We start from the raw sequence: 70,261 nt of genomic DNA on the forward strand, positions 1-70,261 counted from the left end.
ATCAGCCAACTCAAAAAAAGTATAGCATACAATATACCTTCAAAGCCTTGCCATTCAGGTGAATTGAAACTAAAGATAAGTCCTGTCCATCTAAAACTAGTGGGGGAGTAGAACCTGTTACACAAAATAGACCAATTAGAAGTAAAAGGAAAATAAATATTCAAAGTGGTAAATTATTTGGATATTGATGCTGCATATATTTCAGACTTTAAGTAGATTTTCCAAGATCAAATAAGGAACCATACCTTCAATGCGAGGATACACAGCAATTTTAGAACTAACTATGGTCTTCTCCTCTCCCAAGGTAAATTTCAGATCTACCTGTAATAGTTCCATGCAACACATGAACAGAAAAACAATAAATTTTTAAAAGTAGCAACAACCTGAATGAAACATAATTTAAAAATCACTGTAAACTTACAGTGTCAAAGTAGTAATCAGGCATCTTGTAATCCTTTAAGAATATTTCCCTTGGTGTCTCCATTTTGGATTCTTCAACTTGCTTTGGTGAATCCTCTGTGGCAACTGAACAAAGTAGTCTCCTACTTACTTGCTTGACCCTCTGGAACAGAATACAGGAACATACAAGATCAGATAATTAAACAAGCAACTGTACATAATTGGCCTGAAAGAGTCCAAGAACATACAGAAAACAAGAACATCTTTAAACATGCGACTAGATAAACAACAAAGAATGAAACTCAAACACAAATTAAACTTACTGATAGTGAAGAATATAATGGGCAATACTTCTTTCGGAAATTGACCTGTAAAAGCCACGTCAACAGTTTATTACATTCACAAGACAACATTTAATGATAAAATTATATTTTTTCAAAGATCCTATTCGTAGTATACAGAAGTGCAAAAAAAGGAAAGAAACCTCTGAAGCAAGGAAATGCTTGAATCTGATGCTCCTTCTTGCTGTATTCTGAAAATAACAAACACTGCAATTAACCTGAAGTTGCAAAGAAAAAGGTATTAATCATCACAGTCCACAATGAGCAAGCAATTTGAAAAGACTAAGTGATATGGCAACATTCAACATGTTAGTCCCAATACAAAATTTTAAACAAAATAAATAAAACAAAGGATTCTATATATCCGCGGTGTATCTAGTAAGAAAGCCATTTTATAAGAGTGAGAAGAGCAAAATTGGGTCATACATCCATACATGGATAGTCAAAATTAAAAGTTTTTTTAAAGTAACAAGATCATTTAAAAAACTCCCCAACTTTCTAAAAAACTTACATGCCTTGTATGTTTTAATCTTGATCACTTATAGTAAAATATAATGATCGGTATTTGTTTCTCTCACTCTCATTTGATATGTGCATGCGTATGCCTATACACCATTTCTCATTCACAAATAGTATAATGCAAAAGTGTAGGAAATAACAAAGCGCGCACACACACACACTCACAAAAGTTAGTAAGAAAGACAGTCCCAGTAGAACAATGTCAAAAGCAGGAACAGAACATGAGTTTCTATGGCAAAAAATCCATTTCTCTCAAGATTTTGTGTTAAATCCAGAAACATGCAACGCACATGGAGGCATGGTGGTGGTGGAGACACAAAATTTAAAAAAAAAAAGGTGAAAATGTGTATGTATGGATAATCACAGGAGCAGGGGAGATCAAACCCAGAAGAGTGTTCCTCGAAAAGGTCAGTGTCTTCGATGGAAGAACGAACCGAGCCATTTATCGCGAACCCCTAATTGAGAGAGCTATCGATTTCCACAAAAACAAAAACACAACGCAGAAACAAAGAAACCTTTAAACCCTAGACCAGCGTCGGTTCTCGTTCTTATAAGCGAATGGGGATAAGAAGGGGTAATTTCGAATTATGTTATGGACATGAAAATTCACTAATAAAATAAAATAAAAAATGGAAAGGGATTGGATAAATTAGATGCAAAAAAATCATGTACAAATAAAAATAAATAAATAAATGGATAAAAAAATGTTGATCCATAGAAGAATTGATGTTTGAGCTTCACCTCACCTGGTTTGGCGACGAAGTGCAGTGAACGGCGAGAGAGACAAAGACGGAACGAGAATAAATAGAGACTGGAGTGGAAGATATTTAATTATTTTTTTTTATTTGAATTTATTTACTAATTAATCAAAAATTTATTCGTGAAACGAAAACGGAAAACGTAATAAAAATAGAATTAAGGAGAAGCAAAGTATTGATTTTTTTATTTTTTTTGCTATAGTGGGGCCCCAAGGGCAATATATACTGATGCGATAAGGAATAAGGATTAAGGAGAAGCAAAGTATTGATTTGATTTCCTTTATCATGTTAGTTAACTAATGTTGCTCCTATAGTTTAGATAAAGATGTGTTTTGATATAGTTAATTTTTCAGTCACGATAAACAGGAATTTTATAGGCTAAATTGTAGAAAGAAAAAGAATTTAGGCTGACTCAGTGTTACCTTAATTTTTTATTGTGGCATACTGAGGGTCTATTTTTTCTTCTTAAAAAAATTAAGAGTATGAGAGTTATATGATTTAAAGGTATACTGAGGGGTTCTGGTTCTGATACACTTTCTGCTTACTAATGATTGTTTTATATTTTGGAAGGTAGATGAAAAAAGTATATTGTTCTTAAATTCATCCTGAATGTATATGGCCAAGCTTCCGAACAAAATATCAATTAGCAAATATGGAAGATTTTTTTTAGCTCTAACATTCCCTCAAATGTCAGAAATCTCAGCACTTCAAAACGGGGGGTTTGGCAATGGAAAGTATTTAGGTCTTTCATTTATGGTGGGAATAAACAAAAAAGTAGTCTTCAATTTCATTAAAGATAGACTTTGGAAAAGGATTAAGCATCTTTCAAAGGTCAGTAAGGAAGTACCCATAAAATTTTGTGCACAGGATATCCCAACCTATTGTATGAGTGTCTACTTCCTCCCAACTTTTTTGGAGGATGAACTTCAAAACATGATGAAGTTCTTCTGATGGAAAAAAGGAACTTTTTACATGATATAAATTGGATGAGTTGGAAGCAACTACGGAATTTGCATGTTCAACCCAAATTCAAACATCTACCTGATTCGAAAATGAGTTATTTGTCAATGTACTTGTTCCATCTGTGAAAACGAATTGGAGAATTACTGGTCTTATTCAGGAGTTTGGAATGTGATCCAGCAGCTTTGAAATATGCAGCAAGTTCACCTTTATCCTTTGGAGAATCTGGCGGCGCCCTAACAAGAAAATATGGGAGAATGAGGAAATACCAGTTCCGGTTGCAGTCTCCTTCGCTAACCAGCAACATTTCGATTGCAACTCTTTGGGATGGGCTTCATGCATTTTCGTGGCTCAAGGAACAAAATTTTCACAATATAGATTTTGAATTAGATTGCAAACTTTAATATGATAATAAGGATTAAGGAGAAACATAATATAAATGATGTGTTAATTATTCATAAAAGAAAAAATTAAAAATATTTTTTTTATAAAATTTAAAAATAGAATATATATGGAGGAGAAACATAATATAAATGATGTGTTATGTTATTGTTCGTTTGCTTCCAAATTTACTTTTTTATTTTATTTTATGAACTTATGCCCTTAACATATAAGTGCGTTGAGCAGAAATGCTCCATCTTTGACCACAAAGTGGTTGGTCAACATCCAAAGCAAATTAAACTTCAAAACCTAATAGCACCTTAAAGAAAAAAATTTAGAAATTCAAACTATTTGAAGCTGTTGGGCCCATTAATGATGAATTGGTGCCCTTCTAGTCTGGCCTAAAAGATTGTGGGGACATAGGTTTTTGATCGTTACCAATTTGGAGTGCTCTAAAATTCAAACTAATTTTGTCTCTTTACCCTCTATCTTAGCAGAATGTGTCTTAATGGGGGCCGTAAATCCGTATCTGGTCTCACATGGGGCATATGTTCCCCCTCCATTAAAAGACCCTTTTGGACTTACGCTCAAATGCCCCCAATGTAATTTTTCCTGTAAGTCAATCCCACTGTCCTTTTATGCTCTGCCTGTGGATGCCCACATTTTTAAGTGTGTGTTTAAATTTTCGTTTAAATTTTTTAAAAACATGTCTAAGAGTGAAATGGTCTTTGATTACTCTTCAAATATATGTTTAAGAGAACATTTTTGCTTAAAAATTCAATTTAGTAGAAATAAGACTTATGATATTTTTGCAACCTTGATATGTTAACTCAAACTTAAATTTATAAATTTTAATCCAAACATATACTAAATAAATAATTTTAATTTATAACTCAATATTTTTTTACTTTTAAAAACATCTTCTCATTTAAGACTAACGAAGACTCAATCCCTCCGCTTACTTAACCATGCAAAAGTTAATTTGGATGGATTTGAGTTTTAGAAATAGTTATAATGCATTTTTTTATGATGGATTTGAGGTATGTTTTGGGTCGTCGTAACCCAATTTAATATTCTACATTTTTTTTACAACAGTTATGTATTGATAATAAACTATTATTTAATAATTAATATTTTATATAATATGATATTATATTAAAATATATAAATATAAAATATACCTTAATTAAAATTTCATACTTATTTTACTTTATAATTTAACTATACATAATACATGTATGTATAGACAAATTATGTTAAAATGTTGAGTTGATTCGATCTCATCTCATATATTTTTAGTCTTGATTGGGATTAGCCTCCAATAATCCAATCAAATTTTTGAATAAGATAAAAAAAATGAAAAGCTCATTTCTTGCTAACCTCTAATCTTATGTCTATTTTTCTCTTAGAAGTTTTTTTCTTTTACTGGAATTCTCTTAGAAGTTAAATAGGCAGCATCATGTTAAAATTTGTATTTTGCACATAATTATGTGGAAATTTAGCATGTACTATTATTAAATGTATTTATATTTTAAGAAACTAAATATATATATATATATATATATATATATATATATATTTATTTATTTATTATAAAGTACTACCCAAGAGAACAATGGAATGTGATGGTTCAAATTAATATTTTCTTTTAAGGTGTACTATTTAAATTGAAAGTGAAATAGAGAAGAAACATAAAAAGGATAAAAGTAAAAGACAGACAAAACAGAAAGGGAAGAAATATGAGGAGAAAATATAAAAATAAAATAGAGAGGACAAATACGAGGAAAACAAATAAAAAATAGAAATTAAAAAAATAATAAAAAGGTATGCTATTTGGATGAATAGAAATAAGAAAGAAAGAAGTAGAAAAAAATTCTCTGCTTATTTAAGATGAGTGAAAGAGTAAGTAAAAAAAAATCATATAAATATTTCTATATTAATTGAAAATAAAATTTAACTAAAATATTATACTTTTTAGTATATTTTTTCCTTAACATTAAATTATTTATTACTTTTATGTTATAACATTGTTATTTTTTTATAACTTAAACCGAACTTTCAAAATTCAAGTTTTGTAAATTTTATGGCCGTTGTAGGAGATGAATTTGATAAGCAATATCCTTAAAAAGATGAAGTTGATGTATAACATTATGGAAAAAATTTATCATTTTCGAGAGAATTATGTAACCATGGTGTTAGGTTACAAATTTCATAACGCACATCTAACTAATGAGTAACTCGTGATATTTCTCATCTTCTACTGCTCCAACAAGCAATTTAACGATTCAAAAGAGAGGGAAAAATAAACCATAAGTTAGAATCTCAAGTCTCAACGCGTTAGTCCCTATGCCATGTCACACACACCCCCGCAAAGTACAAAACACCACGTCTCGCTCTGGAGTCTGGACTATCTTAATCGAAGCCAACTTTAAAAAAAAGAAATGAAAAAAGGAAGAACTTAAAATATGCAAATCCAAATGCCGAAATCATAGAGACCATCTGCAAGATTTAACAGTTGTATAAATGGGTGTGGAGCCTACTGCGATTCCACCATACCCAAGTCAGATTCATGGCATTCTTCTTCACCCCATTTCTGAACTCTTTGCAGGCACAATAAAAACGCTACCGTAGCCAAACATTCACAAGTCAAAACCTCTTAGCTATAGTTTCTGCACCCACCAACACTTGTTGATAAAGCTTGCCGCTTTTCCCTTCACTTTCTTCTCTTTCTCAAATGGGTGTCTAAGTCTGACACCATACTTTGTTTCTCACTTCATTTCACTCATTGCCAAGGACTCAGCTACCTGTTTTATTTTATTTTTTTGGCATCTGTAGTAATGATGCGTTTCTTAATTTTTGTAAGTGGTTTGCTTGAGTTCCTTCTTCTTGTCACTGTTACAGTGCTTGGAAATTTAAATGCTTGGATCGTTTTTTGACCTTTGCAGAGAAAAGAGATTGGTTGGTTGGAAGCAAAACAGTGAATGCACATGTACGGCATGGTGTTTCAGTTTCTCAGCCCAGTAGTAAGTATTCAGATCTGAACCACATAACTGTAGTTTTGTTTTGTCAACTAATTATTTTGGTAGTTGTGGATAGTGTTTTGTTATGTTTTATTTGTTTTTTTCCTAATTCCCTTGCTTTTAAATTTGGTTGGTGAATTACTTAACCACGGATTATGAGTTTTCAAGTGAGTGGAGCTTGTCCATTTCCGATTATGGAGGCTATTGTATTGTATATGTAACAACAGTAATGAATGTCCCAAATTGATGCTACGTTTTCTCCGTGTCTGTTCGGTGTCAAAATCTTTTTTTGTAAAGTAAATATTCTTTTTAGGTTGACCATCTTGCTTCCTACCACTGGTAATTACTTTTTATGATTTGACGAATTTATCTTTTTGTTTTATTTTTTGGAAAATTTGAGATCTATAGAAGTGTGACTTAGATGATGGTGGCACCGTTAACTTTTTTTCTTAAAAGACTCAGACTTTGTCTGGCTTTTCCCACCTTCTTTTACTTTGTTCTTTCTTTTATATTTGTATTAGTACTAATTTGTAGTACCTTAAACATACAGTTTAGAACATTCTGTTTTGCTTATTTCTGCATTATTGGAACATCGAATGATTGTAAATTTGGAATGTACATCTTCTGACTGATGAACTAATTGCCTCAACTTCACAGTACATCTTCCAATAAATTGTGTGTGCATGGGACATGGTATCTTCCATAATTGGGTAACATTCACATACCATCTGCAACTGCAATGATGGATATTCAAGAAGAGAGCTCCACCACACTTGGACCCTTGACAGCAAAGAGTTCAAGGAACATGTCATCCTCGTCTTCAGCCTTTTTTTCAGCCAATCAGTCACCCTTCTTCTCTCCAAGATCATCATCATGTCAGTTATCAGAGTCTTTGCGACCCGATGCTCCCAGTGACAGAATTCATTCAGATGCTGCTGCCCCCAGCACCATTTCAGGGATTCCAGAACCAAAGTCTATTGTGAATGTTGGATGCTCCTTCTCTGAGGTGGCTGCATCTCCAGCTGGCTGTAATGCAGGTGATTTGCAGAACCTTGATCGCATATCTTCCTCAGTCGGCATCTCTAGTAGCACTGTGTCTGGTTATTGCCATCCTTATGATGATGGTTATTCTGGGCTGAAAGAGAAGAGAAGCAAGAGAGGCAGAAACAAAAGAACATCATCAACACCAGGTTCTAGATCACTTTCTTCTTATAGACTAAAGAGTTGTGATGTCTTTATAGGACTACATGGTCGTAAACCTCCTCTAATAAGATTTGCCAATTGGTTGCGTGTCGAGTTAGAAATTCAAGGCATAAGTTGTTTTATATCAGATAGGGCTGGATGTAGAAACTCTTGCAAGCTTGGCATTGCAGAGAAAGCTATGGATGTTGCTTCTTTTGGGATAGTAATTATAACAAGGAAGTCTTTCAAGAACCCATACACAATTGAGGAGCTGCAGTTTTTCTCTGGCAAGAAGAACTTGGTCCCTATATACTTTGATTTGAGTCCAGCCGATTGTCTTGTGAGGGATATATTTGAGAAGAGGGGTGAGCTGTGGGAAAAACATGGAGGGGAGCTTTGGCTTTTGTATGGAGGGTTGGAGCAGGAGTGGAAAGATGCTGTTCATGGCCTCTCACGTGTTGAAGAATGGAAGTTGGAAGCTCATGATGGAAACTGGAGAGATTGCATACTGAGGGCTGTAACATTATTAGCAATGAAGTTAGGCAGAAGAGGTGCGGCTGAGCATTTGACAAAATGGAGGGAGAAAGTGAAAGAAGAAGAGCTGCCTTTCACTCGTAATGAGAACTTCATTGGTAGGAAGAAAGAGCTTTCTCAACTGGAGTTTATGCTTTTTGGTGATGTTACTGGAGATTCAAGGCAAGACTATATCGATCTTAAGGCCAGACCGAAACGAAGGCATTTGACTATTGGTCGGGGAAAGAGTAGTGTGCTAGATGAGAGACATATGGGAAATGGAACTAGGGAGGAAAAAACATCAGTTCTATGGAAGGAGTCAGAAAAAGAAATTGAAATGCAAAGTATTGAGTTTTCTCACGGGCACCACCGATCAAGGATCAAGTGTGGTGGAAAGTATACTAGGAGGAAAAGAGGAATGAAGATTGTGTATGGGAAAGGGATTGCCTGCATATCAGGAGATTCAGGAATTGGTAAAACAGAACTTATTCTTGAGTTTGCTTACAGATTTCACCAGAGATACAAGATGGTTTTATGGATAGGAGGGGAGAGTAGGCATATAAGGCAAAACTATCTAAAACTCAGGTCCATTTTAGAAGTTGATTTGAGTGTTGAGAATAGTTTGGAAAAAACTAGGATAAAAGGGTTTGAAGAACAAGAAGAAGCAGCCGTTTCTGGAATTCGCAACGAGCTAATGAGAAACATTCCGTATCTTGTGATCATTGATAACTTGGAAAGCGAAAAGGATTGGTGGGATCACAAACTTGTGATGGATCTCCTCCCTCGTTTTGGTGGAGAGACCCATATAATTATATCAACATGCCTTCCTCGTGTCATGAACTTGGAACCTCTAAAAGTTTCATACTTATCTGGAGTTGAAGCAATGTCTCTAATGCTAGGAAGTGGCAAGGACTATCCAGTTGCAGAGGTTGATGCTCTGAGAACTATTGAGGAGAAGCTTGGGAGGTTAACTTTGGGCCTTGCCATTGTTAGTGGAATTTTGTCTGAGATACCTATAACCCCAAGCAGGCTCTTAGATACCATAAACAGAATACCCTTGAAGGACATGTCATGGAGTGGTAAAGAAGCTCACTCATTCAGGCAGAACACTTTCCTGCTGCAACTCTTTGATGTTTGTTTCTCAATATTTGATCATTCAGACAGCCCGAGGAGCTTGGCAACCAGAATGGTACTGGTAAGTGGATGGTTTGCACCTTGTGCAATTCCAGTTTCCTTATTGGCACTTGCTGCTCAGAAGATACCAGAAAAGCAAAAGGGGACTTGTTTCTGGAGAAAATTACTGCAATCCTTAACATGTGGGTTCACATCCTCACACACCAAAAAATCAGAATTAGAAGCATCTTCCCTACTGCTAAGATTCAACATTGCAAGGAGTAGTACTAAGCAAGGACATATCTATTTCAATGACATCATCAAACAATATGCTCGGAAAAGAGAAGTTACCGGATCTGCACAAGCAATGGTTCAAGCTGTTATCAGTCAAGGGTCAATATCTGAAAACATAGAGCATTTATGGGCTGCATGTTTTCTGCTATTTGCATTTGGTCATAATCCTCCGGCTGTTGAACTCGAGGTTTCTGAGTTCTTATATCTTGTTAAAAAAGTGGTTCTGCCTCTTGCAATTCACACTTTCATCACGTACTCTAGATGCACTGCTGCTATAGAGCTTCTGCACCTTTGCACCAATGCCTTGGAAGCTGCAGACCAAGCATTTGTTACCCCAGTTGACAAGTGGTTTGACAAATCCCTTTGCTGGAGGTCCATCCAGACTAATGCTCAGTTGAATCCTTGCCTTTGGCAAGAGTTGGCTTTGTGTAGAGCTACTGTGCTCGAGACTAGGGGCAAACTAATGCTAAGAGGTGCACAATTTGACATAGGGGATGATCTAATCAGGAAGGCCGTTTATATCAGGACTTCAATTTGTGGTGAAGATCATCCCGATACCATATCTGCTCGTGAAACATTAAGCAAACTCACCAGACTAATTGCAAATGTCCAAATTCGTGCTTCTACATAGATTTTATTTTGCATCTTGTAAGGAAACTCTAGAATCATACAGGAAAATTTTAGAATAAAACTAGTTCTGTATACTGTTTCATGGAACTTTCAACAGCATATTTTAAAAGTCTAATACGAGATACCATTTGATTTAGAAAGTACTCCTTCACTTGGTTATCTTCACATGTTTATTTAGTGTGCCTCTTCATATATAAATATTGTCAATTGGTTAATTACCCTTTTGTAGATACTTTTTGACAACTACTTTGTATTTCCCTCTGTTGCACTAATGGCACACCAAAGTAGTCGTGGAGGTCTGAGCCTTTGAGGAGTTATCAATACGAACTATCTGGTAGTTCAAGGAGTTATCAATAGGACGCCACCATTTCCTGTATGTAGTTTTGTTAAATTTCTCTCAATACTTTTTCTTCTCTTATACCCTTTAACTAATTGTTTTATTTCTATGAAAAATATTACCCTGACAATTCATATACATTATACTGAAACACGTTCTGTTACTCAAGGAACACATCATATACAAGACTTTATTTACATGAGGTGTTGCTGTAAACCTAATAAAAAGAAGGGTATCATATACAATCTCAAGGATGTTAGTATGATTTTTAAGATAATTTTATAAAAGTTAATAAACTTATCAGTGATTTGTGATTAAATGATAATATAAAATTATTTTACACTATTAATACATCATCAATAAACTCAAACAAAAAAGACAAAAACAGGAGCTGAGTGTAGTTTGCCCCCACGCAGGATCGAACTACGGACCTTCAGTTTACAAGACTGACGCTCTACCACTGAGCTATAGGGGCTACATGTTATAGTTCATTTGTATTTAATATTTTACTTCTTATAGAGATTCATGCATTTGGAACTTTCCAAATACGAAAAATCACTAATTTACTTTTTTCTATTTTAATACGGATTATTTTTAATTATATATTTCATGAAAGTGATATCACCACAGGACCAAACATGCACCCGAAGAAATAATTAAAATTTTTAAGCAGACTCTGACGTCTCCCTTCTATATATAGATAGATACATATTTCAAATCAAATGAAAATTTCTCCATTTTAAAAATTCACCTCAATTTTTTAAAAAATTCATAAACAAACCTTCTTTAAAATTTTCTATTTCAAAAATATTTCTCATTAGGAAGCTTTTTGTAAGTTTCTTAAAATAAGAAAAAAAGTTCTGAAGTATTAAAGGTGAAAGTAACCGACTAGTGGCCATTAACTTCTAAATGCAGGTTTTCTATTTGCTTTATATCTAGCGTATGTGATTCCCCCCCAATACAATGTTCCGATAATTTCATTGTCCATATTTCATTAACATCATAGAGTTTCTGCCATGCTAGACATAGATTAGAAAAGGAAAACAAAAAAAGACAGAGATCAGAAAGAAAGAAAAAAAAATGGATCGGACCATCGGATTTAACTAGAAAAATCAATGAATTGGCCGGGTATTTAATTCATTTCACCTAAATAATAATCTGATCTTACAAGTGGCGAGAACTTGAAAAAATAGTAAAATTATGTCAAAACTAATGGAAAATCGGTGAAAATTTGATAATACAAAATCAAATTGAACTGATTTTTTTAACCAAATAAAGATCAAATGTCAAATTATAAAGGTTTGTATGTGATTTTTATCTATGATTTATTATTATTAAGCCTTTAATTGATGAATATTTATCTTAGAGTTGACCATTTTGTGTTAATTTAAATCTATACGTTAAATTATAGATTTCGTCATGGGTTTAATGCCCATAATAAAGACGCTTGAAGAACCTGTAAATCCCATACCGGCAAGAGGTGGGAGTTTGGAAGATTTGATTGATTAAAGATTTATTCTCAGAACACATCGCTGATTCGATTCTGAGTATTCCCTGATCTGGAAGCACACCACAAATGGCAACTACTCTGTAAAATCTGGTTATATTTGACGAAGTGGTTTAGCTTTTCTTTTTCATGAAACCTACTGGTTCGACGGAGTCCCTCTCAACAAGTGGGCATTCATATTTCAAATGATGTAATAGGATTCCAATGTCATTGAATAAAACCAGTTTTTTCCACTGTCACAAAAACCCATACCGTGCACAATATGGTAGATATTTTGTTAAGACCCCTACCATGTATAATAGGGTGTAAAGAACAAATTTGTTTGTTTATTCTTAACAAGTAAAAATATTTTATTGTGATTTTGAAATAAAAAATGAGATAAAAAATAACACCCAATTTAAACAAATCCGACGGGAATAAACACATCTGGTCAAATTTTTCACTCACTAATTATAACTTGGATTTGATTTTTAAATTCTTCTTCAATTAGTAGATAATGCGTAAATTTTACCATAAATACTCGTTAAGATTGATGATGTTTCCTAACTTTTATTTTTATCAATAAATGTTAATTATTATTGAAAGAATTCAAATCCACCACCTTTCCTCCCATTTCTTCTTCCTTTACCATTGGATTAACCTTCTATGTCCTGATCTTTCCTAACCTTATGCCTTCTCCTGGTCTAAACTTTTGTTATCAAGAAAAATATATTCTAAATTTTAATCTCCTCTATTGTTCAAAAATTTCAAATAAACTCCCTTTTTTTGAATTTTTGGTCCAGCAAACCTATTAGTATTTTTTAAGACACGTAAATGATAAACCCCTTAAAATTTATATCCAATCTGTCTACGAAGGAATGTTTTCCTTCCCCTCTATTTTCCAATCTTAGCACACCCTAAAAATTAAGAAACAAAGATTGAGTTCTCATAGAAACAAGAAAGGGGAAAAGGGTCAATTTCATCCTGGTGAGAGGGCACGCACAAGTTTACTAGAAGCAATAAATGCATTCATATGCCAAACCAGCTTGAACCTTCAGAAATTGAATTTTCTAGTCACATAAGCATCTAAATCATAAACCAATTTACACAACCACCATGTAATAGATAGAAAGGTGTGAATTTTTCCTTCAACCTTAAGAACTTGTCTCACTTCAAATTCCTGGACTCAATATCAAATTAAATGATATCATGTACAAGCAAGACTGCAAATAAGGCAGGCATTGTATGTAAAAATCTAAGGATCAGGTTGGCCAACAATGGCATCATCACTAGAGGCATAATCATCTTCACTCGGCTCATCATCACTGGAACTTTCCTCCTGTACAGCTCCAACATCTTCAGGCTTGGCATATTTTTCACAATATTCTGTTCATTGGCCAAAAATATTTAATATACACAAAAGCAGGTGCATAAAATATAACAACAGATTGAGATATGGTAGACATTGTTTCTCCTGTCAGTCTTTAAACTAATGACTCGATGCTGGGTCCTAGAATTAAATATACTGTAACATGTAGGTTTCTGTGACCAAGATTTACAATCAAGAAATATTCATCTATATGTGTAAGCACTAATTTTCTTCAATGATCAAACCATGCAAAGGAGAATGATATTAGAAGTGGCATACCAATGGCACGTACCAAATTAGAAGCTACAAATTTGAATGGAAGACAGAATAAAAGCATGGCCAATGAAATTGAGTTGTTGGTATCTTTTATTTATTTTTTAGATACTTGATGATGTTGGTTGTCGATATCTTGCAAGCATGGTTTCTGAAGCTCAAGATATCTTCCAATTAGTTAATTGTAAATCTCCTAGATTGTTGTCGGATAATTTGGTTCAACTTATTTTAAACTAGGTGCAAGTTTGGTTCAACATTTTTTTAAAAGAAATAATCACTTATTTTTGTTAGCTTTCTAAGATTTTTTTTTTTTAAAAGCAATTATTTTCTGCTATACCAAACATGGGCTGGAACTCTTTCTGATGAGGATCTAAGATTCAACTGAAGTACAAGCAACAAGGAAGTTGTATGACAGTAAATTGGAAATTACTTGCTTTGATCATAAACTCAACCTGGAAATTGTTGAGTTAACATGTTAAATACTTTATATTATCCCAGTTACCAACAAAATATTCAACATAAACACAAGGTACATGTTACCATTTGAGTATTGAAAGTCAGAAACCCAGAGTACACTGATTATTATTAGAGTGGGATTGATTGATGCCTAAGGGAATAGGATGCAAACATGTCATACAATTTATTATTTATCAAAAACAAAAAATGAAGCAAGAAAAATACACCGCATCTTTGGTAAAATAGTTTAATTAAGCATTTATTCAATAAATTCTTATTAAATGAGAGCTTATTCATAACTGTAACGTTTATTGGAATAAGGTAAAATAAACTTATAAGAAGGTAACTTCAGTCTAGATAACCTCTTCCAAATGCCCAGCATATTACATGTAAAAATGCTACGGCTTCTACATTATCAGTTAATTGCAAACTGAAAAATGAATTTGTGATGGTAGCTATAATTTATATGCCTTTACAGAAGTCATGAAATTGAGAAGTCCAACTTCCCTAGATGCAAAGCCAAAAAGAAACAATAATGCCAAAGCTCCCAACCTGAAAGCTTCAACTAGCAGATTAAACTTGGATAAGTGTGTGGCTGCGGGAATGCTCATTGGCAAGTGAGGACATAAATCATTCTAAATCTATTGGGAAGCATTGGCATTTGGCAAATGGAAATTGTTGTGCAAAAGGATTTGTGTTTGATATCAAGTTTGTGCAAAATGATATAGAACACAAATCCTTTTGCATAAACTTGAACGATTGAACCTTCAAAGCTTTTTATTAACCATTTAATGATATCTCACTCCAATTGAAATTCGATGAAAAATGACTGTAGTTATAGTCAAGTAGTCAACAATAATGAAGAAAGCTTCTTACTATTAGCATGGATTGCCAGAGCATGTAAGAAGCATTCTAGTTTTATACTGAAGAAACTTAACAAGGATTACTACCTTTGACTCTTTGTTCATATGTAGCATGATCTCGAATCATCAAGGCAGCAGCATCACCATTTAATGGATCTGATGCATTGGGGTACAGAAGAAGTTGAGGAAGAAACACCTCAAACACATTAACAAGGTCTGAAAGGAAATCAGAAAACTGAATTAACAAATTTTAAGTAGTGGCAGTAACAAAGCAAGGTTGAATCAAATGGATATGGCAAGTATGCATGTAATAAAATTCTTTAAATATTGCTGCTTACCAAACATTGGACTCCAAGTCTGGCTAATAACATCTAAGCAAACAGAACCAGACCTAAACATAAGAGAAAACCATATTTATGAGCTAGTGAGTTTTGCTATGTGTGTGTGCAACAGCCAATAGACTTCCCATGGAGCATATTTGTGCTGCTTAAATATGATATAAACAATTATTCAATGAAGCTATGGCTGCATTGAAACAACTTACATCTCATCCACATTAGGATGGAAAATTTTGTTGACAAAGCCAATAGATGGAGACTTATAAGGATAGGCATCAGGTAGATCCACCCTTACTTTCCACACACCACCTTGATAAGGACCTGCACACGATTAACATACAAGTGAAAAAAATAAAACATGAGACAAAGGAAACAACACCTTTGAAGTTAAGCAGAGAGACATAGATCCTAAATGCAATTCATCCGCATTGAAGAAAATGACCACCAAACAATTAAACAACAACATTAAAAGTTGCACCAAATAGAACAACACTATCTCAACCAAGAACTGAACAAAAAATAATAATTGGAAATAAAATGACACAAAGGGTTGCAAAAATTTACTGTCTTTGGGTCCGTGGAATTCCACAAAGAACTCTTGCATGCCATCGTTGACCGTCTCCACCTTGTAATCACTCATCATCCTGATGACCTGATCCATGTCAATCCAACGCACCCCAAATGGAAAAAGACAACAATTTATGCAAAAGAACACTTTCTGAAATCGAAAATACAAAAAAAAAATTCGGAAAAGATCACAGACAGCTTCATCAAGTCCATGTCTCGGCGTTTGCTTGGGGAAGACATTGTTTCTCTCTGTCTTTGTCTTTTGTTCTTTGTGTGTGCCGTGTGCTGCTGCCTCACACACAAACTCCGTGAGAATAATATATACAAACGCTTATTTGGCAGTCCACAAACCCAAACAGGCAAAGATCCAAACCTCAGTGTCAAAGGAAAAAGCAGTAAGTTTTTTAAACCTAGAAGAGAAAATGGAAGAAAATAAAATAGAAAAAACAAATGAAATATTTTTTGATTGGAGAGGAAGTAAAAGAAAAAAAATTGACTCAAACAAAAGTTAATTTTTTTTTAATTTAAATTTTATTTTTTTTATATTTTATTTTTCTTCCTTCTCTCCAACCAAACAAATCATATCCAAAGAATAATGATTTTCTGCCATAATAATAGATTTATCATAGATCATGGAGTGGTTTTTGATGCATTTATTCACTCTTTGTGTATATGTGAATTTGGATCTATTTCAACTCAAACCCAAAAACTAACTCATGAGATTTGGATTTTTACCAATATTGACTTAGGTTGAATTCACACCATCCTTAGAATGGTTGTTAGACCCCAAAAATAATCTCTACTATCTGATTGTTGCACATTGCTAACATTGCCATTAACAAGAATGTGAGATGTATCTGTTACTTGTGTCTTATCATTCATTAGCGCTAATTTCAACCAATTTACAAGCTATGCCACTAATATTGAAAGTGTCCACTCTCCTCTAACTAGTTAGTAATTTTTTATCTTCACTCTATTGCCAGATTTGTCCATCAAGGACAGAAAATTTGAGAAAGCATCCCAAAAGTAAGCCAGCTCTTCACCTTCATTGATCATCACAACAGACTGCACCTTCTCATACCCAAAATCTCGGCCAATAGCACCCAAGCATATATTGCAGAAGGAATGTGCACGATAACGCACACCTCTGGAGTCCAACATAGCCAATGAAGAAATCTGTCAACATGTTTGGACCAAGAAAATGGTGTCGGGTAATGGTGGAACTACCTAATGCTTGTTGTTGTGATGCATTTATTCAAGCTAAGGAAATATATCTTAATAAGATCATACATAAAAAAACAACTGCAAAAGATGTATTTAATAGTTTGTTCTTAACTGTGGCAATTATAAAATTGTAAATAAATTTACATAAATTTAAGGTTGATAGTCATGCCAATCTTTAACTTTTCTTTCTTTTTCTTTTCCAACATTCTTTATGGTTATGCACAAAATCAAGACTTTGTCTAAAGATTCTTATGGATGAGAATGAAGGAGTAAGGAAGGTTCATTGAGTGGTTTGGGATATTGTGTGAAAAAAGCGTGTAAATGTAGTAGCTGGGAAGTAAGAACATGAAGATGTTTAATACAACTCTGCTGAGAAAGTAACCAAAGTAACCATGGAAAAAGTTTTAAGGTGGTTACAATAGGAGTGAGAGAGGGGAGTGTGGGTAGAATTTCTAAGGTGATTGGAATATTACATTGTGCTACTTAATAATAGAGTGTTACCACATTATGTGATGGGATTGCTAGGTGGTAAGGCATTTGGCAGGTGATATGATTTGATGTGGTGCGGGCTTTGTGGGAAGTGGTACGGGGTTGAGAACACGGATATGCATGTAAAAGTGAGGAAGAAGGGGGTCTGCATACTTTGTAGGTATCACTGGATAGATACGAGGTGGATGGATGGTAATGAGGAGAAATTATGACCAAGGTGCTGAGAGACAAACTATGATATTCAAAGACGAAGGCTCAATACTCCAACATGTGAGAGACGACATTGTTTTTGGGGATTTTATGTTCATCAGAGACAAAAATTGTGTGGAGTAGGAAGGCACCATGTATGATACAAATATCATGAGACTTTGTAGGTTGTATGTTTCGGTAGTTGGTGGAAGCTTATAAATCTTTGTGATTTTGAAGCAACAGTTTTAATGCAATAGCAACTTGGCAAGGCACGATTTGCAATGCTGCATGATTGACAGGGATTGTGAATTTGTGATAGGATGCACGCCTAAATATTTTAGGAATATTAATTTTTTAGTGAATTTATTGAGTTTTTTTTGTTTTGTTTTTACATTATTTTTTATGGTTTTTATAATATCATGTCATTTTTAAGAAATTAATACATAATTTTATTTCAATAGTAAGAAATTTTAAAAAACTCACATATATATATTCTTTAATTTCACTTAATTATGGTTTAAATAAAATTAATAAATTCATTTTTTGAATTATTATATTTAATAATACTAAAATTATGAAAATTTACTATGTTGATTTTATTTATAATAAGTTAAAAATAAAATAAAAATTCACAATGCATAATAGTATATAATTAAACACAAGTTATGTCATCAAAATTGAATGAATTTTTTTATAAAATTAAATACAATTTTTTTCAATCTTTCTTCTAGAGCCTTCACACAAAAAAAAAAAAGAACATTCCCCTCAACACACCAACAATCCCTCTCTCAGTGGTGATTCATGCGTTGATTGATCTGATAGATGGATTCCGAAAGAGGTTTCTTAGACTTAAGCACTCATGAAAAAATCTCGTTGAAGATGACTTACTACATGTAAATTTTAATTGATGAATTAAAAAAAGCATTTTTATTTAATTGTCGTTTGTAAAATTGAAGATCACATTAATTACTCTTCTAATAATTATACCTTTATTTATTTTCTTATCTTTAATTAATTTACAATAAATTTATCATAAAATAGAAAGAGGAAGGGAAGAAATTGAAAACTACACAACTATTTTATTAGAATAAAAAAAATGTATTGCATATCTTGATTTCTGTAAAACAAAACAATGTTAAACGAAAAATAAAAAAGAAGTGAGGTATAATGATTTTGTTCCGAAAACGGTTAAACATAGGAATGCAAAACATGATTTTGTCTAATCATGACTTAGAATCCTTGAAAAGGGATAGAGATGTAGTGGGGACTAGTTGTATTCCTTAAAAAAAGAGACAACAAAATAAAGAAATAAGACACATGAGAATATGAGTTACTATAGACTTGAAAAATAATGAGAAGATGTGTCCGAATGAAATATCAACAAGGAGAAGAAAAATGATTGAATAGAAGAACTCTTCTAAGTTGTGCATGCATACTAAATTGCAAGTTGAGACCCACAGCAAAGGTAGGGTAATTGACATCCACTCGAATGTCTGTCATCATGTGTGGGTCCGAAAAGCATTGGTGTTTATTATTCAGGGGCCAAACTTTGCGTCATGATTCAATGCAACTCCACAAAAAAGAGAGAAACTAGATGATCTGATATGATTTCATGTTGCCAGTGGTTGAAGCACATAAACATATATAGTATACCAAATCCAAAAGAAATCAAAATGTAGGTGGGGGCGTTAGTTGAATTAATTATCAAACCCGTGACATTTGTTTGTACCCGAGTTTTTGTTAAAATGGTAAAATGTCATATAAAATTTCTGTTACGGTAGTATTTACTTAATAGTTAATTCTGAATTAACTGTTGATTATTATAAATCTCAAACGGATGAGGAGAGTACATTATCAACATCAATTTTTGGTATCTTAAATATTTGGCATTTAGAGTTGGATTTAACCTTTCGTGCATGTTGGTATTTGTGGTGAATAGTTTATATGGCATCTGATTTTTACCTTTTTCTCCAGTAAGCATCTAAAATTAGCCGAGTCTCATCTTCCAACATGTTATTAAGAAGTTATAAGATGCCAAATCTTTATGAACATTTAGTGATACTACAAAATAAAAAGCACAATCAAATGATCAATAGCCAAGAAATAAAAACCATAAACCCATGCTCCCTGGTGTTTTTCTTCCTAATGAAAAAATAGGAAACAATACACTTAATTCTCTCCTCCTTTTTATGGATTCTAAGTGATGAGATTAGACAAAAATAAATTTACATCCACCTATACTTCAAAGAAAAAGTTTTTCGATTTGAAAGTCAAAACATGTCACGAATAAAATTTATAAATTTAATTTACAAAATAATGACTAGAAACATAAAATTGAAAGCATTAGCTCAGACTAAACAACTAGTTTTACAGCACGAATAGTGCAGCCTCCAAGAAGCATCATGTTAAACTGCTATTTCAACCAACAGATACAACCATCTCCAACAAAATTAATAGCAGCCTCGGCAAGTTCTTCATTATGGCTATAGACAAGACTCGAGTACATGTCCATATTTGCTTCCAAGTTCCAACACTAACCTCATATCATACAAAAGTTTTCTGGTACTAGTAATGCATTCACCACTGATCATGGAGGAAGGGAGTTTTATACAAGTTTGCCTCAGGAAAATATTTTCTCAAGCTCAAAGTGGCTCAGATCCAATTATCAAATTTGCACTCTAATTTTGTGTATTTGAGATCAGTACACTGCTTGTTCAGAGAACACTCCAGGAAATCATCACCAAGACTCTTGACAGCGTCCATCCCAAAACCATCGCTGAAAGATCCAAATTCTACTTCATCATCATCACTATCAACGCTCTCTGGAGTCACCCGATTCTGATAGGTTCTTAGTTGAATAAGAAATACATTGAAGTAATAGTTCACCAAGTTTCTTCTTGTCTTCTTTGGAAAGTATTTGGATGGATTGTTCCAAAAATATTTATTTTTGGAGGAAATATTTGATTTCATGATATCCTTAAATCTCTGTTCTTCTTCAGTTGTCCATTGAAGTGAAACTTCCTCACCAATACGATCAAATCCCAAACGGTAAAATTCAGAACCCAATTCAAGCTTCAATTTCATCCTATTTTCAGCAATATGCAATCTAACACATTCAACAGAACCATGAAATTCACAGCTACACATCTCTTGTCTTCCTCTCCCAACATCTGTTGCTGTAGCAGGTTCAGTGTCATTTTTCAAAGACCATACATGTGTGCCCAACCATTTAGAGTCACTCTCAGAAAATACACCAGTCCATTCTGGGACTTCTGCTTGAAAACGAGGACCTACAGAAACTTGCTTTTCGAGAGACTCATCCCCAGATGGCTTAGCTATTGTTATTGTGGTTGATACATCTGGTGTTTCAGTTGTTTTCTCCAGAGGACATTTTTCTGCCTCCATAATGTGTGAGCCTGTCAATCTATTTCCGTTGGGGGAACATGGATTGCAGCACGAGCACGACCGAGATTTAACAAAGGACGGCAACCTTTCACTGCATCTCAATTTTCTTGTAGCATGGCAACCAAGAGCAACATGATCCTCATACATGGCAGGGTGCATCTTCTGTTTCTGCAAAACATACAATTCCAGAAAATTGGCAGACTTTTTCAACATAACACTAAAATAAATTTCTCATTAAGATCTTGTCTTCTAGCAGAAGCATTTATTATTATTTCAATACCAAAGCAATATCAATTACAGTGATTCCTTGAAGAATTTATGATCAAAGTTACGAGAAATTATAAGAATTAGATACATTTTGAACTTGTTCATTTCAAAACTTATCAATCACTTCTCCTGTATCCATAAAAGTGGCAATTAACAAAAGCTTAGAATGGCATACAAAGATGGAATTACAATAACAAACAAGCTTTGTGTCACTAGGAGACGTCAGTTACATGGATCAAACACCATTATGTTCGTGGGAGCAGATCCTCTCCCGTGGGTAAAAAACATGAGGAAATAATGTTGAAAGATCTCATCCATCCATTTGTTTTTAAAACAAATGGCCAGGTGAGATTTTCAACATTATTTCCTCATGTTTTTTACTCATGGGAGAGGATCTGCTCCCTATGTTCGTGTTTATAGACAAACAGATGGTGTGGTGTCCTATGGCAGACAAAATAAAAATAATATATATGTAGATATGTGTGTGCCGATCTCACCTAGAGTAGGATAAGGCTTCGATGTTGTGTCAACTATAAAGGGATAAAACTTAGAGTCACATTATCAAAAAAGGTGATTGACCAATAGATTAACACAAGAGACTAAGATTGCAAAGAATCAATTTGTATGCTAGGAAGGTCTACTATAGAAGTTATTTATCTTCTATGAGGTTTGATGGAAAGATACAGAAGAAAATAGAGAAACATACATATGATTTTTATTGACTTGAAAAAAGTATATGATCAGGTGTCAAGAGAAGTATTGTGGAAGGTTTTTGGAAAGAAAGGTGTTCACGTAACTTATATCTGAGCTATTCAAGGCATACATATGATAGGGTAACTACTAGTGGGAGGACTCTCGAAGCCGAGATTAAGGACTTTCTGATAAGGATGGATTCACATCATGACTCAATCTTGAGTCCTTACTTGTTTAACCTAGTACTGGATGTGCTTGCTAGGGACACAAAAGATTATCTAAATGCATGCTTTTTGCAAATGATAGTTTTGATTAAGGAATCACGGAAAGAGGTTAACTCCAAACATGAGCTTTGGAGACAGATGTTGGAATCTTTGCTTAATAGGAGTAAGTTAGAGTATATGCATCACAATTTTAGCAAGAAACACGAGGAAAACAACTTGGAGGTAAAAATTAAAGATGTCATAACACTAAGTTTAGGTATCTAGAACCAATATTATAAAATGATTGAAAAATTAATGAAAGATGTCTCATATAGGATACAAGCTGGATGGTTAAAATGGAGAAAGGCATTGGAAGTTATTTTAACTGCAAAGTACCTACGAAGCTCAAAAGAAATTTTATTGTACTACTATACAACCAGCTATACTATATGGTAGTGAGTGTAAAACTTTAAGGGAACAACAAAAGAAAAAAAATGGAAGTAGCTGAAATGAGTATATTAAGATGAACTAGATAAACTTGCTCCATTAAAAAAAACAGATGAACAGATGGACATTTGACCACAAACCACATAAAAAGGGACAAGATATGGAATGATTGTATATGAGATATTGGTATAACATGCATAATGCCTGACAATATGTTTCTAACCAGTTAACTAAACCGTTGACTCTTAACTATTAATTTAACCAAACCATCGAAGTATCAATAGCTAACAACCTGTCTACGAGTTATTAAACATTTTAACTAAATAACCCATCAACAGACTAAAATCAGCATTATAGAAATAAAACAAATTTGAAGGCTGAAAGCCTGACACCTAACATCCATTAACCCAAAGTGGGTACCAGTAGACAGACATAGCAATTAAGTAGTGACACAGCAAGTTTGAATATTTATCACATTAATAACAATAGTCATGTTCAAAGCAAGAGGTTCACAAAAGTAAAATAGTCAGACAAAAAAGCAAACAAAATTTAAACAAGAAATTCAAAAGGCAATCTATATCAAAGGTAAATCATCAATTTAGACTTCTTTCTTCATTAAATTTTGTAATTTATTAAGAAAATAGCCCTTTTACAGTAATGTAAATTCTGTGTAAAAAATTGCCTAGGGCAGTTGGCAAAAAATAATTCACGCCATTCCTCCATGGCGGCCATGCACCGCCATTCAACATTGGTGTATGTAAATCGTGAAGTTAAATGGATTAACAAATAATATAGGTTTCCCAATTTATACCTGATTAAGTAAACAGATCAGAAGCAGTTCAATTTAGGACTACAAGGTTAGGTTCAAGTCGGATCCAACCCATTTATTATTTGTATTTGCCAAGTATGCCCTCTTTTTTTACTTCAAACTGCATATGGAAAACCTAGAGCTTGTAATATGGATTTGATTGAAAATTGTGTTTATGGGTAATGTGTGAAATTGACATCCACACCCTCAACTCTCAAGTTCTTATTATACAAGGTTCACACCATTGTAAGGTTTGGATAGTGGTTAGTGTATGCACCCATATGAGCAAAAAGGCCTATACCATGACTCGAACTCATGATCGCTGAGTCGCAAGGCAGCAAGCTTACCATTATGCTAAAGCTTACTCTCTTTGGAGCAAACTCAAGAATGCATTTAAAGTTCTTGAAGAAAACTTCATAACGCAAAATCTTTTTTCTTACTAGTTGATAAAAACAGAAAAAAAGTTAAATCTCTTCTTAATGTTTGACTACAAGATTTCTCTCATTATGAAATGCCAAGATTAGAACTATAAATGTGGGAGCAGCCATTTTTGCAGGCTAGGCCAATCCCATTCAATATAAGTATAAGTGTATAACCATAAAAGCCTTTTTGACTTTTAGCAGTTTACAACATGGTTGTCAAACTAATGTGCCAACTCATTTACAATCATAAGCATGCAAATCTGTTTAAATAAATACTAGAATTGTATTTTGGTAGGCTTGATCAAACTCATGTAGGATCAGATAAAATCGCTTAGACTTGCGAGTAAAAGAGCGATTGTGCGAATCTATAATCAACTCCATTTCAGACCAAAATGACATGCTTTCTTGAGCGTTTTGAGGCGCAACTAAAAATATTAGGGTTGGGTTCAAACATCTTTCACAATTGTGTATCTACTTGGTGCTCGCGTTAGGGTTCATTTCAGCCCATCCGAACAACCTCGCCTCCATTAGATTCGTAGGCTGTGATGGCTTTGGAAGGGATCCTGGGCTTCAAACAACACCATTCTCTCCTCTGTTTGAAGCATTCCAAGCTTCGTTCCTCCAGGCTTATTGTTAGTCCATTCTCCTCCCTTCATTAGTACATTTTTTAATTGCGATCTGCAATTTGTGATTATTGTGAGCTTCGTTCTTCCTAGCTTGTGCTATCGTGATTAGTGATTTGGGTATTTACATGTAAATGTTACAAGATTTGGTTCTCTGTTTAATATTTTTACATGAACCCAAACTTTGTGACTGATTTAATATGTTATATGGGTTGGGTTGGATCTTATATGACATCAGCCTCTGATATTCTCTGTTATAACTTATAATCTATTAGTCTGTGTTGAATTACAGTGGTTTGCTACTTTTCTTTATTGTAGAATTCAGATGATGAATTATTATTGTGATAGAAGTATGGTTTTAAGAAACGATTTACAACTGCAAGTGTGGGTGCAATGTCAAGGTTTTTTGACTCGCCACACCCTCAATTGTGGCCACATCAACCACATTTTTCCATAATTTTCAGCAATGTCAAGGATCCCGATAAACCGCAACCACGACCAACAAAACCTTGGTTAGAAGTATTATGTTCAAGCATATATATATCATTTATAGGTTTTCTAAAATTATTTTTATAACTAGGTAAACAGAGGTTCCACAAGTTTATGTAAACTCAAATTTGACAACCTTGGTTTGCAAGCTAAGATTTTGGATAGTATGTATAGTCAATATACAGACTAATGGATTGAGATCATATATTTATTACCTAGGCAGAATTAAGCAACACCATAATGCCTAACAAATAAAATAAAATGATAACTACCCATTCAAGCAAAGCATGTTGATTTGCTTCAAGATAAGAAAAAAGCAAAAGTCCTATGAATAAGATAATTTTGGGCATTGAAGTTATACCTGCAAAGAAGACAATTCACTGCTTGGTTCTTCATGCTGTCTCGGTGACAGAACCTCTCTTGCCCTCAGAAATTGACCAAAAAAGTCCTGGCCTTTATATTCCTTCCACTTTGATGGTTTAGGTATTGGTTGAGTTAAAGGATCAAGAGCATGCTTTGCAACATGCTTCATCCAGTTTAGCATGCCAGACAATGCATCCCGCTTGCGTTTGTGTGGGTTAAATTCTTTCTTGGCACCTTCTGCACCCAAGGTAGCAGGATTGTCCTTAACACCATTAGTTGATTTTTCATCATTATCACCTTCAATGCGTTGAACATCCTCGGATTTATTATTTTGATCTTTGGTGTCCAACAGATTATTACCATTCTTGTGGTTAACCAAATCAGTGTTTTTCTTTTTATTAATTGATTTTGACTTGACAAGTTTGTGATCATCTTTGTCCTTTAGATTTGGACATAACAGGGCTCTAAACTCTTTCTCAATATCGAATGGCAACCACTTTAAACCCCAATCACACCCATGGTTCCCGCTTTTTAAATTCTTCTCTTCAAAAGTTTTCTTGAGCCACCTATCGAAATCATTCAGATACTTGTCATAGACTAATTTTACAGACCAGCAAACCACAAGGTTCAAGCCCAATTCCTTGGTCACAGAACCCCACAATCTTTTCTTCGACACTCGGGCGTACCCACCTCTTTCCTTTACCAGGAAGAACAGTTTGTACAAATCCAGCCATTGACCGTCGACTAAAACTGGCAAAGGCCGAACACCACCTTTGGAACAACTATCCTTCAGGTAAGCAGGAAACAGTTGGTAGAACAAGTACTTCTGTTTAAGTTTGCCATTGTCAGCACCATTATCAACATGGTGCTTTCCAAGGCCACAGCCATTTCCAGGAAATGCACCAACAGTTTCAAGTTCAACTCCTCCAATGCAATCTAAGGAAGACCCATTTGAGAATGTTGACCATTCTTCCATGAACTTCGATGCTTGATTTGTCTCGGTTAAAAATCAAGCGTATGGAAAAATACACACAAAAATCCTAGGTTGTCATCTTGTAAAAGCTGATCACACAACCATAGACTAAAATTAACTGAGAGAAAGGCTTGCCAAGATAGAACAATTACACATACTGATGATAGATTGATCTGGATGCACAAAATGGGAAAGGATGTAAAAGGGTGTGTGTGACCATTTCCCGGTTCTGTTGGCGGATTTAGCTCACGATCACGCTTTTGGCTAGAAATCGCGGCATTACAGAATCACATGAAATCGTGGAGTGACAAGATCGAGGTTGGAACCTGGAAACAGAGATTATGCAGCATTGATCAGTGACGGAAACTGAAATTAGTTCTGAATGTTGCAAACGGAAATGGAGACGGTAGAAGAAGGAAGCACAGAGCTGGTTGGAGAAGCGGATGAGGGAGGAATACAACGCGTGACCAAAGGGGCAAATTAAGGGAATAAAAAGCCCACTCTCTTCTATCTGGGCTATATTTTCTTAGTTTCCTCCTCTTTCAGCTACTTGGAGAAACACAAACTTCATTTAAAACAAAAATCTAAGATATAATATACCTAGGGTTAGTAGATTTTATGGGCGGGCCTAAATAGTCCAGCTCATTAAAAGTACAGTGGGTTTGATTCAATTTGAAAATAAATTGATATTTATATATTTCTTTTGAGTCTCGTAAGATGATTATGAAATATAAATTATAAGTTTTTTTTTTTTACTTTTGCAAGAGGATTTAAAGTTGATATTATTGGTTAAGTTATAATAAGTTTATGTAAATTTATTCACGTATTTTTTTTTTTTTTACTCTTTGCATGTCTTCTCATATTTTTTATAACTCTTTTTTACGAAAATACTTGTCGCCGATATTAGTTTTCTTAACATAAAATAAAACTATATGAATGTATTCATCTTGCACTCTGCTTCATCAGTCACACACACGTTCCTCTAGTGGCATCTTTAAGAATATTTAAGTTATATTATTTTATGTTATATATAAGTATGTTGAGTTATTTTGATTTGTCTAATATTATCGTCTCATATTTTATTTATCAATTTATTCAAAACAAATAAAAAAAAGCAAACGTCAAAATCAACTAATGTAAATACATTTATATGAATATTTTATTTAACAAGTTATACAACTCATAGAAGTTATTAAAATATTTAATAAAAAATACATAATAAATAAATACATTACCAAAACTAGTTTCTGCACGAATACAAAAAAAATTCTATATGAATACATAAACTAGTTTTGTTTGGTTTTACATTATTAAAAAATCTTCATAAAAAAATAAAAATAAAAATGTCAAAAGTGCAAACATTCCAAAAAAATTACTAACCTTAGGTATATTACATTAGGATTGTCTTAGATTTTTGTTTTGAATCAACTTTGTCCGAGAAGCTCATAGAGGAGGAAGGTAAGAGAAATATACCCTAGTAGAATAACGGGTTTTTATTCCTCATTTGTTTGATTTTTTCTGGCTCTGTGCTTTTTCTATTATGTTCATACCTTTTTGTAACATATATTCTAGCTTGAGTTTGTGCCACTGGTAAATGCTCCATATTCTCAAGTTCCAAGTTCCAACATCGATCTTATCTTCCCCCTTGCCTTCCATATGATTCTATGATGCCTCAATAGTTAGCCATATATCATACGGTAAAACTGCCAACAAAATCGGCAAATGGTCAAACCTTTTTGTGTGCATCTAGAACAATCTATCATCAATATAAGTAATTGTTCTCTCTTGACAAGTTAATTATGCATTTTTAGATTTTTCATTTTTTGATATTGGGATTTTCATCTAGTGTTTCATTTTTTTTAGATATTGCACTTTTCAAATCTGCACTTCTTAGATCTTTTTATCTTCATATGTGCACCTGATTATGCATTTTTCATATTTGCTCTATTAGATCTTGCATTTTTTTTATTTTCATTTTGGGTGTTTAACTAGTTTGGAGGTTCATGTTTCTGTTTGTTATTATTGAATCAATTGGATTTAGGGTGTCACTAGTGTTATGGGTTTGAATACTTTGTTGTGTGTTCTTGAGTCATTTGACCTAATTTTTAAGATTCATTTGATTTGTTAAAAAGTATAGTATTGGACAACCCAGGCATAATTGTACCACATTGATTTTTAAAAAATTACAAGTATGCTAAAATCAAGTAAAGATGAACAAGATAAAAAAAATGAATTCTTTTTGTTGTTTGATTAAGCACATGATAACTACCAACAAGTAGTTGGTTCCAAGTGGAATTAAATTTAGTTCTCTTAAGTCAAGTTTTAAGATTGATTCTTATGGATGAAAAAAATATGATTAAAAAGGAAGATTCATTGTCGATCAAAATTTCTAACGAAAACTAGTTATCAATAAAATCAAAAAATACTTTGCATCAATAATATGTTTACCTACTATCATCACTATCAATATTACTATGATCGTCGACATCATTGCCGCCACAATACCATCATTATAGTCACTATTATCACTATTGACGTTGTCATAATTACAACTATCATCATTGTTATCATCATTATAATTACTGGTATCTTTATTTTTGTTGTTGTCAATGTTATCACCATTATCATTATACCGTTATAGTTATCAACATTGTTACCATTATTATTATCACCGTTATCGTCATCATCATCACTGTCATATTTGGTTACTAATATGAATTGTATTAAGGTAGTTCTTATTAAAAAAAGATACTATAATTAACTTCACATTTTTTTGAATTGTCCAATGTCTACCAATCAAAAAGTTATCTAGTAACTTAATGGGGCATTTGATGTACAAAATATTTTTTGATATCCGAAAATTATGTTTTCTGGAATAATGTTTCCTAGAAATGCTATAAATATATTTGACATGTCTAAGATATTCCTGAGAATGGAAGACATTAACATTAAATATTAAAAAATCCCATTTCATGAGAATGCTATATTTTTTTTTTCATAAGTACTCACAAGAAAAGAAAATAACAAGGTAAAGTACTATTAAGCTTTTTCATAAGCCAAAATTAACTTACGTAATGTACACCTTAGCTTTTACTTTCTTATTTTCTTTTTCTGCAAGTATATATGATTTTTTTTTTATCTAAACATGACCTAAATAAATTTAATTTCATGTATAATATACTTTTTTAAAAATATAAATAAAGACTGACTATTTAACTACAAATGTTCAATTTATCTCAATTTTGGTGTGCATGAAATAGAGATAATATCAAAATATGCAACTACTAGATTATTGAAATTTAATATATACAAAAAAGTTATTGAAAGTAATAACTCAAACAAGAATTGCTCCTATTCCCACCCTATACATATATATAAGATGAAAGCAGTACCACCAGAGTGAGAACATCCTACCATTCTTTGACAATGTAACAAAAGTCTTACAATCTATTCGAAAAATCATATCGCCAGCTGTTTTCGCTTGTAGTATCCAGCTATCACTTTAAAACATTCTAATTGATAAAACTATAAACAGAGAATATTTCCTTTAATTTCCTGTATGCTGCAACGCAGGGGACTGAGTAAAAAATGGAATAAACCCAGAAAACTCGGAAAACGAAACAATCAAAATACAGCCATAAGCTCGGGTTGCTATCATATCAAACTCATGACTTTGTAACCTTGCTTCTCAAACACTACGCAGTATATTTGAACTCCCACGTTGATGTCTTATTCAATGGGAGGGTCGAAAACCAAATCCTGCGTTAAACAAAGAATTGGTTTAAGTGTCTTATTCACAAGGATATCTTCACGAAGATTTAAAGATAGATGAGAAATTGGGAATGATTGGGAGAAACCTGATCGCACACAGGGCAAGTCTCACTTCTTTCCATCCATTCCAGAATGCACGCAAGGTGAAAATGATGGTCACATTTTGTTGCGAGTTTTGGATTCTCTGCATCATATTCTGCTAGGATAAAAAGATATATATCCATCATCAGTTCTCAATTTTAACCAAAAACAGAATAACGGTTACATAAGAAATGGCTTAATTAATACCACCAACTAAAGAAATTAAATAAAAATCTAAGAAAACATCACCTTCTAAACAAATTGGGCATGTATCCTCCTCTTCTACTACATCTATAGGTTTTCCCGACTTTGCAAGTTCAATTTCGGAACCCTTTGCAGAATCTAGCTCTAGATCGGTTTGAACTTTGCAGTCTGATTCCTTCAGCTCTTCCAACTTAGCCGAGGTCCCATGATTGTCTCCAGCAACTGGTTCTTGAATTGCATTAGAATTTGTAGAATGCAAGGAAGTATTATTCTTGTCACTACGAATTTCTTGAGCCGCAGGTGGAGTTTGAGTGGTACCCAAGGTAACATTGAAAGGGATAGGAGCAGGGGGAGGTCTATAAGTATCAGGAGATGAAGTATCTAGATTAGTATCAACCAAGAGCCGCCCAGAGAAAGCAGAAGCAGCACCCTGGTGAGATGATAGAGGAACATGCTCTTCTGATGCTCTTGGATACTGCTGAGAAGATAATGCAGCAAATGAAGCAATGTTATAACAATTGATACCACAACCATAGAAAATAGACAATGGATAGCAATTATACACTCATAATTACCAGAAGCAGACTTCAAAATCCCACAAACAAAACATAAAACAGGTCCACCTTACATGTTCAGATTTTTTTATTTTACCAACAGCAAAATAACCATTTTGGTCCTTTAAAAAATTAGGCGTTAATAGGTTAATCCTCCCTTTATGAATGCATCATACTAGTCTTTCATTGTTATGCCATTAAATTGGTCCTCAAAGTGACATGATCATATTAGTTCCTAAAAAGATGAAACTCATGGCATTCAGTTATCACTGGAGGACCAATTATTTGTTTCTTTTCTCACATGGACAAACACACTTCATTGAGCATACACTTGAACCATCCCTTAAGTAGATGGCAAATCGAGTTACAAACGTCTTCCCTGCCAAGTCTAAAAATCACACATCTATATACTACTACACAAGCTCTCCTGTTTGGGTTTGTTGAAGAGAAAGTACTGAATACTACTTACTGGAGACATTTTCAAACCTAATCAAAGCAGTGAAATCGATGCATGTCCCGCAACAATTAAATTAAACCTTTCTCAGAAAAGAAAAGTTAGGCAAAAGCAAAAAAATAAAATAAAGTAAAAGCACAAAATTCAAAACATGAAAAGTATACTGACATAATAGTACGCAGGTGGAGCGCTCAACACAGTCTCCTTAGCAGAACAACAACAACAACAGCAACCGCCCATCACGCCTTATGTCCAGCGTCCAAAAGTAATTATTGCCGCTGAGAGCATCATTTCACCTTCATCAGCATATACATGCAAAACCCCTTCAGATAATTAATTAATATAAGACCATAATTTAAACTTAAGCCACACACACACAATGGTTGCATCATTTAGCCTTCATCAGCATATACATGTAAAATCCCTTCAGATAAGTAATTAATATAAAACCATAATTTTACACTCAAGCTACACACGCACGAGAGTGAAGAATTCATTCAGTTATCGCAAATTCACGATCGTGCGTGCGTGCGTGGTGATTACTCTACCTCGCCGAAAGAGAGTAATAATACCTGACTATCCGAAAAACAATCCAATTCATGAAGACCAATTAACAATTTTAAATACAAAAGAAAGCACCAAGTAAAACAATCAGAATAAGACGCGATTAGTTTGAAACTTAGAAAACAGAGATTGATAGAGAAGCGTAAGAGATAAATCTCATGCGGAATTTCAACGAATTCAATTCGAGACAATCATCAAGCATCAACCGAATTAACAAGAAGGGGAAGACGCGATAAATTAGATACAGAAAATAAAAATTAAAAACGACACAGTATCGAATAGTTGAGCTGAAAAGCAAGGAAAAGGAGAGGATACAAGTAAGTGACGAGTCCGAAATCAGCAGAAAGAGAGGATTGGCGATGGAGAATTGACGCTTGAGATTGAGACGAAGCGCAGGAGAAGAAGAAGAAGAAGAAACTGCGTGAGTAGTTGCTTTCGTTGGTATTTGACACGATGATGTGTTGGTGAGTGTGCGAGTGCAGGGAAGAAGAATTGCACGGAAAAATTGAAAATTCCTCCACTTACCCCTACTTGATTCGCTTTCGTCATTCTTCCCCACATCTCAACCGTTCACTTCAGTTAACTAAATTTTCTTTGATCCGGGTCCGGGGTTCTTTAATGATAAACATCAAATAAATAAATAACTAGATAATAACGAGGATACGCCATTCTATGACATCACGGAGAAAGAGGGAACATCCACCGCTTCTTCTCTACTACTCTCCCTCCTCCCTTCCCAGATCAGTTTCCTTCCTAGGATCCAATATATATTTTTTAATTAAAAATATTTCTCACAGTAAAAAAAGGAAAAAATATCTTGATAAATAATTAAAAAATAAAAAACATTAATAACAATGATAATTTTTTTAAAAATTATAAATTTAAGATAAATTTATTTTATAAATTAAATTAACTATTTTGTTCTATCTAACCAGTAATTATAATCAGGACTTTTTTTAACCTAACTTATACTTTCAGACATTGGTTAAAAAATTAGAAAAAAAAACATATTTATTATGTAAATCATAAAAAAACATAAAAAAATCATGAGAAATATAATTTTATATATTTTAATCAATATTTTAAGAATATTAATTAATATTTACCATAGTTAATTATACGTGAAAATAAATGAAAGTAATTATATAAAAGTGACTACTTAAGTTTTTCATAAAGATTAATTATCGATTTTGATATAAAAAAATACCAACAAAATTAGAAAATACTATTACCTACTTATGTGATGGTGATCCAAAAATTGATTACATGTAATTATTTTTATGTGATTTATTTTCTTAAAAAATTAGAATAATTTTTTAAAAGAGTTGATAATATATAATAATATTATGATTTTTTTGCACGTGTGATTGTAAAAGAATATCTTATTAGTTTGTGAGATTTTTAATCTCCTTCATATATATGACATTAACTATTTTTTAAAGTTTATTTTATATTATTTGAGAGCGGTAAAATATATTATTTTATATTTTTTGACACTCGGTAAAAAAACAGAGTTATAAAATATAAAATATTTTTCCTCAATCATGTGATTATGCGTTTAATATATTGCTTATGAGTATAAAATATCTATTGAAATAAATCAATCTTTTAAATACATATAGTACTTTGGAATTAATCATTAATTTTCAACGGATAAATATTTGATTCACAAAAATTAAAATATAGAATAATGATTACAAATAATTAACCTAATTGAATCAAAATACATTTTTATCATAATTATCTTAATTGTTATATTTATATTTTTTTATAAATTAAAAATTGATACAAATTTTTCTCTACAAATTTTATTCTAAAAAGTAAATACAATTATATACAATTTTTTATAATGAAATGTTTAGGTGAGTTGGTCATGAAAACTCATAAGTACATGCTTTAAGACAAAAAAAAAATATTTAGATAACTGTTTACATATTATCCAATGACAATAGAATACATATTCTTTAAGAATATGAGTTGGTTCCTAATAAATGAATTAATCTTTGTTGACATTATATGCACTTTGATATCAAAGTAAATTCCCTCAAAAAATAGATAAAAATTTTCTCTACAAATTTCTCTAAATATATTTATTTATTTTTAAACACTTATAAAATAAATCGGTAAAAAAAAACACTTACAAATAAAATTAACTATATTTATTTGTTGATATCGTATACGTTCACCGTTACTCTTCCATAATTAATTTGCATCTAACAGTTACGGTTTTTTTTTTTTTTGCAGAGATCTAACAGTTACGTTCCAAATTAATTAATTTAAATAAAAAAGGACATAGAGAGTTAAGATTGTTTTATAATTTTCATATTCAAAAATAATATAAAAACAAGAACACTTGAAAGTTATGCTCGATGGCTTTATCATTAGTGGTGATCCCTTTGTGAGAAATGGGACTGCAACTGAAGTGATCCCTTTACCTCTGCAATGAGGGTTGTCCTTTGTGCTCAACCTTGTCGTTTCCAAACAAGGTGTTTGCTGAATCGGACACAAGCTGCTGCAAGCATTAAACTGATATTCGCTTCATAAAAATGGTTAACAATCCGTAGTCATGTTTGGATGGCCAATATCCTATTAGTTTCTTCTATCCTTTGTGGCTTTGCCACTTCACTAAGCTGTATACAAGAAAATAAACTCCTCTTTTTTTTACCCAATAGATATAGCCTATTGACAATAAAATATATTTTTAAAAAATGAATGTGTGATTAAACTTTAAATATTAATCTCATAATCGATTTAAAGGAGATATATCATATTTCACCAAAAAAATCAAACATTTTAATTAAAATAGTTTAAAAAAACTGCTCTTTTTGTTTTCTTTCAAAAACTTGCTCATTAATCTAATCTTTTCCGGTAGCTGTGGTCTGTGGTCTTATATATTTTCAAGTATTAACTACTTGCGAATTAATAACTTGTTTAGTGTGGTCCCGTAGATCATGCGAGTTGGCCTAACTGTGTACTTTTTTTTTTCTTTTTATATTTAGGTAAAATTGTAAAATTGATCTCCCACTTTATCTTTAATTTTGGATTTTGTCCCCTTATAATTTAATTCACAAATTTGGTCCCTCATTTTTATAAATTCCTGCAAAGTTGATCATGGAAGCTCAAGTTGGACGTTGACGGTTAACCTCAGACGTTGACTGCCACATATCAATGTCACGTGTCAATGCCTGAGTGGTTCCTGTAAAGACATCATTTTTTGTAGGTAAAATTACACTTTTGGTCCCCTAGTCTTACTCCAATTTCGATTTTGGTCCCCCTATAATTTAATTCACACATTTTGTCCCTTAGTTTTATAAATCTATTTATAAATTGTTTCTCTAAAATTGATCTTTTGAATGGTTTAGTCACTGGTGCTAGAGACATGGTAGGTCTTGATAAATCTTGCACTTTTTTTTCATCGCAAGTTTTTCACTCACTTAGAACCCAAAGAAAAATAATTATTTGTCTCTCTCCCACTTTTGGGGTTGTTTAACTTGGGAAAGTGGCGCATGAATCTCAACCTGGGTTTGAAATTTTCAGATATCTTACTTTAACAGGTTCTGTAATAACTTTTTTTTTTCTTTTTTTCTCCCCTATGCGGTATTATGTCTATACGACTACTTAAGTTGCCTGTGTATGACAATGGTATTTTTGTTTAAAATTTGAAATACAACTTCTCCACTAATGAAATTTGGATGAATTTATAAATGGATTTATAAAACTGGGGGACCAAATGTATGAATTAAATTATAAAGGGACCAAAATCGAAATTGAAATAAAATTGGGGAACAAAAGTGTAATTTTACCTAAAAAATGAAGTCTTTATAGGGAACCACTCAGACGTTGACACGTGGCATTGACACATGACAGTCAACATCTGAGGTTAATGGTCAACATCCAAATCGGACTTTTAGAACCAATTTTGCAGGGATTCATAAAATTGGAGGACCAAATTTGTGAATTAAATTATAGGGGGACCAAATGCAAAATTGAAAATAAACTGGGAGATCAAAAGTACAATTTTACCTTATATTTATTTCATTCATATATTAATAATACAATAAATAATAATAGCGTGCATATAACATTTATATTTAATTTAATATTATAATAATAAGCCACGTCTATGATGACATTGGTCAGTAAGTCAATAGATAATGCAAGAATGCATGATAAAGTTGTAACCGTTTTTTAATATATCCATAAATTAATAACAATTTAATTGGTATACAATATCAATGTAAATAATTTTTTTTTTACATTATGAACGGATCATAATTATGTATGCAACTTTTAAGGTAATGAGGATAAAACTTAGATTTTTTAAAGAAATGTCATTTTGTGATTGATTGTCATTGTAAAAAAAAAAATCACTATTAGTGTGTGTCAATTAAAACCAATTAAAAAATGATTGAATTTTATTAGCATTTGTTTTAAGGTATCATAAAGAATTTTAAAAAATGTGAGTTTAAAATATCATATTCTTATGTTTGGCACAAGTAAAAAAAAAAATCAAATTTTTAATGACTACTAGTGGTATCCAAAAAAATGGTGATTCTTAAAAAAAAAATTCAATCATAGAGAAACAGTTAAAAAGAGAATGTAAGATAAAATGTTACTAGCATTTTTCGTAATAGTTAATTGAATAAGTAATAAACTAATAATGGATAATATATATAAAATATAAAGACATTCAGTGAAAACTAATTTTTTAAAAAATAAAAAAACTAATTTCTGATGAATTGGCGAAAAGCAAAATAGCATCAATCCGTTTGATTCACCAAAAAATTGAGGGACAAAACAGCACAACAGCGGTTGTTCTTCATCTCCAAAATTCAAAAAAGGTACTAATGCTTCACTATTAGTTGTTAACTTTTATATAATTATATAATATAATATAAATTATTTTACATAATTATATAATATAATATTATCGGATAGAATAATATAAATTATTTTATAATATATAATAATATGAATTAATTAATATTAAAAGGCTACTTTCATGAATTTCATATTATTTATTTTATTTGTACACTGTTTTATTCTCGTTGTCCTATAGTTGAGTGTAGGGAGGGGAGCCCTCCCTCAAACTTCTTTTATTATATATATATATATATATATATATATATATATATATATATATATATATATATATATATATATATATATATATATACTACAGTAAAAATAAATTAAATAATATATACTAATTAACAAATCTTATAATTAATATATAGGATAAATCGTTACTTTTGTTTCTAGATATGTAATTGGCTGATAAATGTTTTCTTGGAAGATAAAAATTTAAAATTTAGTTTTCGATAGTGTAAAAAGTGTGATAAATATATCCGGCTATTAATTTCTGTTTCTCACCATTAATAAAATAACATACGCAACACGGAAGGATGATTTGTCACTAAAATAATTGCTAACTTGTAATCATGCTGACTAGATTGGACAAAAATGTCAATAAAATATCATTTTTTGACGTAAATGTCAATAATTTTTTGTTGGACGAAAATGTTAATATTTTTTATTTGAGAAAATGTTAGTATTTTTTTAACCTAAATGTGAGTACATTCCATTGGACCAAAAATGTTAATAAATTATCATTATTGGACGAAAATGTTAATAGTTTTTTTATTGGACTTAAACATCAGTATGTTTCTATTAGACTAATTTGTTAGACTCGAAATTTCATTTTATTTAAGAGTAAAATATTATTTTAAGATAAATTTTCGTCATTTTTTATCGCTACAAGGATAACATTACAATAATTACTTAAAAAAATAAATTGTCTATCACAATAAAAATTATCCAAAATAAATATTGAACCGATTTACCAAAGTAAAACATTGTAACAGTGAATCATTATAAATTTTTTCAAATTACCCTAAAAGGTAAATATATTCCATATTTCACTTTTTCAAATCTTAACTATTTTATTAACGATGACAGACGAAAGTTAACAGGCAAATATATTTATTTCATTTTTTACACTTTTGACGACTAAATTTTGTATTTTCATCTTTCAGGGATACACTTGTCAGTGAATTACACTTGTATTTATCCATTCATATTCCTAGAAAATGGGAAGACAAAAAGTAAAAAAAAATATTAAATAACAAATATGTCCCTATGTTTGCAATTAGATAAGATCAAGTTGACAATCATTTCAGTGACAAACTCGTCTCTCTATGTCACGTAGGCTATTTTACTAACGGTGACATACGAGAGAGTTAACAACCGAATATATTTGTCGCACTTTTTACATTTTCAGGGACTAGATTTTGTATTCTCATCTTTTATAGACGTACGTCAGCGAATTATAAATTCAAGAACAAAAATGATTATTTATCCTAATATATATTATACCATTATTTATAAACTAATCTTTTTAATACTAAAAAGTATTCATATTTTTAATAATATGTGTTGTCATTAATTATTACTATAATTTAACCCAAAGATATATATATATATATATATATATATATATATATATATATATATATATATATATATATAATAGATTTAATAAGAATGGTTAGAAAAAAAAGAAATAAGAATGACATTTTTGTATGATTTTTGATCAATTGTTATTTTTTTAACAATCGATCAATTGTTATTATATACACTAATCATGTTTTGTGTATTATTATAAGTCTCGTCTATTTATCTATGCAGTTAATTATTAAAATTAATTATTGTTAATATTACATTATAAACATATTTATATATAATTATAATGAAATTTGAAGACTTTTAGTTATTATTATATTTGATGTGTTAGTTTCTTTTTTATTGTGAGACTGATTAAATTGTTATTGCACTTAGAAACAAAAAGAAAAATCAAAACTTAAAATAATTTGCTTAAGTTATAAAATATAAACACATGCATTTCTTTCTTGTGTCATTTGAAAAAAAGAGAAAAGATTTTAATTTTATTTCTAAAGCTAATAAATAATTCTATAAAATTCATTAATCATTAAATATTATTTGTTAAAAGTTAGATATTTAAATAATTAAAGTATAAAAAAAATCTTTCTCTTTGATGATTTTCTAGATCGTTCCTGAGGTGGAAAGCAATCAAGGATAGGGAGCTTGAGAGAGTGGGGAAGAATACGAGGCACCAAGGGAGTGAAAAAGAAAACGGCAGGGGTATAATTGTATCGATGAGCTAAGCGCGGGAGAAGAGAGTGAGAGTGGGAGATAAGAGGGAAGATTTAAACAGGGAGAGAAGGAGTGAAGAGAGGAGTATATTAGAAATTTAAAAGGAAAAGAAAAATCGAGTGGTGTGAATAGTGGGTCCGAAAACAAATCAAGACTGTAGGTTTTGGGCCGGCCCATACTTTGGGGATATACGGAACCTGCACCGTCTTCTCCCTCGCAGTTATCATTAGCGGTAACGGAGCAATGGATATATAAGTAAGCAGATTCGGTCGCACTTACATTCTCGTTATCGATTATTGACTGCTGCAGTGCTTCATAGAGAAAGAACACTTCTAATTTAAAAAATAAATCAAAAATTTAAAACCCTAACCCAATCAATCGGAACCATGGGATACGGTACTTCACCATTCGTCCAAAATTTATAATCCATCTATGAAATCAATCAAATATAAGCAACAATAATTCTCTTTTAATTTCATATACACAGGTGAAAAAGGAGGACGACCTCCATTCAAAAAGCACAAGGCCTCAACTAAATTCGTTAGTTCATCTTTGATCCTTCGTTCTTTCCTTTTTTTTTTTTTCTGTTAAAATTTCGCGTTTCTCACATTGTTTGCAGCAGGAAGATCCCCAAAAAGGAATCGCCTACGATGACGATGGTTATGGCGGCGAAGATGCCTACGACGATGACGGTAATGTCATCTTAATATTTAAAGATTTACTTATTCGTAGGATTGTTGTATGTAGAAATTGTCTTACGCGTGATGATGAATTGAGGGTTTTACGAGTGAAACAGATGGTAAAACCAAGGATTTTAGCAAATTAGAGCTGAAACCGGATCACACCAATCGCCCTCTGTGGGCTTGTGGCAATGGCCGCATATTCCTGGAGACTTTCTCGCCTTTGTACAAGCATGCTTATGATTTTCTTATCGCCATCGCTGAGCCTGTTTGCAGGTAGAAATTGTTAATATGAGAAAGAGAAATCAATTGCAACGGCATGTTAAAATGTTGGAATTGTACTTATGTGTTTGATGTGTGGGATAGGCCGGAGTCTATGCACGAATACAACCTTACTCCACACTCGCTGTATGCGGCTGTTTCGGTTGGTCTGGAAACAGAAACAGTCATAAATGTTTTGAACAAGTTATCCAAGACCAAGCTTCCCAAAGAGATGATTAAATTTATACATGATTCTACTGCAAATTATGGCAAAGTGAAACTCGTCCTCAAGAAGAATCGATATTTCATTGAATCTCCATTTCCAGAGGTATAAATATGATGCTTTCACTTTCTCTACATCTTGTGTTCCTATGGTAAGTGGTAAGATCTCATGTTGTTCATCGTACCATATCTGGCAGGTATTGAAGACATTGCTCAGGGATGAAACTATATCTCGATCAAGGCTTATTTCTGAGGTGCGTAATAAATTTTCTATTTTGTGTGTTTGGGGTGGCTTAGGTTGACCCTTTTGTTTAATTTTCTATTTTCTATATCCAGTGGTTTGTTCAGTACATAGGCCTTGGTGATGGGTACAAAAATAGTTGCGTACCCAGTGCATGATAGTTATTCTTGGCTGATTTGTTGCCCCACCTGTAACTACAATCCAGTATTTCCTTGTCCGAGGATATTTGTGGGGCACATTGGATTGAACTCCTTTATTGCTGTCTGGTTTCTATTTTGATACTGGTAGTGCATACTTCAGACATTCTCTCTACTAAAATGCTGCCATGTTATATTGAATTGGTTGGTCATAGGTCTCTTCTCCTTTTGTAAATTATTGACAACTAGAAATTATAATTTTGGCTGTGAATTGCTTTTTTCGACACTACCAAGAATATTCTTCTGTCTTACTGTGTGTATTCCTATTGCTAACTTTTCCCCTATTGCTGTTTTTTCTTTAGAATGTAAATGGAGATGGATTTACCATCAGCAAAGCAGCAGGTGAAATTGAAGGCACTCATGATGAGTTGCTAAATGAAGCAGAAGTTGCAGCGGTTGCGGAAGAGAAAGAAGCCCATTCATTTGAAATTGATCCTTCTCAGGTAATATATGTGCGAGCTTCTGGAAAAGTTTACAGTTTTTTTTTACTCCTACTCTTGAGCTGTTTGTTTTTTATTTTATGCTAGGAAGCACGGATACTTCTTAATAGTACCCTTTGTGTTGGACCGATGTCAGACACATTTATTTCAGACACTGCAAGGACACTTTGAATTTTTCTAGCTGCATTTTATATTTTTTTACTTTTGTTTTAAACTTCCCTAACAATACAAGTTGGAATAGCATAAAATTTAGATAAACTATAGCATCTCTGTTTTGTTTACAATGAATCAAAGTCATTTTGGAATTTTCACAAAAAAGAGTCATTTTCGAAACATGAATCCTTTCTTATGATTTAAGAATTTTATTTTATGTTTACTTTAGATTAATTTTGCATGTCTTAATGTATTATAGCTATGTTATGTGCTATGATTTTAAAAAAAAAATCATATTTCCATGTTCACGTTGAATCGTGTCTGTGTCTCGTGTTATATATGCATGCTATTCAGATTTTACATCATATTCCCAAGTCAGACCTCAATTGTATCGATGAAATGTTGTATGTCTTAAGAAATGATGCTGGATTAGGCCCATTAATGTTTCAGAAAAAGAAATTGGATGAGTTAATTGTATTAAATTTAAGAAAACAAAAAATGAATATATACATTTATTAAAATTAGAACTAGCTTAATATACTTTTTGATGTTACATTCTTACTTCTCTCTATGATGCATCTCTGGCATTGTTTGGAGTGCTTTTAATTGCCAGTGATAAGTGTTAATTCTTATCACTGTTAGTAGTGCATGACTTGTATTGTAGAATTCTTCTATACTTAAATAATAGTCAAAATATTCCATGAGTTTCATTACAAGAATCTTCTTAGAAAATTAAAATTTTGTTTGGGGAAAAGTTAATGAGAGCTATATCAAAGAACTGACTAGATCTTTATCATAAACCAGATTTTAGTTTTTTTGATAACCCAAGAAATGCTCACTTAGCAAAAGCAAATATTTCAAAAGGGGAAAAATATACTCGACAGAATTTTCTACCCGACCCAATTACATACATACCCACAAAATGTTGAGGGAGAGCAATAAAAAACTGAACCCATTAGGATACATTAAACTGTTATATTTAAGTTTTTCTCTGATTTATATACAGGTTGAAAATGTAAAGCAACGATGCTTGCCAAATGCGTTAAATTATCCCATGTTGGAGGAGTATGACTTCAGAAATGATACTGTGAGTACTGCTTATAGTCTACTGATGTTAAAACCTTACAAATTTATGGTCATGGAGTTTAAACTTCATGCATGACTCATGCAGTATAACTCTTTCAATGCTGCAGGTGAACCCAGATCTTGACATGGAACTAAAGCCTCAAGCACAACCACGGCCATATCAAGAGAAGAGCCTTAGTAAAATGTTTGGAAATGGTAAGGCTGACAGCACTTGCAAGGACAAATGTTACTAGTAGTTCACTCTTCCCATGCTAAATTTAAGAGGGGCCACCAACTGTTATTTTAAATTGATGAAATTTACTTCTTGAATTATTTGTCTTGAGTTCTAAAACACACCTTCCAGTTTTGCATATTTTCAAGACTATAATTTTCAGCCTCGTTTTTAAAACAGTGTAGTGTTGTGAAGGAAAATTGAAGTTTTAGTAAAAGAAAATATATAGACTTCAGAACATGTTTTAGAAGTATGCAACCTTTGGTCAATATTTTTTTTCCATTTTTTTTTACTTGGAAGCCACTAGGAATGGGTTGGTGGTGATTGTGGGTAGGAGGCCCCCCCTTCCCCAAAAAAAACAAAAATCCTCTTAGTTTCCTTTATTCTTTTAAATAACTTTGGAAATTGATGTGTTGGTATGATAAAGAAAGGTTGACGCTTAAATACACTAGAGATAAGTTACACTGATTGTTATCTTTGACGCATAACTATGCTAGAGATTATTTATGCTGGAAATCCTTGTCTTTGACATAGTTTTTTTAAATAAAACTGGAAGTTGATGTGTTGGAAATCCAAAGTTATATTTAAAATCAAAGATTAGGATGTGTGATTTAGCGTAACTTGAGATATCTCTAGTGTAGTTAAGCATCAACTTTTCTTAATGACTTGAAGTAACATTAATGTCTGCTATGGGTAATTGCACATTGAAACATAAATTACTACTGAGTGCAATTTAATGTCTGCCACTTCAGGTAGAGCAAGATCTGGTATAATAGTTTTACCCTGTGGTGCTGGAAAGTCCTTAGTTGGTGTTTCTGCAGCTTGCCGGATAAAAAAAAGCTGCCTCTGTTTGGCAACAAATGCTGTTTCTGTAGATCAGTGGGCTTTCCAATTTAAACTATGGTCAACTATCCGAGAAGAACAAATATGTCGTTTCACGTCTGATAGCAAAGAGAGATTCCGTGGTAATGCTGGAGTTGTTGTGACAACATATAATATGGTTGCTTTTGGTGGTAAGCGGTCTGAAGAATCTGAAAAGATCATTGAAGAAATAAGAAACAGAGAATGGGGATTGCTCCTCATGGATGAGGTAGCCACACGACTTTATGATTATATGCTCCCTGCCTAAATCTTAAGGTTGTTCCTTATGCATAATATCATGGCATGATAAACAGGTGCATGTGGTACCGGCCCATATGTTTCGTAAAGTCATTAGTATCACTAAATCTCATTGTAAACTTGGGCTCACAGGTATGCCATTTTGCTTTAGTTTAATGTTGCTTTGACCATGACCTTAACCTTTTCTACTAAGAGTGAGGTGTTGACTGTTGAAATTGCAGCTACACTTGTCAGAGAGGATGAAAGGATTACAGATCTGAACTTCCTGATTGGTCCCAAGCTGTATGAGGCCAATTGGCTAGATCTAGTAAAAGGTGGATTTATTGCAAATGTACAGTGTGCTGAAGTATGGTGTCCGATGACAAAAGAGTTTTTTGCTGAGTATTTGAAGAAAGAGAACTCCAAGAAGAGGCAGGTAAGGCCGATTGGAACACTGAAAATCTTTGTAATAGAATATTTAAGGGGTGATTATGAAATATGAGTTCTGCTGAAAATATGATTATTTTCCACAATAGACTGCATGATCTGTGAAAGTGGTTTTGAATTTTTATTTATTGTTTTTGGAATGAAAAATATTTTTATTAAAAATTATAATTTAGTCAAAATTTGTTCCTAGTTTACTTGCTTGAATTCACTTATCTTAATTGATGATCTTTACATCTGCAGGCACTTTACGTAATGAATCCTAATAAGTTCAGAGCGTGTGAGTTTCTCATAAATTTCCATGAAGGGACACGTGGTGATAAAATTATAGTCTTTGCTGATAATCTGTTTGCTCTCACTGAGTATGCCATGAAACTCCGCAAACCAATGATATATGGTGCTACAAGGTGCTGAGGCCATATATTGACTTTTTAATTGGAAGCTATGATTTGGGTTCTGCTGTTTTTGAACCTTATTTATTGATATGCCTTGTGTACAGCCATGTTGAGAGAACAAAAATTTTGCAAGCATTCAAAACTAGCAAAGATATAAATACTATATTTCTTTCCAAGGTATGTGTTCCTGTTTTCTTTAATTTTATTTTGAGGCTTATTTGCTTTACTTTTATTCGATATGTCAAAGAACATTCTGGTTTGGCATCTTGATGTCCATCAATATGAACATTTGAATGGGGTATATCTTCATAAATCATAACTTTTGTTGGATTGCCTAGCATTTTGCAACATGTAGAACTAGTATGTTCTATACCTGTTTGCCTTGATGCTTCCTGAGTTCCTGTTGATATATTAATATTGTGTGCTATTCCCTGTTAACATCTAATCCTTGCATGCTTTCGTATATATTCTCAGGTGGGCGACAACTCAATTGATATTCCTGAAGCAAACGTAATAATTCAGATCTCTTCACATGCTGGTTCAAGGCGACAAGAAGCCCAGCGTCTGGGTCGTATTCTTAGGGCAAAGGTCAGTTTCTAAATGCTTCTACATGTTGTGGTCTATCATACTTGTCCTACCGATTGAATTTTAAAGTTCAAATGATTGATTGATTGATTGTGGAGACTGGGAAATTCTCTGCTGCATGTTGTTTAATGTTATCTGTCTGTAAAGCATTGTGCTTATGGGTTGGCTGACATTCAAATTAATGAATTAAATGCCAGGGAAAGCTTGAGGATAGGATGGCAGGGGGCAAGGAGGAGTATAATGCATTTTTTTATTCCCTTGTTTCAATTGATACCCAGGTATGCATTTATTCTATGCCAGGTCATATATTCATTCATCCGGTCATGCATTCATTGAAAAATAATACTTGAACTATCATATGGGATATTTATGCTGTATTATAAACTTTGTCGTTCTTGTATTTGCAGGAGATGTATTACTCCACTAAGAGGCAGCAATTTTTAATTGATCAGGGTTACAGCTTTAAGGTTAGGTTCACTCCATGTTGCATTTCTAGTTATTTTTCCTCAAGCACATGTGCGCTTGTACATTTGCTCTACTTTATTTAAAGTTTTCGATGTGTTAGGTGGGAAAGTGGGATGGCATGATTTGCTGTCTTACTTGGAATAAGTGGGAACACGAGCTGAATTTCCTTGTGATAATGTATCTGTTCTTTTTTAGTAAAACATTTTCAACCAGTTGCTGCTTTGCTATGATGTTCTTTGGCTACTTAAATGTTATGTCCTTGAAATATACTATAGAGCAAGTTGTTAAATGGATGATTCTAAGCTTTCCTGTGGTGTATGTTATGTTCGCTATTACCTTAGTTGTTTGTTTGTTCGTTCACATAAAGTACTCAAGAAAGACATTATATTTGGTGAGGAGGAAGGAAAAGAAAGAAACTAGCTGATATATTTGGACTCAACCAATTCTAAATACATGGTCACTTCCCTTCTCTTTTCAAAACTCTTAAGTGTGTGTTTGGTTGTGTAGAAGAGAAAAGAATGGAAGAGAAATGAGAAGAAATATTTTAGTTAAAGTAGAGAAAGAGGTGTGGGACCCACGCTATTTTTTTGAAAAATTCTTCTTGAATAGTAATTTTCTCTCTTCAACCAAACCACCCCTAACCAAACAGTGCATTAATTATTAATTAATGCATAATTGCCTAATTTTGTTGAACCAAATAGTTTAGATAACCTTGTTGTAACTGTCGTCCCAATGCCAAGCTTGATAATTTGTAATGTATGTTGGCCTCAATAACTTTCTTGTGAAGATTTCAATCTATATATGCTTAGATTTTGATGATACTTGACAGGTAATTACTAGCTTGCCTCCTCCTGATGAAGGGCCTAATTTGAGCTATCATCGTCTTGAGGATCAATTGGCACTTCTTGGAAAGGTTTGCATCCTCATTCCCTTTTGGCTTAGGATTGAGTTGCTCATTGCCAAATAACTAATGTGTATCTATCAGGTGTTGAGTGCTGGTGATGATCAAGTTGGATTAGAGCAACTAGATGAAGATGCAGATGAAATTGCCCTTCAGAGTGCCCGTCGCTCTCAAGGATCCATGAGTGCAATGTCAGGTGCAAAAGGGATGGTTTATATGGAGTACAGGTGTGTTATCCTTTGTTTGCCTGAAACAATACCGTATGCTATGTAGCAATTTATCTCAAGCTGTTGAATTTCCTTTTTGAGATCTTAAGAACCTTGATCTGTTAATTGATATACAAATAGATCTTTGGTCATGATTGCTTTCTTCCCCGTGCAGTACTGTGCGTAAAGGCCAACAAGGACAGATCAAGAGCAAGCCGAAAGATCCAGCGAAGAGACATTTCTTGTTTAAAAGAAGATATGGGGCAACCTAAATGTGCCGTCTTTGTAATGGTACCATACGAAAAGTTATCAAGTATGCAGGATTGATGGCTTACTTGACATAACGCTGGTTGCCTTTTTCTTAAAAAAAAAAACCTTGTAAACACAGAAATCATTCGATGCTTCGAAAAGCAGGCATAATGGTTTTTCTACTGTTCACTTTATGGAGATGTGGACAAACAGGTTCTTTTTTCCTTCATGTGAACAAACAAGCAACCAAGGTTATATTATATAGCCTTCAAAAAGGCAAATTTGTTTTCAACCTTGTCTCAACTCAACCACCATGTTTTTTTTTCCGGCACCAATTTACTTTTTCTTCGTCATAGATGTGTAGTTTCTTTTTCCTGGTTGTTACAGATGTTTGACTTTTTCTTCTTCAAAGAATCAATTACTGAAAAGTGAAAATGTCCATCAGACTGACAAACATAGAATGTTAAAGGAAGAAAATTATAGCGTTGCACGACAAATAGACAACAGGCACATGCTCAAAGTTAATTAGCTAAATATTAGCAATCTTGAAATTACAAACACAATAACAATCAGTACTTATTCTTTGTTGCAAATAAACCTTGATAGAGTACTGAACTTTACTTACCTCGTGTTATTTCTTTTGAATGAATCAGCTAGTGCTGCGTAATAGAACTTGCATAGAGATAAAGATCCGAGTGAGTAGACCATTGTTGTGTAAAGTTACTCTAATGATTTTGGTACAACTGCAATTGATTACTACTATAAGTTCACTTGAAAGGGTAAATGTGATGGAAAAAGGGGTGGAGACGCAAAGGAAGGTGCCATAGACAAAATAGAGAGAAACTGAAAGTTAGAAAAAGGATGGTGATGAAGGTGGTAGTTGGAAAAGGAGGTAAAGGCAGTGGCTAGAGGTGGAAGAAGAGAGGTGGAGGTGGTGGTGGTGGTGAGGAAGGAAAAAGGTGGGAAAAAAAACACCTCCCTATGGAGAGAAAAAACCCCACCTAATAAAGTGCAAAGAAAACTCTCCTAAGGAGATAAAATAAAAAGGGGGGATGCTGCTGTTTTATGATTGGATACGTTGTGTATGGGGTTGGCCTTGGATTGCAAATTATTTTCCTAAGAGAGATACTATTTGCACCTCCCTTTGTCTACTCTTCACACCCTCTATCTTCTTCTTCTTTTTTTTTTTTTTACTTTTTGAAATATTCAAACCACTCCACCTTTACCCTCCTCCTATCCCTTTCAACCTTAGCATGTTTTTGCTAGGTCCCAAAATGTGTAAAAACTATTCATATGATTGGAAAATGTTACTTATCTGGATTGCATAAGGAATGGTGTTTTAAAGTGGGTAAGGATAAAATACATAATCTCAATCATCAACAAAAAAAAATGAATAAATAATATTTACTACTTTTATAATTTGTTATATATAATTAATATTAATTATTGATTTTCTAATGACTTAAATGATTTTGTTTTATTATCTAACTAAATTACCTGGAGGAACCGAATATAAAAAAGATGATACCAATCTTATACTCGAATATATATACCCCAGGTATCGGCTACGTACAGATGCGGCAAATTCACTACTAGTGGTTTTTTCTTTTTTTCTTACCAGCATTCGAACCGGTGTCATATGAAATTGTCATACACACCAGGAATGCCAGTCTACCAGAGGTATTTAATGATATGTTAAGTTAATTGTGGCGTATTTACTTTCATTTTTGTCTTGCATATAATTTGATGGTGTGGAGTTGTATTGAGAAGGGGTAGTCGCACAGCAATTGTGTCACTATCAGATATTGCACGTACTCTTTTGAAAGGAAAGAAACTAGTTGACGGTTTCCTTTTTAGTGGAAACTTTATTTAGACGTTGGTGAAGGAATCTCTTGAGCTAGCGAAGACCTAGGGAGATTTTAGCATTTGACTACTTTTTTGGGACATTCTCTCTGCTTTAACCTTTGGCTTATGCAAAATTGTAGTTGATTTCTTCATTATGAATCTCATTCCAAACCTAAAAGCTGATTACAACTCAACTATGTTCAAGAGAAACAAATTAGTGGTGCTAAGCTTCCTTACCATTCGTTCAGACATTTTTTTTTCTAATTGGAAAAGGGAAGGGGGGGAGTAGGCAAAGTTAAAAAATTTGTCACCACAAACAAGTCCCAATTTCTATTAGAAGGCAAACAAAGAGAAACGTGTAAAGAATGTGGTTAATTAGAGGGCAACTTCAATTCACTATAAACTTATATCTAAGTTTTGTTCGGGTAGAATAGATGAACAGTGAGCAATTTCCTTTTGGGGCAGGATAGTATTAACGCACACTTTTATGATGACCAAATTGACCATAGCTGGATTCTCCACTCCAGCCAAATAAAAGGGTTCTCTAATTAACTTTTCAGTTTTTCCAGTCTTACCCCAGACAAAAGTTCCGTCGTCAATAACATGGGCTTTTTTTCTTGTCTGCCAGATCATATATATATATATACTATAAAACTTGGCATGTCCACTATGGTGTCATTCGTGTGCAAGGCAAAACAATTGCACTGCCATTTTGTTTTTGTTTTTCATTGCTAATCAAATGTTAGAAAAATATTCCAAAGGACATGGACCGATCAGTGGAACCTTCGATGTACCAATCAGAACACATTTCTTAGATTAAACAAAGGGTCAGTGGACAACTTTACCAAGCATGCATCCCTAGGAATAAAATTCTTTTAGGGTCACCTCGAATAGGGTTAGGCTAAGGGAAAAACAAGTGGCTAATCATCTAGTTATAATCTATAGCATTGCAATGATAGGATGTTGAAGAGGTGCTTGCTGGTCAAAAGTGGGCGTTTGGAATCATTTGGGTGCATAAGATCATAAATTTTATTAGCATAATTTCTCTTGCTGCTCTGCCCATTAAGGGCATTGTCTCCCTCTATCTTCTATCACTTTCTTATCATAATAGGAAGCTAGTTAGTTTATGATTATTTAACTGTGAGGGATTGTGAGACCACATCCAAAAAGCCATTAGGGTAGTTGTGGATTGAAGAGATGCGGTCTTAATTCCAGTCTTATTTTTTTCCTCATGTCTTGTATTGGATGCTTTTTGTTTCCTCTGGTTCCTGTTTTTGACCTTTTAATCGAATGATGGAAATTATGATTTTTTTTGTATAGCTAGGATTAACCATACATCATTTATTTAGAAAACCTCCATTTCTATTCCTCGAAATTGTGTGATGAATGATCATTTTATGAAATGGTACAAGAAAGTTGAAAAATATGATGAATGTAGAGTTATGAAATGAAACATGTAATTGTACCCTTTACAATCAGAAGCATCTGTTTTTCTCTGGTACTATTACATTAATGAAATGCCATTCTTTAGGAAGAGAATATATCAAAATATCTGCATCTACTCACGGTACGTGTTGTTATGTCTTGATGATTTTCTTCTTTCCAAATTTTCATTATAAAGTAACACTGTGGCGGCATCCGGTACACATATATAGGAGCTTTCTACTATTTTTCACATACATATTGTATCTAATGTCTATGTTTGTGAGCATTGCTGCCAAAATGGCTGCTTAACACGTTACCCACTTTATGCCAGCCGTATATGGCATTTTTTTTTTCATAATCGCGGCACAATAATTCAGGCATTCTTTAATTGGCAATCAATTTGTGTCTTTATGCCCTGAAGAGCAAAAGTGAAAAAATAATATAAAGGAATCTTTGCCCTATTATTATTATTATTATTATTATTATTATTATTATTATTATTATTATTATTACAAAATATGTGCATCTTTCACACAAAACAATATCACTCAGTTGAGTATTTTTTTTATCAGCCACTTAAGTTAAGTATATCCATTATAAGTGACAATATTTTTCTTATGAATATTTAGCATAATTGCATGCATGTCTAGGATTCAAAATTTAAAACCATTAATTAAATTAAAACACTTTCATGTCAATTGATTCAGACAATTGTTGTTGGTGGTGTTCTATTACTATTTCCATTCAATGATAGTTTTTGCATTTTAAGACAATTTCATTATTTAAGGTTCTATATGATATCGTATATAATTGTCTCTATGTTTTTTATATATGCATGCATTTAAAAAATACACATTAAAATCAAAGAAACGAACTTTTTTGTTTTCTTAAATTTGTTTATAAAACATTTTACATTTTAAATAAAAACACTTTCGACGGGTTTATTAGATCAACAAAATAGGAAAAGTTGTGTTTGAAAATCGAAACTAATCATAAGTAGCCCATACCTTCTAGCTAGGGTTTTTTTTATTCCGACTTTTAGTCTGAGGAGGAAATTTTAATTTCAGAATCGCGCTTTGTTTTGAGCAGAACCTATAGGACATTTGTCCTCCACTCCACATTTGTATTTGTTGTGTGCTAAATCATCATTTTGAGCAAAGATTTGACAGCACTAGAGTGCGAAAACATAAACTATATATTAACTACCTTTAAGCCTTGGAATTTGTTTGACTGGTGTTTAATTGGAAGATCGAAGTCCACTTTACAGAATTGGTAATTGAATTAATGAAATGATAGAATATATATTCATCACCTCACCATAATTAATCAGAAATGAATATGTTTCATTAACCAGCCAAAACCAAGGGACCAAGCTTTTACCATATTGATACCATGTTAGATTTCATTTCAAAACCAATTAACATTAAGTGAAGTTGTCCAACAGGTATATAAACTGCATTTCAAGAATTGAGACAGTCGACGTGAGACTTGAATATTTTTCCAATAATATATACAAAAAGCCTCATAAACATATACACAGCCGGATGTAGTTGTTCTATTACATACCAATTTTAGAAAATTAATTTTGAAGTATTTGAATTGGATGGAAAAAGAAAATAGCTTTGATATATTCCAAATTTTTATACTCATTTCATCTCTAATTATAAGATTTTTTAGAAAAATATGTATATTCCTTTTTATAAGATCATTTTTTAATTTTTAGATGCATTAATTATTTTTTCTTTATATATTTTTATTTAATTATTTTCTTTCCAAACATTAACGAGAAACAAGTAAGTGAATAGAGAGAAAATAAATAGATAATTTTGGAATCACAATACAAATAATTGACAAATTTAATGTGATAATTACTTTTCTTAAGAGGTGCGAATTAGTTAAAAGAATTTTATAATTAGAAATAAAGAGAGTACATAACAAGGACGTATAAAAATTTAACATGAAAAATATGTATGTATTAATATATAATAAAGTTTGATATTTTTCACTAACTTGAATACCACTTTTTATTAAAAAAATTGTTATGTATTCATGATACTTACAAGATAATGATAAATTGTTGAGAGAAAATTGTAAATCATAATTTAACTAAAAAAACAATTATTTCATATTGTGTATAAAGACACTTCTCACACGAGAGGTACTAGGAGTAATTACATCTATTTTTTCACACCTAAATCTCAAAAGTCTTAAAGTTAAAAATGTCTAAAGTGTTCAAGACATTCTAGAGTGAGTGTGAACCTAAGGTGACAAAGGGGGTTGTCCATATTTATTGGATGTGATTGAGCCAAAGCTTTGAAGCTTAATCATCATATGCTAGAGAACATAAAAAAGTCAGGATTAAAAGACCTACTTATCTTACTATGATCAACTTACTCAATGTGATCAATTGGCCTATTTGACCAAAAGGTCCAACCCCTCTCAAGCATCAAACTTGAAAGGCGAGAACATCTGTTGGACAATCCAAAGTTTAAAATTTTTCAAGTGTCAGAACATGAAAGGCTAAACACTTATTATACTTGATTAATAAATATACTTGATGTGATGATTTACAACTCTTTAAACATTAAGCCAAAAAAACATGAACACTTATTATATTTAAAAGACCTAGTTGGTGTGACTAACAAATATTAATCAAATAATTATGTGTAAATGATTTTTCTTATTTATTTACAAAGTATTTAATAAATTTGGATTGTCAAATACTAAATTCTAAATTAAGAATAAAAGTTTAGTCAAATGATTAATTATATAAATCGTAATAATTCAATTCCTCACTTCAAAAAGGTTGAATGTATAAAAGCATAATTACTCTTTATTTTAAAACATGTCATGATTATGGAATATGATTTTTATATATACACACATACACTAATCAATTGGTAAATCATAACTTGGAATAATATATATATATATAGGGGTGCAAGTGTGCAACTACAACAACTAATCTAACTAGGGCACCCTTGCCTAACAACCCAATTTCATGTTTGTCCTCCGGAACATCTCAGATTCCACGTACACGGACTTATCGATATATTTTATTTTATTAAACATAAAAAATGAAGAAAAAAAAGTCATCTGCAACTAAAATTACTTCCTTGATCACTGCAATGAGCCTGAACTTTCCTAAAGGCTTCTTTCATAAAAATAGGCTACTTCAATTCAGTGCTCAAAAACTCAAAAGCCACCGTATTGAAACTGGCTAGCTCCATAATTTCTCAAGTACTGTTCTGCTCCCACTGTTACATCGTCTTGCTCTTCATGCAATCGCAACTCTTCAATCTACACGATGAACACAGAATTATATCAACACCCCTTCAACTACGTAATCAACAATGTGCTCCCTATTGTCACTGTAAGAATAGTTAAATATCCTAATTAATTACATCCAGTTTCCACTGATATTTACAGAAAAAGAAAATTGAGAAGTAAAATAAATTGATCTTCTCATATACATTAAAATTAAATTATGTATGCAAACTTTTAGAGAAATTAGATGATAATTTTTTTAAAAAAATGCATATTTTTTATCTTGTTATTTTACCAGCTTTAATTCATTTTTGCTAATTAAAATCGAGAAAACAACAAAGTTACTAGTGATATTTACCCAGAAATCGACATCATCTTCATCTCGGGTAGAACATGAAACCTTGAGAGTCTCGCTGGACTCGTCGTTGCGGGCAAATCTGCCACGAATGCGTGGTCGATTATCTGCTAGTGTTTTTCGGCATGCATACTGGTAACCACATAAAAACAAAAATTCAGACACCTTTAATTCTTTTCCCCCTACTATTACTTCTCTTAATAACACATATTTACGCAGCTTGTATTTCATTTCATGCATTGAACCACAAGAAATAGTACTTTTTGATTTGTTACTCTTTCCTTAATTACCTTAATGGTTTTGTTGAAGTTCCTCTGGTTTCTCTTGGCTCTGTATTTAGAAATTCTTTCTTTTCTTTCCTCCGCACTGTAACGCCCTACTTTGAAGTTCGATTCCTTCAACAAATAAAACAAGCTTCAATCAAACCAACTTTTAAAGAAAAATTATACAAATAAAAATAACAAGCAAATTAGAATAATTACTGTATCATGATGTTTATTAACAGACAATAATGAGATACAACAATTCACTCTCTTATAACCTAACGATGAATCAAGGCTTAAATTATCATTAGAAGAACTATAACATTTAATATCTGACATTCATTCGAACAAGATTGTTTTTGAAAGAAAATATAATTTATAATAAAAAAAGAAGAGTTGTTGGGGTGTTATTATTTTTACCTGCAAATCGCCTGTGCTGCAAACCCTTCTCATTTGTCCACCAAAGACAGTGTTGTCTTCAGGGGAACTCATCTCATGCCTTTGAAATTTTGGAGAATCCTCGCGAGGGTCACTGTAAGCTGGTTTCCCTTCGTATGAGTTGCTGCTGAAGCTCCTCTGCATGTACTTGGAAAAATTCTCAGCACCACTATAACTGTGAGGAAGGAGTTGCTGACTGTATGCATAATCACCACCCATTTGGCATTCCTCAGTTTTCATTTCTGACCCATCAAAAGCTGAGAAACTCCCAAATTCATTTGCCAAGTTTTGGCCATTTGACAGAGACTGCAAGCGGTTAGCATGATAAAGACTAAGGCTTTCCAAGTGGGAACTTGGAGGGGAGAAAGAGAAAAAAGAAGGGGAAAATGGGTCGAGAGCGTTAGAAAGAGCATTATTATTGCAATTCTCTTGAGAATTGGCAAAGAAAGGAAAAGATTCTGAGATTAAAGGAAGGTCTCTAACTCCATCAGAGGAAACCAAGTCTGAGTTTGAATGTGAGTATAAGGTAGTGTCAAAAGCATAGAGATCAGAAGACATAGAGAGACAAATTTCCTAAGAGATCAATTCAACCTCTGAAATTAATCAGCACACAGAAAATGGTTATTGAAACAACTCAGTATTTTTTTTTTCTTTTGGTTGGTGACGGATGCTGTTTTGTCTTATGTATTTGTTTTGTTTTCTGAGAGTACAATTCGAGCTTTGAACGATCAAATAGAAGGCATTGAACAACACTGACAAAGTTTCTCTCTTTAACGACGACGCCGCAGATTGATCATAGTTGAGAGTACTGCATCCCTTATTTATAACAAGGAAATGCTAAAAGCAGTAAGCTACACCCTTTTTTTTTTACAACTTATTTCTATCTGAGACCATCTTCAATCTTTTTTTTTTTTTTTACCTGAAGAAAATAACAGAGTTTTATAACACGCAATCAACCCAACTAAATCTCTTGCTAGACCATCTTCAATCTAACAAGTAAAACTAAAATTAAACAATTTCTTAGAAAAATGACAACCCTGTCTTAATTGCAATAATTACTTTTTATGAGATTGTTTAACTCATTTTACTTTAGTAAAACAGGTCACACAATTACATATTACTTTTTATATAATTCAACAACTTTTTTTTTTCTTTAATTCAACAACTTAAATTTTTTTAGCTAAATAAGCTTAACAAATAACCTTACATCCTTATATTTTAGTAACAATGATTTTTATTTTATAAGTGATCTCATAATATATATATTTTTATAATTTTTGAATGACCTTAAACACCGGTGTTTAAATAAGCATCTGATGCTTAATAGGAGTTTGCCTCCAATGGTTGAATCATGAATGCTTAACAAAGACTCATTCTTAACAAGAATATCACCCTTTTAAGAATTCCGATAGAGATGGTCTGAGGCTTAGTTTTATCAAGGGTTTTTTTTACAGCAAATCATCCTTGAAACTTTGTCATTTTCTCCTTTCGTAGACGTTTTAGTATTTCTCTTTATGGTATATGTTTAGTATTTCTCTTTTGTTCTTGGCTTAGCATTTCGCTTCCTTCTTTCTAATGTACCACATTTTTATGGTAAACGTTTAGTTCTAAATTCTCCAAGGTCGCTTGGTGGACCCTTTTTAAATTCAACCATTCACCACGAAATAATTAACGAGCGGAATATACGAACTTTTACGTGCACGAATATTTTGAATTAAATAATAATAAATAAATAAATAAAACATTATGATTTTTTTACGAAATACAGTTCGTGCCCACTTAAGTAAAACATTTTCTTTCAAATTAGTAATTTCTGTTTTAAATTACCCCCCTCTCCTCGAAATTACTGACTTTTTTATTTTCTAAGTTGGGTGTGGGGTGTAGAACTTTTTCTCTCTCTTTTCAACGGTGTTTTAGTTTTTAAAAAATTTCATTTTCATTTATAGTCATAAGTTTTAAAAGTATTTGTAATTATTCTTTACTCAGTAAATTTCCTGTAATAGAATGACAGTAGTCATCAATAGAATTTCTTACAGGTTACATTATTTTTAGCTCGCCTTAGCTCGTTGGCCTATTGGTCAAGGCTAAATTGACCCATATTTTTTTAAAATTAATAATAATAATAATAATAATTTTTAATGCTCTATTTGGCTTGCTTGACTCACCGAATTAGGACAAAATGAACCAGTTCTATTTGAGCTTTCAATTTTAAAGTCCGGTCCAATCTGGTTTATCAACTATCAGGTAGATTTTAACGACTCTAACCAACGAGAACTTTACCATAAAATAAGCTAGAATATTATTGCATTTTATAAGATTTATGAAGTAAAAGAAGATAAAATTTTGCACTGAAAATTATAAGTTTGATCTTTCTTATATGAATTAAAAGCATGACAAATTTGGGGGGAAAACATTTTTTAAAAATAAAATAAAAGAAGAAGAGAGAGAGTGAAAATTTTAAAATGAAAGTGAAAGTTAACTTTGTAGAGAGTGACAGAGAGTTAAGAAGAAAATGAAATGTGGAGAAGCAGGATAATTAATTAATAAAATTCTAAGATAATAGTGTTTAACAAAAAGTGTAAATTAAAATAGGATATCCCCATTATAATGGTTAATTTGTTATATATTTTATATTGTAGATATTATTTTTTTAAGTATTTTCACATGATTTCAATTTTGATGTAGAGTTGTTAATCAATCGGAAATAATTTTATGCAAGACTTTAAAGTAGTAATTAGATCACATTGTAAGAAAAATTATACTGTGAGATTTATTTTTTTCTTAGACTGAGATATATTCTTTTCATTTTTATTTTCTTACAACAAAATCATAATCCTGTGTATGAAAATCCATAAGTCCAAAGAGGAGGATGCTATTAAACTTGAATTTGAAAAGTAAGTATAGTAAATTAATTTGAGATGTGATGAAATAAAGTAAAATATATATATATATATATATATATATATATATATATATATATTATCATTGTTTAAATATTTTTGTATCGTAAATTTTTTTTGACTGAATTTTTGTATCGTATCTCATCATGTTTTATGGGAAATAAGCATTAAATAAATAGAGTGAAAGTAAAATACAGCGCATTGGATTAGTTAACAATTCAAATAATAATTAATATACTAATATCCTTTTATTTCACCCTATTAAAATGAATCTAAAGTCTAAACATGACTTCACGAGTCATTTTCATTTTTCGCAACAAAGAACAACGTGCTAATATAGGATGACTAATACACACAACAATCATAGTAAACACTAATTATGTAATAATTGTAAAATTAGAGTTAATTTGATAGTCTATTTTGATTAAGAATGATTATAATTTCTTCACTTTATTATTATTTTTAATGAAGAAATTAATATCTTTCTAATTTTTTATTAGCAGAAGTCAAAAGAAAAAAAATTTAAGTATTTTAGAGATAAATTGATGCAAAAATGGAAAGAAAAAACCTTGAAGAAAGTTAAAGATTGAGACAGTTCGCTTAACGCACAAGACATGCTCAACGCGTTTTCTCGTTTAGCAGTCACCTCGTACTCAAACGCAAAAAAGGCACACGAAGAAGCCAAAAGACGGGCTTAGCGCGACCTTTCGCGCTAAGCACGAGATCACATGAAAATTAAGCTACCTTAGACTTATAAAAGAAGTATAAAGCAAAAGGAGAGAGAGACTAATCCCTAAAGTGTAAAATATTTCATGAGTATCTCAAATAAGAGAAATCCTTTATTTATGTCCATTATCCTTTCTCTTCCTCTATCCATCCCTCTTCTTCTACACACATCAGTCCCTAAAGTGTAAAATATCTCATGACAATGAGAGACTAAATTTCCATTATTGAAAGCCTAGCAATCAAATGCTCTTGTAATGTAATCTTTCCTTATTGTCTATTTAATACAATGCCAATTTTTGTTGTTTTTTTTTTGTGCTTTATTGTTATTGTGTGAGTTAATCATGCATGCATTTATTTTAGGGGTTATAATTTGGGAAATGATAATTGTCAAAGAATTGAGAAATGACATCTAAATGAAATCATTGCTAGGGATATAGTGAGTTTATTTTGTCTCTGCATACATCTTCATCCTTCATGTAATTTACTATTATATCTTTGCAAAGTGATTTGGGAGACAATATGTATAAATTAGGTTTTTCATCGAGTATCTGAGTAGATATAAGTGAAAATTGAAATAATATTAAACAGAGTTAACATTCTGTAACATAAACAATTCAAATGATAGCTGATTTTCTTTTTTATAAACTAGTAATCATGTATTTTTTGAAAATCGGTGGAATCTAACAATAACAAATTTTTAAATAAAAGTTACAACATCATTGTTTTAAACATTTTGTAGGGGAATGTATAATTTTTCCATTTAATATAATTTCAATGTTAATACAAGCATACCCTAAACAATCAAAGACGATGATGATGACATAATTGTTTTTTTAAGGTTCACTCAAATTTCAATATAGAGAGTGACTTCAATCACTTATTTAAGGCCCAAGTCTCACCGCATCTGTATTCATGAATATTTGTGAATAAAACTCGTCATAAATAAATGATAAATATTTTAAATGGATATCACCCATAAATATAAGTATTTTTTACTTGTTTGTTAATGGATTAGGTACGAATATCATAGTATCCTAGAAAGAATATGTTTATATATATATATATATAAAGAAATAATCTTAATTTCTAAATTTAAGCAAAGCCTTTAGTCACACACTCACACGATTAGTCTCTTGTCCTTCACCCTCTCAACAATCAACAACACCTCAGCCTCCATTACTCTCTTCTTCGGCCCTAAAGTCTCAACTCTCACGCCGTCAACCCCTCACCCCCTTAGACGCGAAGGAAAGGATTGCCTATATCCGTATCCAATCCTATTCATTATCATTCCGACACCTTACAAACAATTTTCTTTCTATATGCCTATCCAATTTATATATGCACATCTGCTAATAACTCTCCAGCCCTTGCCAAATTTGGGTATATCTTGGGCGATTTTTCTTTTGGCTCAATCCAACGTTTTATTACTTAACTATCTTCATTTTGAAATTTTTATCACCTAATTTTTTCCTGCAAATTTTATTATTCGATTTTTTTAGTTTCTGGCCATTTATAAAATGTTTTAAGTATTTGTTTAACCTAAATGTTGATGCTTTTTTTACATTTTTAATCATTGTTACAAACGGACCTTGAGAAACTATCTTCTTTGAAAAAATATTTAAAGCGGTAAGCAAATGCTTTTTTATTTTTAAATATCTTATCATATAAACTTAAACATTTAAATGTTTGTTTATAAAAAAAATATGAACATTTAGTCAAGTTTTAAAAATTAGTTTATACAATTGGCCAAAGTTTTTCAAGTTATTGTAGCTGGTTGATGTGAAAGTAATTAATACAATTTAAAAAGAAGGATCGATTAAAAATGTAATCAAGATTTTAATAATAAATAAAATTTATTTATATATTTAATTATTTTTTAGTGTATAATAGTTGTATTAGGATTTGAATCTAGAACCTATGTAAATTATTCTAATCCCTACCACTAGACCTACATTAGTATGTTTTATAAAGAGAAACAAATATAAGAAAATATGAATATATTGTTAGTTTACAACATTATTATTTTATGTAAGAAAAATATTATGTTTTAAGTTAAATTACTCATTTAGTTTCTATAGTGTTAAAGTGTTTATTTTAGTCTATATAATTTATATTTTAATTCTCTTTTAGTCTTTATAGTTTAAAAAAAAGTTTGTATTTTAATTTTATTTTAATCTTTGAAAGTGATTTTTTTAATCCCTATAATTTGTATTTTAATTACCTTTTAATTTTTACTACAAAAAAATATGTAAAAATAATTAGCTACAAATTAATTATAAATTATCAACTATTTTATTTATTACAAATTATCTTGTGATAAATTAGTTATGAATTTAGTTGTTAATATTTTTGTAGTTAATTATAATTGATAATATTACTCATGTTTTGATGGTAAAGACTAAAAGGGAATTAAAATATAAAGTATATGAACTAAACAAATCACTTTCAAACCGTAGGAATTAAAAAAAATTAAAATACAAAGAATAAAAAAATTATTCTCAAAGTACAAGACTAAAAGATAATTAAATTGTGAATTATTGAGACTAAAAAAAATCATTTTAAAACTATAAAAATTAAAAGATACGAAATCTATATTTTATATTATTAGTGTAAATTTTTTATATTACCCACCATATTCCATAGAATTATCGACCGATCAAAATAACTTTTTGTATAATTTTAAATAATTATTATAAAACAATAAATTTATGCAGTACTATGACAATTTGTGTTTAAATAATATATTTAGACATCTTAACGTCTTAAAACCGAAAAAACAATCAGAACAAGTAGCCTTTCAATTTCGGCGGCGCTCGTTACGAGAAATTCAACACCCTTTCATTCAAATCAAAGGCAACTCTGTTCTCGGTCAAACCAATGTTTAGGGATATATATATATATATATATATATATATATATTCTTTGAGATAAATTTTAAATAAAGATCTAAAAAATGATAACTTCTAAATTCAAAGTCATAAATTATTTTTATTTTATTTTATTGAAATCGTAAAATAATTTATAATTTTTAAATTTTTTAAATAAATAGTAAATTATTGAAAATCATAAATAATTTTATTTAAATTATTATTATTTTTAGTTTTATTTAATATTTTTATCTATTGTTTTATTTCATATTTTTTTTATATATTTTTCATATTGTTTTTATTTAATATTTTCTATATTTCTTTCCTAATGTCAAGAATTTTCTGTGCTAATTGTAGTATATTTCAACAAGTTCGACTTTAAAGTCATATACATATAGTCACAATTTTATTTTATTAGTGCTTCATTTATATAAAAAATATTAAATAAAATAATATAAAAAATATTAAATAAAGTAATATATATAAATATAAAAAATATTAAATAAAACTAAAACTAAAAGTATTAATTTAAATAAAAAATATACTACTTTGTATATTCTTCTTAGTTTTATTTATTATTTTATATATATTTTTATATTTTTTAATTTTTTGTATAATTTTATTTAATATATTTTTTATAAATGAAACACTAATAAAATAAAACCTAGTTATATGTACTAATTTAAAAGTTGGACTTGTTAGAATATACTATAATTAAGAAAAAAAAATCCTTAACATTAGATAAAAATATAGAAAATAATAAATAAAATATAAAAAATAAAAAATCTAAATATTAAATAAAAAATATACAAAAAATATAAAAATATAAAAAAATATTAAATATTAAATATAACTAAAATAAAATCATTTATAACTTTAAAGTCATAAATAATTTATGACTTTAAAATTTAATTTAAAAAAATAATTAAGAAGTTGTAAATTTAGTAGGGAAAAAAAATAAAAATTGTTAAATAACCTACGACTTACCTTTTTTTTAATATTTATTTAAAATTTATAGTCGATAATTTACAAAAACAATTTCCTTAAAGGTGTTTCCGCCCGCTGCACACCTAATTTTTTTTAAAACACTCATTTATTATTTTTAAGCATAACTTTATAAGGGGGGAAATGTAAATAGTTCAATAATTTTTTTTAGGCTGTTATCAAATTAGATTTTATATTAATATATAATAATCAGTAAAAAAAATTAATATATAATAAATTATAAATTTGTTAAATTTTATACTATCTCCTAAATTTCACCTATTATATTTTATATTAGTTAATAATATATATATATATATTTTACATTAACAATACAGAAAATTATACTCTTTGTATAATAAGTTTATATTTGATATTATTGCAAGGATTTTATACCATAAGCTACATAAAATAATTTTGTATATAATTTTAAAATCATAATTAAAAAGTAAATAAATTTTAATTATATAATAATACATGATTAAATAGTAATAAAGAAAAATTTATACAATCAATGCCTTTCAGTTATTTTTTCCTTTAATTTTTAATTACATATTTTATTTATTATACAACTTTTTTTGGGAAAGTGGGAACAGAAAAAAAAACTAATTGAAATTAAAATATATTAAAAGTATAAATTCTTTATATTATTATCTAATTGAATGGATAAGGTATGAGGAGGATGATTGTGCATCGTATTACTCTTGTATATACAAAGAAGATTTTTAAACTCGAACCTGAACTCATAATTAACTGGTCATTAAGACATAATCTTATAATATCTTTATCTAATCATAAAAAGTTATTAATTTTAAATATCAAAGTTACTTTTTCAGTAAAAAAATAAAAATTACTTTTATATACTTTTGTATCAATACTTTTTTTTTTCTCTTTGGTGAATTGATATTTGATTTGATAATGAGATTTTTTTTTTGTTAAAAAAAAAAGTAAATAAGAATGCGATGTGGCGAATAATTAATGCGGGTCAGCTATCAGTAACGGATCAATCAAGTAATGAACACAGATTAGACCAATAGGAGTTGGCTGCTTTAAAGTTCAACGCCTAAAACCCAAAAGCAGGGGAATTCTTCTTTTACACATTCAGTTCATTTCCTTATTTTCTCAACAAAACAACCGAGAGTTCGTCATATCTGTATCTGTATATATACCTATACCTATACCTATATCGTATCCGCATTTCCGAAAGGATATATCTTATTTAGGGTTTTTGTGACTGTGCTCCACAACCGAGTCGCCATGGCGTCGCAGGAGAGTATCGAAAAGATGCAGGCACGGCAGAATTACCGGAATTTATGGCACACCGATCTCATGAGATCCATTCAGGCCGATACTCCTTGTAACGACACTCTCTCACACACTTTTTCAATTTTCGCTTTCTATTTTTACACTGACATCGTTTCTGATTTTGCGCAGATTGTTGCCTCGCGTTGTGGTGGTATGTGATCTGGAACTTTCTCTCACTGTAGCGATGTTTTTTTTTGTCAATTCTTGTTCTGCAGATCTGATGATTGTTCTTTTTAGTCTGAAATTTTGTTCGTTTGGACGAGGAATCGAATCTTTCATTTTCAGTTTCGATGTTTATCGTTTTCGAGTTATAGATCTCGGATTAACGAAGTAATTTGAGACTCTGCTTAAAGAAGGGGTTTCTGCGCTCTGTTCAAATTGATTGGTGTTATTATTCGTTTAATTATGCATTCTATATTATCTGTAGATCTGAGGAAGAAAAGGTGAAAAACATGCATATTCATATTGTAGTGTATAGACAAGTTATGCTTATTCCGGGTGGTTTAAGGTTTACTGAATTGTCAAGGGGTTGGTGAATGTAAATTAACAATGGCGGGTCTCTGGCTCTGTCTGTGGGGACAATAATATCTTGGATAGTAGGTTATGAGTGTTGAAGGAATCTGGTCTCTGACTCTGTCAGTATCGTATTCTGAGTGAACAGAGTGTGATGGTGTTTAACAAAGTGATACGGCAAATATCTGATACTATCTCGAATGATAAATATTGAGGTCTTTATTTTGATTGTGAATTGTTGGAAACTAGTTTGTATACCTAAGAAAACTACATTGCAGTGATATTTTGAGGATCTGCTGTGTCTGTCACTGCTTTCTGCAATATGTAATTTAATTTTCTATTGTTCCATTTATAGTGCACCATGTGTGTCTTACCTTCTTCGCAAACGAGCTCTCTATGATGATATGTCAAGGTAATTGATACTATTTCTGTTTTCCCAAGATTCCAAAATGATTTACATAGTCTGTATGTGTGATATATCTGTCGTATAATTTGTTCCAGGTACACATGTTGTGCTGGCTACATGCCTTGCAGTGGTAGGTGTGGAGAAAGTAAATGTCCTGAATTTTGCCTTTGCACTGAGGTATAAAAATGTGAACTTGTTTTCTTTACTTTAATATGGCTAGGGTATGAATTAATGAAAAAGAAAAATGCATGTGCAGGATTTTATGGTTAGGCTAGTAAATTGTTTCCAACGTTTGAGATTAGGCTTGTTACTGCTGTTATTGTTGTTGTGTTTGAAATCATGACTGAAATTTGATAAAAATGGTTAACTCTTAATGGTGAGGGATGAATGGTGGGTTAAAACTTAAAATGTTTAACCATCAAAGCAAAATCTTTGGATCTCTCCTTGGAATGTGGTGAAGGTAGGCACTAGACAGATTTTAGATGCCATCCAAGTAGCAAAATGAGGTAGTTGAAGATTGAAGGTTAAATTAGTCTATATGTCCCTATACTAATTGTCCCTATACTAATTGGGAATTTTCAATTGAAGTGTGTTATAAGTTTCTGACCCTAGGCTGGATGTGAGGACCCATTGAAATTTTCAAAATTAAAGGGGACTCAAATAATCAAATCAAAATACAACTCAAAATTTCTGAACATTGTTTTACATAGAAATGTCAGTATTCAAAATGGAGAATGTTGACCAAAGGGTGTCTTTTCACCTGTTTGTCTTTGTTAATGATGAACTGAAATCTTTTTTTTTTCATGGTCAAACAAAAGAGGACTTAGGAAGGTAGTTGTGCTAAGTATGCTGTTGATTTCATTTATTAAGTTGAGCCGTAATTGTAACTGTTCCTTTCATTTTAAGTTTTTCATTTATTTCATTTATTGGCTATCAGGAAATAGCATTTGAGCAAATTATAAATTGTTATTTGTAAGTAATAAAGAGCACGCAGGATTCCTTTGGAGCTGGTTTTCTGGGTCTTGAATTTTCTGTGGTTTTGTAGCATGCTTTATTTATACCTATGTGTCGCTGTTTCAGGTTTTCCTCTGCTTTGGAAATTCAGTCGCCTCAACTCGCTTTCTATTGCAAGATGAATTTAACATTCAAACTACGCAATGTGATAATTGCATTATTGTACTCTCTCTCTCCCTCCCTCTATCTGCTTTACACTTGCATTCACCACCAGATACATATGCAAATGCTTTTTTTTTTTTTTTCCAAATGATATTCTGTTAATTACATGTAATTCTTTTGTTTAGGGTTTCATGTTTTGCCTTCAACAAATTGCATGTATATTCTCTATTGTTGCCATGATTGTGGGAAGCGATGAAATTCAAGAGGCTTCTCAGTTGCTGTCTTGTTTGGCTGACTTTGTGTACTGCACGTAAGGCTTCCTCTTCTGTCCGAGTCAAAATTAATTGTTCACACTTTCTAGAAGAAGGAGTTTGTACTAATTTTATTATTCCTTTTATCTGTAGGGTCTGTGCATGCATGCAGGTAAGTTTGTTTAATTATTTCTGAAATGGTTAATCAATATGGTGTATGCATGATAATTATCACTTATGCAAATTTTGTTTGCAGACTCAGCACAAGATTGAGATGGACAAGCGAGACGGGAAATTTGGACCCCAACCAGCAATGGCAGTGCCTCCTATGCAGCAGATGTCACGCATTGATCAACAAGTTCCTCCTTCGGTTGGGTATGCACCACAACCAGCTTATGGACAGCCTGCTCAAGGATATCCTGCTCCGGGTTATCCTCCTACTGGTTACCCCCCTGCTGCTTATCCTCCACCAGGATATCCCCCTTCTGGCTACCCTAAGTGATTGGTCTACAGCGCACCAATTGATCGTGCTTCATAGAACAAGGGAACATGTTTGTGGTGAAATACAACAGTTCGATTGATTAATTAATTTCCATTAGTCTTATAATTCGTGAATTAACCTTATAATCCCTATCGTGATGTCCATTCTGATACTTCGACTTCTGTTTGTATATTGTTCCCGTTGGTGTTCATACATAGTTCACATGTTTCGCTTGTTATGTGCAAATACCTGGTGTAATGTGCTGTTCCATTATTTTTTTTCTTTTTTATTTTAAAAACGGTGATTCTATATGTGATGGCCACTGGGCAATTAGCACATTCGTACATGAAAGCCCGTGGACTGACAGTGCAGCCTGGAATTATACAGGCCTGAAGAGTGAAGACAATGTGATGGTACGGTGAGAGTTGTGGTTTAATTCTAATTTATCCTTCCGAACTCATTTGCACTTATATTCTTAGAGTTTATAAATAGGTTAACAGACGGAGGCGAACGACAAACAAATCTCTCACGGTGTTGTGAGAGATTTGTTTGCCATTAGATATTTTTATTTTTAATCTAATAGATGAGTTTTTTTTTTTTTTTTCTTTTTATCTTTTTTTGTTTTTCCTTGTTTTCCTCATGTTACTGAATTGTTCTTGCTTTTCGTCTTCCTCGGGTACCTCCGCTGTCTCCATCAAGGCCACATTCATCTCCACCTCTAGTGGCGACATAAAACCTTGGTAAGAATGGATGAGGTTCAATTTTAACTAGCTCTCACTCAATTTCATTGCGAAGGAGATCGACATGAATGCTAAAACCATGAGAGTGGTGCCAACATGTTCCTGATGTGCAGAATTGACAAATGTGAAATTTTAACACACCCTGAAGCTTATTTACAGTGAGCTCGGAAAAAAACAATGAAAGCTCAAAAATTTCTTCCACCCAAGAAACCTTCACAGCTTTAGAACAAGAAAACGATGAAGTAGAACTAGAAATAGTAATAGTCGCAACAACAGAAGAGGAAAAAGAGAAAGTAACCAAACTCGACCGTAGACCCAAATCTTGACTCGGAGTCAAAGGAACAAGAAAGGGGCAAAGCGTGGAGAGAAAGAGAAGCCTTGCCAGAATGCTTATTGTTGATAAATTTGAGCTTACGCTGCCATTTCCCGTGTCGGCGCGTTAAGAGAGTGAAGGTTTGGTCGCATTGGGACGAAGACCACTACAGTTGGTGTTGGCGGCGACGACGACAACATGGGAGGCTGAGAGAGGAAGGGAAGGTTTGGTTGCGTGACTGAGGAGAGGTTGAGGGTCAAATTGGGAAAGTGAAGAAAAAAAGAAAAAATAAATGAATTTTAGCCATTGATTAAAAATCTAAGGGATCTGACGATGAAAAATTACTTGTAGAAACTTTTGCACCGTGCGAAACTTGCTTACCTTTCTTACGGTAGCCTTCGTCGATATAACAAGCTTACAAGTTCTTTGAAATTTATTAAAGCTTATGTCAAAAAGATTAGAAAAACATGTGGTACAAATTGAACGTATGCGAAAAAATTCCTCCCGAAATCATAAAATAACTCTTTGAACCCCTTTTCTTAGGACAAGAGGGACACGGAAATATCATCTTCACCCTCTTCTATCTCTTGGACTAAAGAAGCAACTTCGAATACCATCCTCAACAACAAAGCTAAAGCTGCCACCTTGTCTCTTAAAACTAAGATATGAGATAGGGTTTTTGACTCACCCCTTTTTCTCCATCTTAAAATCTTTGATAGTTTTGAAATTTCATTATCCATTTTCAATTCTGGAGTTTTTTTTTATCCGTAGGAATAGATTTACAATATTTACATATCTTGTTTAACCAACTAAACAATATCCTCTTGATTTTGGAAACCCCTTTTGAGCCTTCTTTTCACATTTTCCTAACTTTTGAACTTGCCTTTGTTTCAGCAATATAATATAGGTTTTTTCTATGTGCCTTTTTTTTTTTCCTACGTAACCCTTTTTTGCTTCTAACGTTAGTGCCTTCTACGTTGAGTTTGGTTAATGTAAAGGAAATTAAAATGTTCAAATAAAAAACGTAGCTTCTGTGTTCTACCTCTTGTGGGGTTTGTCTTTGTAGATTTAGATTTGATTATCTGTTTGTATTTTTATGGTTTAGGTATCTTTTCTTGATTTTTGTCAAGTTTCTATCTATTTAACTTCTTGCTGTTTGAAGTTTTTGTCTTCTGGAATGATCCTCTTACTGTTAGCGTATGGGAGCGTTCCTATTTGTTATTTGTTTGCACTCCGATTTCAAATAATTTTGAACTTATTTTAATGAGTGAATGAATATTAAAGAAATGCCCAGTTTTCTCTCATGTTGTATTGCAATAAATCTTCTTCCTTGCATCGTCCTTAAAATAGCTGTAAATCAAGTTAAAGGAAAAGAAATAGGAGTGATAGTGGAAAATGACCCTAGGTTGATTGGAATGATAAAATTCATGATTGTAAAGGTGAACGAGTATGAGTTGGGAATAGGTTGTAGATCCACTTTAATAAAGTGAGGTGGACAAACTTAATCAAGAATTTTAATTAGCAAATAGGGTGATCTTATAAGTACAAGTAATTGAAAAAATAAAAGGGCATTCTTTCACGGCAGGTGTGGAAAACAAATTAATCTTAAACGAGATTATTGTAAACAAATTATTACGGCAAGTAAAGGCTTCCGCCAACAGTACCAAACCATCAGCAAACGTCATAAGGGACAGCTTTGGCCCTCTTCTACCCAATCTAATAGGCTTCCAAAATTGATGCTCCACTGCTAGAGATCAAGTGAGGCAGTTTCTCCATGCATAAGGTTGAGGGCTAAAATTAAGGTAAGTTCTATGATTCTATCTCTAATATAATTTTATATTCATCTAATAATTAAATGTCTAATGATTTTTATTTCTAGTTTATTTTTGCATTATCCTAATTCCTAAGGTTGCAAAGTTCAAACAAAAAGGTACTTTATTCTTGTTGGGTTTTTTTCCCCGGAAGATAACATAGGCATAGATTATTGTGCACGAACACCTTCTCGGGATCTAGAAGTGGAAAGAGAAAGAGTTGAAGTTAATGGGTGCACACCAAGGACTCAGGACTAAGGAGTGTTATCTTGAGGATTTAAGTGTGCAAGAAGAATATGAGTGGTTTGAAGACCTAGCAATTGACCCAAAACTTTTATATTGGATCATTTGGATGTCAAGAGGGTGGGGGGGGGGGGGGGGGGGGTGTTAAAGAATGCATAAGGATAACAAAAGAGGTCGTGTTGCCTCATCAAATTTGTGAGTAGTTTAAGTAATGAAAATACTGATACTATAGTGACAGATTTACTAATTCTCCTACACTTATTCACCTTGGTCCTTGGACATACTCTAGACTTTGAAGTTTGAAGTACAGCTAGACGATATATATTTAAGCAACATACCGTCTTTCTTATTTAAACTTTTCTTGTATGACTTTACACAATTTTATATTGTTTCTATAACTAGATTGTAACTTAAGGAAGAAAACTTAGCACAACAACATTCAAATGTGAGGTGTAATTTGTCTTTCTGGGTTGAATGAGATATATATAGGGGTATGTTATAACAGACTGATCCAATATTTTTGGATGGACTTATTTTATTGGGACGGAATAGACTCTTCAAGGTCCATGAAAGAATCTTCATGGGTGGCTTAAGTGACCAAGGATTCAAGATGCACATGCAGTCGGTTATGCAATTGGCAATCCTAATGGGTTGATTGATTATCACTTCCCATAGTGTGCTAGCCGACCAAGAGGGCTAATGGGTACATTATACATAATCCTGTAGTCTCAAGTGCGTGAGTATGAAGAGACTAAGAGTGAATCTGGTCATTATATGTTTGATCGAGACAGTCAAGAGAGTATATAACTCCATAGTCTAGAGTGCATAAACATGAAGAGACTAAAAGTGAGTTGGGTCATCATGTATCCAACTGAAAGATCAAGAGAGTACACATAAAAATAAATGATATAGGAGCTAAATAACTTCTTTTATTTGATGAGAATGTTAAGAGAGTAATATTAGTGTGCATGAAAAAACCAAAG

General features: G+C 32.1%; 8 protein-coding genes, 1 long non-coding RNA gene and 1 other non-coding gene across 26 annotated transcripts in view; 3 read left to right on the forward strand and 7 right to left on the reverse strand.

Moving 5' to 3' along the window:
- Positions 1-2,085, reverse strand: part of LOC100803548 (puromycin-sensitive aminopeptidase) — a 9,206-nt gene extending 7,121 nt beyond the window's left edge. The window contains exons 1-6 of one of the 6 annotated variants that reach the window (XM_041017880.1): positions 2,006-2,085; positions 884-958; positions 723-767; positions 422-562; positions 246-321; positions 38-114 (exon numbers count right to left, since the gene is read on the reverse strand). In XM_041017880.1, coding sequence (XP_040873814.1) covers positions 38-114; positions 246-321; positions 422-484 — 216 coding nt within the window. In that variant the 5' untranslated portion in view covers positions 485-562; positions 723-767; positions 884-958; positions 2,006-2,085. Of the gene's footprint in view, positions 1-37; positions 115-245; positions 322-421; positions 563-722; positions 768-883; positions 959-1,623; positions 1,811-2,000 lie in introns of those variants that run through there. The other 5 variants (XM_041017882.1, XM_041017883.1, XM_014778631.3 and 2 more) reach the window with 5 other exon arrangements.
- Positions 2,086-5,728: 3,643 nt separating this feature from the next.
- LOC100815488 (uncharacterized) lies at positions 5,729-10,425 on the forward strand. Of its 2 annotated transcripts, XM_006584663.4 has the most exons (3): positions 5,729-6,216; positions 6,304-6,381; positions 7,036-10,425. In XM_006584663.4, the coding sequence occupies exon 3, from the start codon at positions 7,118-7,120 to the stop codon at positions 10,109-10,111; it is 2,994 nt and encodes a 997-aa protein (XP_006584726.1). In that variant the 5' UTR covers positions 5,729-6,216; positions 6,304-6,381; positions 7,036-7,117; the 3' UTR covers positions 10,112-10,425. The 2 variants fall into 2 exon arrangements, with proteins under 2 accessions (XP_006584726.1, XP_003532417.2); XM_003532369.5 differs by having other exon boundaries at positions 5,729-6,381.
- A 425-nt stretch (positions 10,426-10,850) lies between these two features.
- TRNAT-UGU (transfer RNA threonine (anticodon UGU)) lies at positions 10,851-10,922 on the reverse strand. The gene has a single exon. It is a non-coding gene; the product is annotated as a tRNA-Thr (tRNA).
- Positions 10,923-12,939: 2,017 nt separating this feature from the next.
- Positions 12,940-16,123, reverse strand: LOC100527756 (uncharacterized). 2 transcript variants are annotated; one of them, XM_006584476.4, is made up of 6 exons: positions 15,996-16,123; positions 15,797-15,884; positions 15,439-15,553; positions 15,233-15,285; positions 14,982-15,110; positions 12,940-13,319 (listed from the first exon to the last, which is right to left on the reverse strand). In XM_006584476.4, exons 2-6 carry the CDS (start codon positions 15,873-15,875, stop codon positions 13,189-13,191), a joined length of 507 nt encoding a protein of 168 aa, XP_006584539.1. In that variant the 5' UTR covers positions 15,876-15,884; positions 15,996-16,123; the 3' UTR covers positions 12,940-13,188. The 2 variants fall into 2 exon arrangements, with proteins under 2 accessions (XP_006584539.1, NP_001236928.1); NM_001249999.2 differs by having other exon boundaries at positions 13,001-13,319; positions 15,797-15,876; positions 15,996-16,096.
- Positions 16,124-19,939: 3,816 nt separating this feature from the next.
- On the reverse strand, positions 19,940-26,980 carry LOC100816021 (AT-rich interactive domain-containing protein 2). The gene is made up of 2 exons (XM_003532370.5): positions 25,420-26,980; positions 19,940-21,274 (listed from the first exon to the last, which is right to left on the reverse strand). The coding sequence occupies exons 1-2, from the start codon at positions 26,395-26,397 to the stop codon at positions 20,354-20,356; spliced, it is 1,899 nt and encodes a 632-aa protein (XP_003532418.1). The 5' UTR covers positions 26,398-26,980; the 3' UTR covers positions 19,940-20,353.
- A 2,677-nt stretch (positions 26,981-29,657) lies between these two features.
- LOC100816369 (E3 ubiquitin-protein ligase At3g02290-like) lies at positions 29,658-32,760 on the reverse strand. 8 transcript variants are annotated; one of them, XM_006584557.3, is made up of 5 exons: positions 32,338-32,748; positions 31,627-31,736; positions 30,496-30,925; positions 30,252-30,361; positions 29,658-30,153 (listed from the first exon to the last, which is right to left on the reverse strand). In XM_006584557.3, the coding sequence occupies exons 2-5, from the start codon at positions 31,696-31,698 to the stop codon at positions 30,124-30,126; spliced, it is 642 nt and encodes a 213-aa protein (XP_006584620.1). In that variant the 5' UTR covers positions 31,699-31,736; positions 32,338-32,748; the 3' UTR covers positions 29,658-30,123. The 8 variants fall into 8 exon arrangements, with proteins under 8 accessions (XP_006584620.1, XP_006584617.1, NP_001402696.1 ...); XM_006584554.2 differs by having other exon boundaries at positions 30,496-30,928; positions 32,338-32,541; NM_001415767.1 differs by having other exon boundaries at positions 29,659-30,153; positions 31,627-31,754; positions 32,548-32,760.
- A 6,656-nt stretch (positions 32,761-39,416) lies between these two features.
- Positions 39,417-47,321, forward strand: LOC100818501 (general transcription and DNA repair factor IIH helicase subunit XPB1). Of its 2 annotated transcripts, none has more exons than XM_006584664.3 (20): positions 39,417-39,591; positions 39,683-39,735; positions 39,815-39,887; positions 39,992-40,151; positions 40,242-40,464; positions 40,556-40,612; positions 41,099-41,239; positions 42,396-42,476; positions 42,583-42,670; positions 43,439-43,776; positions 43,862-43,937; positions 44,027-44,220; positions 44,472-44,635; positions 44,728-44,800; positions 45,098-45,211; positions 45,406-45,486; positions 45,616-45,675; positions 46,503-46,586; positions 46,659-46,801; positions 46,956-47,321. In XM_006584664.3, the coding sequence occupies exons 1-20, from the start codon at positions 39,582-39,584 to the stop codon at positions 47,050-47,052; spliced, it is 2,310 nt and encodes a 769-aa protein (XP_006584727.1). In that variant the 5' UTR covers positions 39,417-39,581; the 3' UTR covers positions 47,053-47,321. The 2 variants fall into 2 exon arrangements, with proteins under 2 accessions (XP_006584727.1, XP_003532875.1); XM_003532827.4 differs by having other exon boundaries at positions 39,436-39,591; positions 39,818-39,887.
- Positions 47,255-49,400, reverse strand: LOC121175269 (uncharacterized). Its single transcript, XR_005892500.1, has 2 exons — positions 47,655-49,400; positions 47,255-47,450 (listed from the first exon to the last, which is right to left on the reverse strand). It is a non-coding gene; the product is annotated as an uncharacterized lncRNA (long non-coding RNA).
- Positions 49,401-53,145: 3,745 nt separating this feature from the next.
- Positions 53,146-55,668, reverse strand: LOC100816547 (zinc finger protein HD1). Of its 2 annotated transcripts, none has more exons than XM_003532371.5 (4): positions 54,605-55,603; positions 54,212-54,316; positions 53,925-54,053; positions 53,146-53,599 (listed from the first exon to the last, which is right to left on the reverse strand). In XM_003532371.5, exons 1-4 carry the CDS (start codon positions 55,178-55,180, stop codon positions 53,495-53,497), a joined length of 915 nt encoding a protein of 304 aa, XP_003532419.1. In that variant the 5' UTR covers positions 55,181-55,603; the 3' UTR covers positions 53,146-53,494. The 2 variants fall into 2 exon arrangements, with proteins under 2 accessions (XP_003532419.1, XP_006584728.1); XM_006584665.4 differs by having other exon boundaries at positions 53,533-53,670; positions 54,605-55,668.
- Positions 55,669-63,121: 7,453 nt separating this feature from the next.
- LOC100306088 (uncharacterized) lies at positions 63,122-66,395 on the forward strand. The gene is made up of 8 exons (NM_001250406.2): positions 63,122-63,456; positions 63,534-63,555; positions 64,273-64,329; positions 64,419-64,500; positions 65,404-65,499; positions 65,625-65,749; positions 65,844-65,862; positions 65,947-66,395. Exons 1-8 carry the CDS (start codon positions 63,357-63,359, stop codon positions 66,190-66,192), a joined length of 747 nt encoding a protein of 248 aa, NP_001237335.1. The 5' UTR covers positions 63,122-63,356; the 3' UTR covers positions 66,193-66,395.
- Positions 66,396-70,261: the final 3,866 nt, after the last annotated feature.

Source organism: Glycine max, chromosome 8, assembly GCF_000004515.6.
Source record: "Glycine max cultivar Williams 82 chromosome 8, Glycine_max_v4.0, whole genome shotgun sequence".
Lineage (NCBI taxonomy): Eukaryota > Viridiplantae > Streptophyta > Magnoliopsida > Fabales > Fabaceae > Glycine > Glycine max.

Coding starts and splice junctions, on each gene's coding strand:
- LOC100306088 (NM_001250406.2), top strand. CDS start 63,357: ATGGCGTCGCAGGAGAGTATCGAAAAGATGCAGGCACGGCAGAATTAC. Junction 63,556..64,272: donor TGTTGCCTCGCGTTGTGGTG/GTATGTGATCTG, acceptor TTCCATTTATAG/TGCACCATGTGTGTCTTACC. Junction 65,500..65,624: donor AATGTGATAATTGCATTATT/GTACTCTCTCTC, acceptor TCTTTTGTTTAG/GGTTTCATGTTTTGCCTTCA.
- LOC100816547 (XM_003532371.5), bottom strand. CDS start 55,180: ATGTCTTCTGATCTCTATGCTTTTGACACTACCTTATACTCACATTCA. Junction 54,054..54,211: donor ACTTCAACAAAACCATTAAG/GTAATTAAGGAA, acceptor TGTGGTTACCAG/TATGCATGCCGAAAAACACT. Junction 53,600..53,924: donor AAGATGATGTCGATTTCTGG/GTAAATATCACT, acceptor TTCATCGTGTAG/ATTGAAGAGTTGCGATTGCA.
- LOC100527756 (NM_001249999.2), bottom strand. CDS start 16,039: ATGTCTTCCCCAAGCAAACGCCGAGACATGGACTTGATGAAGCT. Junction 15,877..15,995: donor GACATGGACTTGATGAAGCT/GTCTGTGATCTT, acceptor TCAGGTCATCAG/GATGATGAGTGATTACAAGG. Junction 15,286..15,438: donor CATCCTAATGTGGATGAGAT/GTAAGTTGTTTC, acceptor TCTTATGTTTAG/GTCTGGTTCTGTTTGCTTAG.
- LOC100818501 (XM_006584664.3), top strand. Junction 45,487..45,615: donor TTGTTTCAATTGATACCCAG/GTATGCATTTAT, acceptor TTGTATTTGCAG/GAGATGTATTACTCCACTAA. Junction 45,676..46,502: donor ATCAGGGTTACAGCTTTAAG/GTTAGGTTCACT, acceptor GATACTTGACAG/GTAATTACTAGCTTGCCTCC.
- LOC100816021 (XM_003532370.5), bottom strand. CDS start 26,397: ATGGAAGAATGGTCAACATTCTCAAATGGGTCTTCCTTAGATTGCATT. Junction 21,275..25,419: donor GTGAATTGTCTTCTTTGCAG/GTATAACTTCAA, acceptor TATGTTTTGCAG/AAACAGAAGATGCACCCTGC.
- LOC100815488 (XM_003532369.5), top strand. CDS start 7,118: ATGATGGATATTCAAGAAGAGAGCTCCACCACACTTGGACCCTTGACA.
- LOC100816369 (XM_006584554.2), bottom strand. CDS start 31,698: ATGGGCGGTTGCTGTTGTTGTTGTTGTTCTGCTAAGGAGACTGTGTTG. Junction 30,362..30,495: donor ATGCCCAATTTGTTTAGAAG/GTGATGTTTTCT, acceptor TTATCCTAGCAG/AATATGATGCAGAGAATCCA. Junction 30,154..30,251: donor CTTGCCCTGTGTGCGATCAG/GTTTCTCCCAAT, acceptor TGTTTAACGCAG/GATTTGGTTTTCGACCCTCC.